The sequence below is a fragment of the Saccostrea cucullata genome, unplaced genomic scaffold (genome assembly GCF_032062105.1).
Source record: "Saccostrea cucullata isolate Sc308-1 unplaced genomic scaffold, CSIRO_AGI_Scuc_v1 ctg1860, whole genome shotgun sequence".
NCBI classification, from domain to species: Eukaryota; Metazoa; Mollusca; class Bivalvia; order Ostreida; family Ostreidae; genus Saccostrea; species Saccostrea cuccullata.
In genome coordinates this window covers 315,195-381,100 of record NW_026929161.1, presented here as the reverse complement: position 1 = coordinate 381,100, position 65,906 = coordinate 315,195, and the positions used below count along the sequence as shown (strand labels likewise).

Genomic DNA, 65,906 nt, shown 5'->3' with positions numbered 1-65,906 from the left:
CAGTACCTCTAGTTATTATTATTTTTCTTCCTGGGAAAATTTTGTCCGCGAGTGATCTTGTAAACTACACATCCGACTTAGGTGAAACCTTTTTAGGGTAAGTAGGCATGTTATGTAGATTTGCGGAATCAAGGTCATTTTGCGCGCACGTGCTTGCAAGAGCGCGCACGTGCAAAACTTAAAATGACCAATATAAAATGGATATAACCATAACTTTTCTATTTTGTGACGAAATGTTTTGAAACTTATAATGTAAGGATATATTAGTAGTAAGCACAAGATGACATGGTCAAAATAGCAAGATCGCACGCGCATGCACGTGCGCTTCGCTCTGATTGGCTGAAACTAAAGTCTCAATATCTTTTTTGTTTTTTGATAAAATCATTTGAAATTTTGAACATAGTCTTATATTAGGGAGATCTACAGCCTGTATTATAAGATTTATCATGAAAGCATGTGCATGCACATGTGATTGCAAGAGCTCGCACGTGCAACACAAGAAATGTCCAATATAATTGATACAGACGTAACTACTTAAATTATTGATGAAATGCTTTGAAACTCATATTATAAGTATATATTAGAAGAATAGACAAAATGACATGGTCAAAAAATTAAGATCTCACGCGCATGCACGTGCGCTTCGCTCTGATTGGCTGAAACTAAAGTCTCAATATCTTTCTTGTTTCTTGTCATAATCCTTTGAAATTTTGAACATAGACCTACATTTTGAAGATCTACAGCATGATGTATAAGAATTTTCATGAAAGCATGCGCATGCCCGTGTGCTGCAATCTGATTGGCTGAAACTTCAAATGGCTATATCACCTTTGTTTTTTGACGAAATGCTTTGAAATTTAAAACATTGTCATGCATTAGGATATCCTACAATATGATATAGAAAAAAAATCATGAAATCACGCGTATGCACGTGCGCTGCAATCTGATTGGCTTAAACTTGAAATGGCTATAACTCCCTTGTTTTGCAACCAAATAAGATGGGATTTAGAACATAGAAAAACACAATGGACTACTACAAGATGGTATGGTCATCATACACATGCATGCACGTGCGTGGACATGCGCTTTGCTCTGATTGGCTTATACAAAAATCACAATATCTTTTTCGATTTTTGACGAAATGCTATGAAATTTTAAACATAGGCATGCATTAAGATATCCTACAATATGATACATAACAATTTTCATTAATACATGCGCATGCACGTGCGCTGCAATTTGATTGGCTTAAACTTTAAATGGCTGTAACTCCCTTGTTTTTCAACCAAACAGGATGGGATTTGGACCATAAGCAGACATAATAAACTCCTATAAGAAGGTATAGTCATCATGCACATGTATGCACGTGCGTGCACGTGAAATTAGTAAAATTAAAAATACACATGAATGAGCGTATTTTTTAAATGCTTTTGGATTAAATGCTTCAATATTTAGTGAATCAAGATTTCTAAATAGTGTAGACAAGATGATATCGTCATTACGCTTACGGATTCACATGCGCACGCGTGCTATGCTAAAATTTGAATATACTTGGTATACTTCTGGAAAAACGTTGTCAAAGTCTTAAATGCATATACTTTGCCTTATTTAATGAAGCTTACAGGGAATATGGCACCAAAAAGGAGTTGGGGAGCGTTTGGGGAACATCTGTAACGGTTCCCGTTACAATTAGCACTAGTTTATATTAATAATCTTGTTGATTTTTATCGAGTTTGATTAAATGGAACATTTTAAACGCTCGTGATCCGAAAACAGTTAAAGTTCCGAGTCTTGTTCAGCATTAAGAAAGCTGAAAAAATATTTTTTTTTCTTTTTTTGCGAGAGGTGAAAGGAAACACTACTTATTAACAACAAGAATCATCAAAAAATTCATTAACGTCGAGCAAATATCTTTTAGATTTCAGCAACAATTCTTTTAAGACATGACAAACTATACCCTTCCTTACCAAGGTTCTACTGAAAGATTTTCATTTTAATTCTAACATATTTAAATCTATAAGTTAAACCAAGTGATATACTAGTATTTTTTAATTACACAGGCTCTACTAATTCATGATTTAAAAAAAAATAAGATATGAATTGAGAGATTTGATTTTGGCACAAATTTCAACACTAGCTGGCACAATATAACAAGATTAATTAATTAACAAATTTTATCTTTTTTTGATTAAAACATGTTTGGAGTTAAAAATCTACAAGTATTTCTTTTGATACAACAGGCTACTCTCCAAGGCAGGAATTTCTTACTTTCTTGAAGGATTTGAAGTTTCAATGATAATTAAAAAAGAAAAAAAAATCTGCCAGAAACATGACAGAAAAACTCCTTTATGATCATGAAGAATAATATCTTTGAATTCAATAGGGTATCGTGGTTCAAAAGCTTTACAGAAGTGTTTTCCGGGAAATGTAGGGTCTTGCCAGTTGTTAATATCCTTATCAGTCACCACAAGGTTAAATGTACAATCAATCTTACAATACCTTAACACGCAACGGGGAATGTAATAAAAACACCCCGGTCTTGTTTTCCATACTTCAAAGTTACTGGTAATTAAATGTGTTAAATATTGAGAAAATATAAGTAATTTTAAAATGCATGGTTTAATTGAATAAATTGATCAATATCTTCGGAGTTTAAACGTAAGAAATTATTAAGATTCAGACCTTAATTGTTTTCATACGGCTCCAAAAACCAGATCAAAGAATTTCTTTAAGCGTTGACTCAATAATGGGCCCTTTTTGGATGAGTTAGTTGAAAAATGAATACTGATATACATCGACATGCAACAAATCTTTATGATAAACGTGATGGCTTCAACTTTTTAATCGTCAGCTTACCTTACTTATGTACAAAAAACCCCTTTTCACCTACTTATAGGGCTTTACATCTATAAGTGATATTCAAAAAGATGTTCATCTTCTTATCGTAGATTTTCTCATTATCGTCATAATTTTTTTTTATCAGCCGAAGAAAACAGGTACACCTGTTCAAGGCGTTTTCTCTTCGTTATTTCGAACTTGAATATTATTTGTGTGAGCGCGCGCATGTGATGAATGTAAAACTTTGGAGTCGTATGAAAATGTTCATTTAGGACATTCAGTCAATCAATATCGATTCCCTTTTAAAACATTTTAAAATGTTCATGAACCGAAATTGTAAACATTTTATACAATTCAATAATTTCTTAAGAAATTACTAAGATTAAGACCTTAATTGTTTTCATACGGCTCCAAAAACCAGATCAAAAAATTTCTTTAAGCGTTGACTCAATAATGGCCCTTTTTGGATGAGTTAGTTGAAAAATGAATACTGATACACATCGACATGTAACAAATCTTTATGATAAACGTGATGGCTTCAACTTTTCAATCGTCAACTTACCTTACTTATGTACAAAAAACCCCTTTTCACCTACTTATAGGGCTTTACATCTATAAGTGATATTCAAAAAGATGTTCATCTTCTTATCGTAGATTTTCTCATTATCGTCATAATTTTTTTTTATCAGCCGAAGAAAACAGGTACACCTGTTCAAGGCGTTTTCTCTTCGTTATTTCGAACTTGAATATTATTTGTGTGAGCGCGCGCATGTGATGAATGTAAAACTTTGGAGTCGTATGAAAATGTTCATTTAGGACATTCAGTCAATCAATATCGATTCCCTTTTAAAACATTTTAAAATGTTCATGAACCGAAATTGTAAACATTTTATACAATTCAATAATTTCTTAAGAAATTACTAAGATTAAGACCTTAATTGTTTTCATACGGCTCCAAAAACCAGATCAAAAAATTTCTTTAAGCGTTGACTCAATAATGGCCCTTTTTGGATGAGTTAGTTGAAAAATGAATACTGATACACATCGACATGTAACAAATCTTTATGATAAACGTGATGGCTTCAACTTTTCAATCGTCAACTTACCTTACTTATGTACAAAAAACCCATTTTCACCTGCATATAGGGCTTTACATCTATAAGTGATATTCAAAAAGATGTTCATCTTCTCATCATAGTTTTTTCTCATTATCGTCATAATTTATTTATCAGCCGAAGAAAAAAGGCACACCTGTTCAGGGCATTTTCTCTTCGTTATTTCGAACGTGAATATTATTTGTGTGCGCGCGCGCATGTGATGAATGTGAAACTTTGGAGTCGTACGAAAATGTTCATTTAGGACATTCAGTCAATCAATATCGATTCCCTTTTAAAACATTTTAAAATGTTCATGAACCGAAATTGTAAACATCTTATTCAATTCAATTCTAAGAACACGGCGGTCGAAACCGCTCGGGAGGGGATGTTCACTCCTTCATGGCACTTGATCCCACCTCTGATGGTTTAGAGGTACGTGTTTGCTCTGTTCCTGATCTGTACATGTATAATTTAATGGACTTTTGAACTCGTTATCTCCATATAAATGTATTTCAACAACGATTTTTTAAAGATAGAACCCCCCCCCCCCAAAAAAGAAGCTTTTTTCACCATGATGCGGTTAACTATTTTTATTTAACTTCAAGCCTTTTTATCTAATCCCTAATTAAAATCAGTCAATATGTGGCTCTTTTACTCAGGTTCTACCAATTCTTTCTTTTATGACATTAAATTCAAAAATATTAATATCATTATAAGACCGATTCTAATATTACTTTAACAACCACACTGAAAATGGATTCGCAATTGTTCTGTCATTTTGACCCCTCAATAGGAGCACAGCGACCTGGCAGTCCTTTGATATATACATAATAGTATGACCTTTGATATATACATTATATGACATATTAATGGTTTCCCGAATGCTATTTTTACGTATTTATCAGGTAAATAAGATACAATGTGTAGCCAGCATGTACTCCATCGACATACATAGACGGTGTACTAGTAGATGAAAAGATAAACATATGGGTTTACTTCTGATCAATGTACATATTTCTGGTCAATATCACATGTTGCTTTCATAACGTCGTATGAAATTTATGAACAGGTATTTATTCAATATTTCACGAAAGTGTTGTTAGCAGAAAAAAATGAGCTCAGGAATTTGTTGTGACGGTCGTCAGCTTGCGTAAACTTAATTCATCATAGTTATATATTTACTTTATTAAAAGTCGATATAATTATTGCAGGTTTTTTTGGTCATTAAGAATTAAGAGAACAACCTAGCTAGTACATGCACTAAGGGGATAGCTGTTCTTGCATTTACTTTAGTAATAGATACATGTACTATTGTCATGATTTAATGACCCCAAATTACGAGACGGAAACCTATATACCACTAGTACCTGTTAACGTTCTCTCTCGTTTCTTTCTACAAAAAAAATCTTTATATTTATTACAGTCAAAAGAGAAGGTGCATTTAAATATCAATAGTGTCAGGTGTTTTCCTTCTTACACCTTTCTCAAGTCAACGTCTACTCAGTACCCATGAATAAAAAAAAACCCCATTTATGAACATTTCTCTTTTCTTTCCAAAAAAAAACAACTTTTTTTGGAACTAATATGCCATCGTTGTTTAGACCTACTTTTAAAACATATTTCATGTGTATACACTTATATGTGAATGAGCTACCCTCTTCACCTATTACAGGTATATTAATATTATATAGTAACAGAACAGCAGCACTAACTTTGCAATAACTCAGAGTATACGTCTGGCCATAACAACCTGCAGTAATTACCAATACATTTGATTTCCCATGGTAGACCACAACTACTTGTAAAATCCGACCAGATTACGACTTAGAACACCGACGGAATACCCCAACCACCAGATTAAATTAGCATGTCAACAACTCTACTCGATTCTGATGTGTCGAAAAGGGGCGATGATCTGATTAGATCGCAAATTAGATTCAGAGTTTAATTGGCTTCGCGTTCGTTACCAGATGATACTTATACCCTAAAGACTTAATCCATGTGCAATGTACTTTATCCGTGAAAGCATGTACCAGTATATGTGTATTTATTGTATTTATTTCAAGTAAATTATGGTAAAAATCAAAATTATCAGGCATGATTACTATTCTAATGAAATAATTCTGATGTAACATTTTTAATTTTTGAAAATTAAAAAGCAATGAATTCGTCGAATTTAGCTTCTTTGTCTAAATTTCAAACTTTTTTGCAAATCGATAAATTGCATAATATTTTGATATGTTCGGATTAAAATGAAATGCACTTAGAAGGGAAAAAATCTAAATCAATACATCGAAGAAAAAAATCTGGTTTTAAACTTTTAAATTATCTTCATTTTTCTGAAAAAATTACCTTGTGGAAATTAAGTGTCTCCACCGATGTATCATTGGTATTGTTTTGCATTATATCCATTGTATCATTGGTGTCAGTCATTGTGCAACTTGATTAAATCCCACTCTTTCTTCTTCTATCTTAAATAGACAACACAGAACCAAAAAGGTGCACGATCATAGACTAGATCGGAGGATTATATACTAGCAGAGCACAATCGATCCCGCGGCATTTTTTTCTTCCTTCCTGTTCGCTGATCTCTTTATACAGAGGTTTTGGTAATGCTGAAAAATAATCACCACAGAAAACTTAGTCTTGTGCTTACAAGTACATTCCTCTAAAACGTTCTTAAGATTTTAGTCTGTTCATTTCTTGACTTCTGTGTTAATTTCACAATCCTGCTGTTATGAAGTGGAAATGAACGCTTCCTTGAGAATAAATTTCCATGGGCTCATCAAATTTCTTCTTGTCTTTATGTATTTGACCTGACCTGCACGCATTTCGTCAATGAGCATCTTGACATGGAAACAGATACACTTAAATTTTGTAGAAAATCATAGTAAGATAACTGAAAGGTAGTGAAGAACATTTTATGTCTTACATAATTTAGGCTTAAGATACGATAGTAAGGTGTGTTTTTTCTGAAATAATGATATTAACAACAATGAAAAAAACTTGTACATTTAAATTGAGAAAAATCATGATATATTTTTTTTAAAAATTGAAATGATTTTAACAGTGTGTTTGTTTGTTTGTTTGGGTTTTTTTGTTTCTTTTTTTTTTTTAGGGGGGGGGGGGTCAAAAATAGATTCAATTACTAGTAAGTATTGGTAGATAATTTTTAAGACGATTTAAATATACATTTTTTATCTTATAACAAATACTGTTTTCCAGTACTTATATATTTTCATTCAAAATATAAAAGGGCAAACCGAAAGTCTTCTTTTTATGTATAAAAATGAAGATAATTAACAAACTTGTCAACGTTTGTATATTAATTCTTGCTAATGAATAAAGATGAGACTATCCACTTAGCTAGAGATTTTAATTTTCACACCAAACGTTGCATTTGCAATTTTACATGTATACGGTACAGGTTTTCCAAATAATTGCAAAAGGACATTCTATATATGCATTTGATCTCACTTGATCAAAAGTTTTACCAGCTATATCGACACAAGTGGCTTGCATTAAATTCGCATCAAATGCAAATGAATTTCATGTGAGTTCTTCGCATGAAAACGAGGCGAAAAACAACGAATAAAATGCTAAAACTCCATGCAATTTTTTATATACATTTCGTATGAATTTATGTTATCAGCTTAAGGACAGTAGTAAATTGACATCCTTGAGAGAATTATTATATCATAACGTAAAAACGCCCGGTTTTATTCTTCATGATAAGCTAATACTTTGTTTCTAAAACGATCTGATCTTTTAAAATTTGAATTGAAAAAATATAAATATAGAGTGAAACATATAGAGATAATAAACAGTTTTCAAGATCAAAAGTCCATAAAACAAGCAGAGCACACACGGAACTCCAAAAAATCAGAGATGGGATCAGGTGCAATGGAGCAAATGGGCAAATTAATATATTTACTGAGAATGCTTCCATATTACTTTGAATGACAACTGTTTGAAAATGAGTCTAAAAGATCTTTTCTAAACACTTTTCCTCATTATAACAATGACCCCTCCCTCTTCATGGTTTAACAAACTCGAAGCAAATTGAAAGGGGAGGGGGGTTTATAGGAAGAAATCATAGTAAGATAACTGAAAGGTAGTGAAGAACATTTTATGTCTTACATAATGTAGGCTTAAGTTACGATAGTAAGGTGTGTTTTGTGAAACAATGAAAAAAAACTTATACATTTAAACTGAGAAAAATCATGATATTTTTTTTTTAATATTGAAATGATTTTTAAAAGTTTGTTTGTTTGTTTTTTTGTTTTTTGTTTGTTTGTTTGTTTTTCTTTTAGGGGGAGGGGGGGTCAAAAATAGATTCAATTAAGTATTGGTAGATAATTTTTAAGACGATTTTAAAAATATACATTTTTTATCTTATAACAAATACTGTTTTCCAGTACTTATATATTTTCATTCAGAATATAAAAGGGCAAACCGAAAGTCTTCTTTTTATGTATAAAAATGAAGATAATTAACAAACTTGCCAACGTTTATATATCAGTTCTTGCTAATGAATAAAGATGAGACTATCCACTTAGCTAGAGATTTTAATTTTCACATCAAACGTTGCATGTATACGGTACAGGTTTTCCAAATTATTGCAAAAGGACATTCTATATATGCATTTGACCTCACATGATCAAAAGTTTTACCAACTATATCGACACAAGTGGCTTGCATTAAATTCACATAAAATGCAAATGAATTTCATGGGAGTTCTTCGCATGAAAACGAGGCGAAAAACAACACATGGAATTGATGCGAAAACTCCATGCGATTTATTTTTTTTATACATTTCGTATGAATTTATGTTATCAGCATAAGGACAGTAGTAAATTGACATCCTTGAGAGAATTATTATACCATAACGTAAAAACGCCCGGTTTTATTCTTCATGATAAGCTAATTCTTTGTTTCTAAAACGATCTGATTTTAAATTCAAATTGAAAAAAAATAAAAATATAGAGTGAAAGATATAGAGATAACAAACAGTTTTCAAGATCAAAAGTCCATAAAACAAGTAGAGCAAACACGGAACTCCAAGAAATCAGAGATGGGATCAGGTGCAATGGGGGAATAAGCATCCCCTGCCGACCGGTCACACCTGCCGTGTGCTCTTTGTCCTGATCGGGAAATAACGGAAAAAAATCCGTTGTCAATTCCATGTGTGAATAATGAACTAACAAATAGTATGAAAAACGTCAGTCAGCATTGGACGTAATGATAAATTGTATTTGCTGACAAGGTCAATGTATCGACCATAGAACTTATATGAAATGATGACTTTGAACGAGACTGCTAAAATTCTTCATTCATCAACTTGTTTGTCAATAATTTAACTCGTTTTAGACATGGTTCATACGTAGGGCATGCTCTTGCGTATCGAATCAAGATAAAGAAACAGTATTCAACTTCAAAAATCCACCATTATAACGGAAAACGGGAGCAGAGCAAACACAGACCTTTAAAAAAAACAATAGAGGTAGGATCAGGTGCGATGAAGGAGTTACCATCCCCTGTCAACCGGTTATATTAGCCGTGTGCTCTTTGACATGATCGGTAAAGCGGAAAAAATCCGTAGACAATTCAATATACGTCAATTATGACCATACAATTAGTATGAAAAGTCAGTCTGTATTCGACCAGTCTGACTTAAGGCAGTCCTTTAGTTCGAAGTGAAATAGTAGGGGCTGCCTTAATCAGAAGGGTATTCTACATAATGATAGATTATTTTTGCTGCTATAAAGTCATTGCAACAACCAAAGAAATGGAAAATAATGACTTTAAACGAGATTGTTGATATTGTTATATCAACTTGGTGTTAATAGCTTGTCCCTTTCTAGAAAATGTTCATACACATGTATGTAGAAGAAAGTCTTGTGTATTGAAATCAACTGGGATACATAAACCCAATGTATACAAGTAAAAAGGGCATTTTTCTAAGTGCATAAGAAATTGATTGATTGAAAGTATATATAATTAAAGTTCCATTCGAAAAGTTTTCATTCACATATAAATGTCACCATATATATACCGGTGGAGGGCTTAAAATTTAGACCTTTAAGACGCTGAAATCCGTTGAGCAATGACTAGTCTCTATTGAACCACGCCGTGACACAGGGGTCAGGTCTCATCCGTAAGACTTGCAACTTTCATTTCAAGGTACCGGTGCTTGGTGAAGGAACAGTGGCTATCTTTTTATATCGACTTAGGTCAGTCGCGTCGGGGGTTTAAACCCACGACCTTCTGAATTAGGAAGGGATGTCGACGAAAGAAAAGTTGAAGTCATCACATTTATCATACAATGAAGCGCGTTGAAGTGGTAAAATTTTCCGTTTGGATGAAACGATCTGAGTCATGTTTTGAACGTCAATTATAACAGAATGGCACGCCCATTTCTTTAGAAACGAACAAGAAATATTCGTCGCAACGTTTTAGGACACCCCACTCTTTGCGACAAGCAACATGAGTTACGCCGGAATGGAGATTTTCAAAGTTACAAGAGAGATTTAGAGAGTTCCAGCTTCCGTAAAACACGTATTGCAACGAATTTGTACACAATTATGAATTTATCATGTTTATTGGAGTTTCCATAACACATGTATTGGTCGAACACGTGCTTATTCTGTGTTTATGTAGACCGTCAATTTGATTGGCTATTATATTTATGGAATACCTGTTCTACAGGTATTCGAATGAAAAATTTGACCGATTTTTCCTTTCTAAAGAAATGGGCGTGTCTTTGTATGACAATCAACGTTCTAAAGATAGCTCAAAACGTTCCATTCAAACGGGAAATTTTACCACCTCAATGCGCTTCGTTGTAAATTGTTGTTATCAGGTTACCATTAAAGTCTTTTTCTAGCAATATATCTAAATATTAAAAAAATGTGTCAGACTTTGTGGTATCTTTTATTTTAAGTTCTCTTGGATAAACCTGTAACGAGTCGACTTTTGAATGAAAGTAACTATAATTGTTAATTTAGTGAATAATTACATGTAGTCTTCAATATACTAGTATGTAAATGTTGAGTTGAATATCACAAAACGTTGAGCATACTGCAACCCTATGCTCCAAACTATTCAAATTACATTTACATGTACACATTATCCGAGTCAAAAATTCAATACTAAGTGAGAGCTTTTATGCGCCCGCATCGATAGATCCGAGGCGTATATGTTTTTGTCCTGTCTGTTTGTCTGTTTGTCTGTCTGTTGTCAACTTTAACCTTCGCCATAACTTTTGAACCTTGAGAGATAGAGACTTGATATTTGGTATGCATACTCCACTAACAATGTATTAACTAAGACGCGAATTGATTCATATAATGACTCTTAGTTGTATTATGTGACCATTCTAAGCGATCAAAGTTTTATATCTAGGAATGCATGTAATATTAAAATCAATATTCGTAATAACAGCGCATTTCTCATTACATGCATGACCATTATTCATTCCAAAGTATTCTTATATAATGTCGAATCAAGTTTGTTCAAATAACGCCACATTTAAACATTTGACTAAATATGAAAACAACTTTCTTTTTTCTCAAGAACAACATACCCATAATATGGCATACATGTTTTTTTTTTTATATCGAAGCAATCTCAGGTAGTGCGGATTCATTATTTAAATCCTAACTCCGTAAGTAATGAAAAGATAAAAAATATGTGAAAGCTTCCTGACACGACTGATTCAAATTCATTCATAACATGACCCGCACAGTTGGGATGAGGCAATCAAAGTTTTATAAAGAAATGTTTAGGAGAAATATAAAATCATCACAAAAACAGTACAGGCATGATAAGTTACGTTGATCTCAATACGAAGGGCATCCTCATGTTGTGTAGAATGAATTAAGGACTAGGTGGTTCAAATCATGACACTTGGGGTTGGGTGGTGCAAAAATATGTTATCTTACCAAATACTGGTTAATGTGTACATTTATATTGTATGCGTAGGATAGAAGATTATGCTATTGCTTGTGTGGGAACGTAGAAAGAACATGTAATGTGTATCGTACGTGCGGAATAACTAGTAGATAATGTTTTTGTATTGTGGAACAGCTAGTTGAAAATGTGTATTGTATGTAATTTTGTATTCAAATGAAGTAGACTTTGTTTAAAAAGAGCTAGAGCCACAAACTACCAAAATATGCCCTGTCACCAAAATCAATCAAATTTTCTCAGATAATACTCCAAGATTTGTAGTTTATAATACCTTTTGTTTCTTTTATAATATCTTTTCTAGTTTTCATTTTACAGCCGTTTAAGTTTGGTATTGTTTTTTCGATAGAAATCTAAAACGTCACGACGTTGAACGTTAAAGTCATGAATTTATATAAACAGTTGACGTTATATATGCTGTCACATCATGGCGATTAAAACAATTTAATGGAAGGTAATATCAACTATATATTTCATGAAAATAGGCCCTACTTTAAGAATTTGGAAAGATGTTATTGAGGGTTTTCTACAACCTTCTAAAACATCGGTCTAGCAGATCCTGATTAACGGTATAGAGTTGTATCATAAAAAATAAAAAGAAAAGGGTTTAGTGAGCAAGTGTAAAAATAGGCCACACTGAAATGATAGATATAACCTTTTATCTCATTATCTGACTTTGTCTTCTTGTGATAATTAAATTATAATGATAATTACAAATAAACTTTTTTCTGCTTTGAATATTTTCCAACTCCTGCACTGACATTAGCAGCATTGAAAGATGAGATTTGATTCAGTAACTATAGCCAGCGAAATGTGACCCCAATACATTTTGTTGAAGCTAGGCATAAATAGGGATCATAATAATTATACTATTCTGTGCATTTCTATGCATTTGTACAATAAAGTTTAATAAAAGAACTTTATTCGGTAATAACCAATATTTGCCCCCCAAATCAAACTTTGATGGAGATATATTTAATTAAGTTCTTAAACAGGGGAGTATATGCTGACTTCAAAGCACTGAATATTTTCATAAGTAATGACGCCATATGTACGTAATGACGTCACAAACATGACGTAAATTTCATTTTTTTATGAATTTTACAGAAAAATGTACATATTTCGTCGATATTTTGAGTAAAAGTCACCGAGCGCATGTGTGTTCAGGATCAATATTTTGATATAATGTGTAGAATGATAATATCAATGAAATATGTCAATATTGTTCCTGAACAAACTTGCGCTCTATAAATTTTAAAGCTAAAATTGATGAAATTTGTCCATTTTGTCCTCTTTCTGAAAAAGGATATAAAATCGGACTAGTTTGTGACGTCATAAAAACCAAAATTGTGAATACACTGCTTTGACATTATAATATTTTCTGTTAATTTATATTTCTCATACAATTTATTGAATTCAGCACATTTCAGGAAATTTTCAAAATTTGACTTTTGTGGGGGCAAATATATACCGCATATATATACTTCTTTAATGATCTAGAAAAAATGGGGGAAAATCATTCTAAATAAAATTCTACGTATGAACAGTTTCTTAAACGAGGTAAGTTATTTACAAACAAGTTGATGAAGCAAGAATATCAGCAATCTCGTTTAAGGTCATCATTTTGTAAGTTCCATGGTCGATACAATGACCTTGTCAGCAAATAAAATTTTTCATTATGTCCAATACTGACTGACTTTTTTCTTACTGATTGTTAGGCCATTATTTACACACAGAGTTGTCCACGGATTTTCTTCCCCATTTTTTTCCAGATCATGACAATGAGCACACAGCGAGTGTGACCGGTCGGCAGGAGATGCTCATACCTCCATGACATCTGGCCTAGGGGCCATAAAACTTAGATGAGCTCACTTTTGATCTTAGTCTCAGTTTTTGCTAAGGAATATATAGTGGAAAAGTGAGACTGAGATCAAAAGTGAGCTCGTCTAAGTTTTATGGCCCCCAGGCCTGATTCCACCTCTGAAGTTTTGGAGGTCCTTGTTTGCTCCGCTCCTGTTTTGTAACATTTTAAATGGACTTTTGGGCTCGAATACTGTTCGTTATCTCCATATATTCCATGGATAAGCATTGTTTGTTTTTTGTGGATTTTTTTAATTTACACTTTTGCAAATATATGTGAAATATTATATAAACTGCCGTATATAGTTCTTTTATTTTTTCGAACAAATTCCAAATACACGTGGAAGTTTGGTGGGGGTATCCTTATTAGTGCTTAGAACAAATTGAAAAATAATTGATATCTGACAAAGATTTCAAAGGAATCATGGATTTTTTTTTCCAAGTTTAGTTTAATTATTTCTACAGGGACTAGAATCAAACGGTTATTTTTGTTGAATGAAAAAAAAAAAAACAAAACGATTGAGGCTGAAAGATAAATGTACCGGTTCAAATTTTATTTCAATGAGCTGGAAAGATTACCTATATTTGCACTGTGTAATTATACGTACAAGTAGTCACAAGTTTAATTAAAACCAAAACTTTCTACAAGCACGATAACATTTCTGTATTTTTAGAAATTTATCAGTATCATTCAGTAGGAAATAGGTCAAACATTAGCCATTAAAGATAATCCAATTCAATATTATCTTTATTTTTACAACAACATGTAAATTCTAAATTCAAAAGGTAAGACTACAAGTTACTCAATAAGATGTAATTTTCCCCAAGAATTTAGCACTGAAATAGTGCTACTTTTAGAAGTTTCCTCGCAAAGAAACTGAAGTAGAAATGTACTCTACATTTATACAAGGCATTTGTGCAAGAGTCCAGAGAATGGCTTTTAATATAACCTACTGGAAATCACCAGAATTACTATGATTATCACATTTTTGGGTTAACATTTTTATCAGACATTTTTAAATCAGCTGAAATATTAAAAAAAAAGGATTTATAATAAAAACTGGAAATAAAATCCTATCTAGAGGGAACGGAACAAACTTTTTCTAAAGTTGAAGAAAAAAAAACATGGCATCTCACCTAACATTGAAAATATCGATATATAGAGAATTGTTCGTATATGTTTTAGCACTAGCAGATTCTTTATGAGGGACAGTACATGTTTTCTGTATTGGTTTATCGACTAGATTAATAGCAAAAGTTAATGGGAAAAACCTGTACTTAAATCTTTATGGGAAAAAAATTACAAACCCCAGACCTTTGTTTAAACTAAAAGTGCGCGAAATTATCATGTAATATGCGCCCAAAATGAATAATAATATGAATCAACATATTTTTCCAAAATCTTTTCAATAACGGGTTTATAAATAAGCTTGTTGGATTCAGAAAATACTAGAAGGGTGCATGCATGTTTTTTCTAATTATTAATTTTTAATTTTTTTTTCTTCATTTTTTTTATGTCTCCGAGATACAGAAAATTGTAGCTGCACCTTCATGTTTAAAAATCTTTATGTATGTCATTAACATCCTTCAGAATATGAGCTTTAAGGTTCATTGATACTCTGATAAGAGAGATAACTCTTAATGACATAAATGTCTATTATTCCTTTATAGATTTTCCAAGTTGAAGTGTCGTTTTTGTCCAATTTTGCCCCGCAACCTATGCTATAATTGTTTGTATTTTACTTATAAAATACATTTCTTTTAAAAAATCATTAAGATTCAAGCTACATTTTATAAGAATGAGCAGACTGAGAGGGTTTCTGAACCTTAATATAATAATCAATAGATACATGCCCAAATTATATTAGTTTATTTCAATTTTACGATTTAATTTGGGAGTAGGATAATATTAATTTCAGATTCATGTTAAATTTTTCAGATACAAGTAATTCCGACCATGTTGCAGAAATGACATGAATCATTTATTACGTTTGCAGAAAAATTTCTGATCTGCAATATGTTAAAAGATCTATGATTTTTAGTGACGTACTAGTATAACCACTGATGTAATGTTAATGATGATGGAAATTCAGTTAACGATCCATAAATAACTCATACACCAAAGTTCGGATTATATGTTAATCTGATAAGTAATCCCGTTCGTCTGTATGTTGCAGAATTCTTTTTATATCGAAGATTAATCGTTGCAAAAACATAAAAGCTATCATCGTTGCTGTCGGACTTGATTACTTTTGTTGCAAACCCGATGTCACAAACGAATTTGATTATGTATTGTTTACGTACATCGTTTGTAATCAAATGAGTTTTCTCTACAAGATTAAATCACAAATACTTTATCAGACGGGGCGTTGACTGATTTGAGATATAGATGAAATGAAATGTGCAGCTGTCACGCCAAGTGCAAGAGATGTTGATATCCAAATACACGTTAGATTAATTACATGCACATGCTTCTTACAGGAAAATTATCCTTTATAAATTAGCTCTGTCCATCTTTTGAGAAATTTTAAGGTAGATTATTTTCACAATGCTTACTGTGATGTAACAGTTGTAAATTTTGAATTTACTAGGGGAGATAAATGTAAAATTTACAACATGGTTTTACTAAGAAAGTAAGCATCCATTTCTCTCGGATTGTAGAAGATATAAGATACATGTTAAGCTTCTTTTTTTTTCGACTTATTTAGCACCGTCGGCCCCCCATTCTTAGGGAAATAATGATTATCTTTGATTAGAAGTAATATTAATATTATTTTCAAATTCAACATCAGCTGTTTTCGAAGAACATTCTAATGCTCTGACTGAAGGTTACCGGGGTAATAAACACGGTCATATAACAAACGACTATCAATATACATGTAAAATAATTACATGTACTATTTTGATATCTTTTATGAATACAAAAGTTTCTTCAGTTATTAAGATTTTTTTAATCTATAAAATTAACCTATATACTTAATTAAAACAATGTAAGACACATGATTTTATCATGTTGAAAATTTGATTTTATTTCCACCCAATAAATTCAAAATTTACAATCATGATACTTATTTCCTGCCACTTGAAAAGTCAAGCTTTGGTCAATTACAAGTTTACGGCCCATTCATATACATCATAAATTTCACAGGTGCGATAAAAAAAATATTTATCATTTACAAGTATATGTATTAAATTGATTTGTGACAATTAAAAAATATAAGTGGCCTAAAAATTTTAATTCATCTTCCAGATATTTATACTAAATCTGAAATCGAATTGATAAAGGTGGGGGATATGTTTTTTTTCCCTGTAATTTAGTATGCAAAAGTCTATTGAAAGGCCGTTTGCACTCCTTCTCACTTTTTTTAGGATTTTTACAAAATTATCTGCTGAGAGTCTAATTAATTAAATAATTTAATCTGTTAATTCAAGATATATATTAATATACAGAGAAATTATTTCTTTGCTTGAGACCTCAATACACTGTTATGAACAAATATTTACTATATGTTAGAAAGCATCTGTTTTATAACAGAATTACAGTTCATGATCAAGTCAATCATCAACTAATCAAGGAATTTGAATATTATTATAATATGACATTATAATATTATTATAAATAAATTTCTCAATTACTTAATGTAAAAATAAAATGAAAATACTGCAAACTTTTTTCCCTTCTTTTTATTTACGGAATTTATGTTCGGGTTCAACATTACATTTAAAAGCATCGGGATAGTGTTTCGCATAATGCTTACACATCATAACAAGAGAAATCTGGTAATGTTTCCTTCGTCGTTTAAATGTATTCAATTTGCAGCAAAAAGATGACAGTGATTTGTTTGAAAAAAAAAAAAAGTTCACGGGCACTTGTTGCGTTTACAGGGTGCCCCTGCATGTTATCTCAGCGGGATGTCGTAGGAACTAAACATTTTGCAGGTCCAGGAAAATCACTATATTTAGCTATATAGCTTAATTTACCTATATAGCTTTATTTACCTATATAATATAGCTTTATTTAGCTATTTTGGAATAAGTTTTTGTTTTATGAAAAGCAGACAAAAAGTCGCATGTAAATTATGGCTGGTATATTTTTTAAAAGGTTTGATAAAAACAACCCAGGGAATAAATAGTAAAAACATTGCCTCTTTCAAACACTTTTTAACCAAAAAATGTATCTCTATTGTTTGGATAGCTGGAAGTGTGGTGAGGCATGACTAAGTGTGATTGCCTTGCATTGTGCTCAATTATTACCAATCAATTATCTTGTTGATCAAAACTGCTTTTCTTTGTTAAAGTAACTGCTTACTCACAGATTTACTGTTATACATAGCCCCAAAGCTCTTATATCTTTGATTGCAATTGCACAAAAGGAGAAACATTTTTATAAGTGGGTTTTTTGGTGAATTGTTTTCAGTCCATTTCAAAGTTTAAAACTAATATTGCCTCATTTTGCGACTTTTTGTCTGCTTTTCATAAAACAGAAATTTACTCTGAAATAGCTAAATAAAGCTATATTATATAGGTAAATAAAGCTATATAGGTAGATTTAGCTATATAGCTAAATATAGTGATTTTCCTGGACCTGTTTTGGTCTGGTGTCCTCTCGACACTAGACAGGTCTCATACAATCACTAGATTTAGCTACGTAGCTTGATTTACCTGCTTAGCTTTATTTACCTACTTGAGGTAGCTTTATTTAGCTACCAAATCAATTTATTTCTATAAAAAGCATTTTTCTCAATTCTCGGGGTATGCAGAAAATATCACTTTGATGAAGTGATCATTTTCAACTTTGAAGTCTTCTGAAAACAATTCATTAAAAGAAATCACTCTTGAAGAAATGTCTTTTTCTGCGCAATTGCAATCAAAGTTTTGAAAGTTTTGGGGCTATGTATGACAGTTAGAACAGTTACTCCTTGAATGAAATGACAAAGAAGTCCAGTTCCAGTTAACACAATAATAGGTCGCCATCGGTAATAATTCAGCACAATGTGAAGTAATCATACTCAGTCATGCCTCACTGCACGCATGAGAGAGGTCAGTTAACCAAACAATGGAATTACATGTTTTGCTCTAAATTGTCCAAACGCAGCATTGTGCTTTGGATTGTTTTTTTAAACCTCCCTAGTATAAATATTAATGTTCATTTAATTGCGATTTTCTGTCTCTTTTTAATAAAAAGAGAAATTTTGAAAAGTTACATTGAAATTTAATAGCTAAATGAAGCTACTCGAGGTAGGTAAATAAAGCTACATAGGTAATTCTACCTACGTAGCTAAATCTAGTGATTGTATTGGACTAGCTCGACAAAATTTTTTTAGTCCCTATGACATCCAGCTAAGATTACCCTGCGTGAACTTAATATTTTATTTCTTTGGGCCTAGGTTTTTAGGCTAGCATTAACAAGTCCAGTCCAAAGACTATTTTTATTTGTAAACATGTTTGTTGCTATTAATAGCTACGTACATGTACACTAGGTATTTGAACCTACCTAAACTTTGTTTAAGTAGTCATTTTTACCTACTTTTTGCTTTACTAACATTTTGTGGCCAAACGCAGGAACGGCGCAATATGGCGAGCACAAAATTTCTTGATACACTCACAGTGATGATAAACATATGACAAAATTTTGGCCAAAAAATGGTTAATTGTATATTAAAAAGTTTACATATACATTTACATTATTTTTTTGATTGGAAAGAAAACATTCAAGAATATATCGTATGAAGGACAACACCTTTTCTTGGCTTTGTTCATTTTAGATATCTATTGGAAATAAAAATATAACATATACCACTCCCATGTAAAGAGACTACTTAATGATTAGTAACATGTTTGTTTGAAATCACACATTTATAAAATTCTTTCTGTTTCACTCTCTTCTTAAGGAAATCACTGGTGATAAGTGTACTGTAAACATGTTTGATTGATATCACACCTTTTCATAAATCTGTTAATTTTACTCATTTTCATGTAAAACTCGTTAATGAAAAATGCAGGTGTATCATATTTGTTTGAAAACACACCTATTTAATTAACTCCTTTGTATAGAGACTTCCTAGTAGAGAGAAATGGTGAGAAAAGCTTTCTATTTGCAATTTTATGCTCATTTAGTCCTTAGAATATCTATTTCTTTTCTACTTACAGACCTTCCACTCATGAGAATACAATAACAATTCATCTTCAAGTCAGCTGAATTTAATTAAAGTACATAATGTATTAATTCTGAGAATGTAATATTATCCAAAGACATAAGGATGATGAGGAAAAAATAGATCACAAGGTCTCTAAGTTTAGATAAACTTTGAAAAGTTCTCTTAGAATCAAGATTACTGACATGAATATTCAGGGGCCACTACGAAAATGCATCATGTGTCATGTGTGCAATTGCAAGAAGGCTAGGACTAGATTTGTTCCACTTCAATACATGAGTGCCAAAAAGTACCACCCTAGTAAAAACTCCTTTTATAAGAAAAATAGCACAACTGGTGGCATACTGAGTGATCCAGAAAATAAAGGGGAAAGACAACAGGGGGTGAATTTTGATACCCTCGGTAGCTGGAACAATCGCATCAATATGCCAATAGCAGTGGAAAAGAGCATCAAGATGGGAAAATTAATTCCCGAAATCCCTCTGGAGGAAGTCGGGGTAGCCTCTCACATGGGGAGAAAAACAGTGAATGAGGATAGGTATATTGTGGAGAAAATTTCACCGGAGATTCTTTGCTTTGGGATTTTTGATGGACACGGTGGAGATTTGGCATCTGAGTATGTGTCTCAGAATTTACCATATTTTATCAAGCATTGGTTAAGACAAACAGACGATCTAAATGAGGTGCTGACACAGTCTTTTCTGGACATCAACAATATGCTGACTCGTCACTTAAATTTTTACTATATAGGTAAGGACAGCTACAATAATTGTATATTATTAAAATCATCTTTCAAATATTAGCAATTCTTGTCACATATTTGGCTTTATGTGCGTGTAATGAAAAAAGGATGAATGAATATCATCTATGTATTTCCATTTTCATTAAGGCTCCCCACTGTACAACTGTGGTACCACAGCAACAGTTTGCCTGTTGCATCATGGGATAAAGCTCCATGTTGCTCACGTTGGAGACACAAGGGCTGTGTTATGTAGAGAGAGTCATGCTGTCAGGTTAACAGAAGATCACAACCCTGATGACCCAAGGGAAATTGAACGTATCACTAAGAGTGGGGGGTTCATTGTCAGCAATAGTTTAGGTGTTCATCAGGTATGTTCTTCAAGATGGTTAGGTGTAGAATCAACAATATAATCATCCATTTTTTGGGGGGTCCACCTAGTGTAGAACTTATAAGTCATTCTTAATCATAATAAACTAGAAGCATACGCAAGCAGCATAAATGTAACTCTCTTCAAGTCATTACCCCTGAGGCCAAGGTTGGGCCAAAGTTACAAAAAGTTAGAAAGATATATAAAACATGTTTAAAAATCTTCCATTCTATTTAATTTTTTTTTTTTAGATTTAAAATTCATTTATAGCTTATTTATGAAATAAAATCTATTTATATATTTAAATTTTATTTAATAAAAAAATCTTATTTATATTATTTAAATTTAACTTTATATATACATGTATGTGAACATATATATTCAATATTCTATTCATGATTTTTTTCATCTTTCATGTATTGTCAGGTTGATGGGAGATTGTCCATGACAAGAAGTATAGGAGATATTGAGTTAAAGAGTAGAGGAGTGATCGCAAAGCCATCACTTAAAACAGAGACCGTAAGTGTCTTCAATAATTTCCATGTCTCACTCATGTTTATCAAATGATGATTAATGATTTTGAAGATAAGATTCAATGATGTTGAGTCCTGGTTGAGACTTGATTTTTCACTAACTGTGACATTTGCCACTTTATGTACAAAATCCACTATGGAATATGCTTCACAAATTTCTTTACTCGTCAAATTCAAGGACAAATCTCTACAAAGAGGTGGAATATATCACTTGGTTCACAGGTGCAATTTCCACCAAATATCGTACACGCCAAATATAATACATTTACAGTATATCACTTGGTTCACAGGTGCATGAAAGTCAATATATTGGGTCTCAGGGGTTAGAGTGCTGGCATGGTACCCAATAGCCCTGGGTTCAAGTTCTCATTGAGACTTCATTTTTCACCACATGCAACATTTGCCATTTCAGAACTGAATTGGTACTTATGTTGGACCATAAAAGTACATTGGTCTACAGTTAGTAAACTTACAGAAGGTGATAATTGCCACATGAAAGATTTCATAGAAATCCCAAAGCACTTTCAAAGTTTTAACATATCCCTGACAGTTATATCACAATTAAGTTTTACCTAAACTTATCCTTAATTGCTGGCTATGTGAGATTTTGTAGTAATTAGATTTTTAGGTCACCTGAGTTAACTTAGGTGACCTATTGCTATCTGTTTTTGTCTGTCATTGTACGTCGTTCATCTGTCATTTTTAGCTTCTTCTCTGGAACCACAGAACCAATTTCAACCAAATTTGGTATATTGCATGTATGGTTAAAGGGAAACAAAATTTGTGAATTTCATGGTCCCTGCCCCCTGGGGCCTGAGGAGTGGGGCTAAAAATACCAAACTTAATGCAGTCTTTAAAAATCTTCTTCTTCACTTCTGGACATCAAGCAATTCAACTGTTGGCATGATTGTAATAAGCAGTAAACCCTTTATTTGTAAAATTAGTGGCCCCTTGGTCAGGCCAAGTTTAAGAAATTCTTTGTTTGCTGTTGCTGAGCTATAATTTTTAGACTGGGTAGGTAGGTAGGTATTTTTTTTAAATTTTTCGATTTTTTCTTACTAGAAAACAAATAATAGAGCTTTTTATATGCCTACTTACGGAAGCGTATTAGTGCCACTTGGACACTTCACTTTTTATACCCCCCGCAAACGAAGTTTAGGGGGGGTATATTGGAATCACCATGTCCGTCTGTCCGTCCGTCCGTCTGTCTGTCTGTCTGTCTGTAGACGAGATTTTGTCCGGACGATTTCTCAAAAACTGTTGGAAGGATTTGTCTGAAAATTTATACACATATTATTCACCATATGAAGGTGTGCACCTGCTATTTTCATATTGATTGGATCATTATTTTGAATTTTACAGGTGTTTTTTCATTTTTATTTTGTGGTCTTGTGCAGACCGTTTCTCACAAACTATTGCAAGGATTTATCTGAAAATTTGCACACTTATTATTCACCATATGAAGGTATGCACCTGGAATTTTCAACTTTATTTGTTAATTTTTCTGCATTTTACAGTTTTTACTTTTTATTTAAATTGACTTGTTCATTTTTGGCTCATTTATAAGGTTTGAGAGATAGAATCTAGAATATCTGTACAAAAATGTGAACTAGTACAGCTTAAAACAACTCATTAAAACTAAAAAAAAGAAACATCATCAAGTGTTTAAAACAGTTTTTACATTACATAGAAGATAATGTAAATTCATTTGTCTCTTGGGAATAATGACTGGACATGCATCCAGTTAAAGATAGATTAATGAGTTTGGTGTTGGAGGTTGTTAAGGCATATCTCTTATCAAGCGTGTGTGTGTTATCAAATCTCCAGGGAATAAGGCACAAGAATTAAAGATCTCTCTTCTCTTATTCTCTTAATTGTAATTTATTGTCTGTCAAAGCACTTCATTACTGGATGACCAGCTTTTTATTTTCAAAATGAATGATATATCAAGATTAATTTGATTTTGTATAATGATTTTTTTTTTCAACAATTTATAGTTTGCAGTGTCATGACACATAATTGCAATATATTTCTTTAATGCAGAAATAAAAAAAATGTTACGATTGAATTACAATGTATTAGTATTGATGTTGCACTTTTGTTTCACTCATGAAGAAACATAATGAGCACTTATATTTTACTGTAAATTTTTATAAGTAAATAGTGAACACCTCTAGATCCATAAAGTATTTTTGAATTGGCACCTTCTCTGAAAAACCCAGCGGGGGGTATTTGTCCCTATTGGACAGTTCTAGTTTTAAATTTCTACACTTTAATCTGTAAATTTTACATTTTAATCTGTAAAATTTACACTTTAATCTGTAAATTTTACACTTTAAAGTGTAAATTTTACACTTTAAAGTGTAAATTTTACACCTTAATCTGTAAAATTTACACTTTAATCTGTAAAATTTACACTTTAATCTGTAAATTTTACACTTTAATCTGTAAAATTTACACTTTAATCTGTAAAATTTACACTTTAATCTGTAAAATTTACACTTTAAAGTGTAAAATTTACACTTTAATCTGTAAATTTTACACTTTAATCTGTAAAATTTACACTTTAATCTGTAAAATTTACACTTTAAAGTGTAATATTTACACTTTAATCTGTAAATTTTACACTTTAATCTGTAAATTTTACATTTTAATCTGTAAATTTTACATTTTAATCTGTAAATTTTACACTTTAATATGTAAAATTTACACTTTAATCTGTAAATTTTACACTTTATTTGTTAATTCACATAGTCAAGTTAGCAACTTCACACATCCTCAGTAACGCATTTTAAAGCCATAGACCGTTAATCATGCAAGATAGTATTTAATTCTGATTTTTTATTTTACAATAAATGCAAATGATAAGCAAATTAGTATTACTGATACAAGTAAAACTTTTCTTAGAATATAAAAGAAGAGCATATCAAACTTACATGTACGTATTGTAAGCTCCCTGGGAATGGCCAAGCTTAAGTCAGGGATGCTACAAAATAAATACTGGTAGTACTCATGTACTAAAATCCTTGTTCCTCTGGTTATAGGGAAACCATAAGATTCGTCTTGGTCTCAACAATATATATTATTCATAAATCAGCACTCATTTCAAAAAGGTACAATAATAAATTTTGGTGGCGTCTACCGTACAGGCTACTATTATGAAAAGAGGGGGGGGGGGGTGTACAATGACTAAACTAGGATAATCCCCACAGTTAATTTCAATTAAATAGGTGTCCAGTGTGTTGGGAGATAATTGTCGATCATTTTCTCACCTGAAATCACAATTGTAATACTGCATAAGGCTATGATGAAAATATGGGCGGATCTTGGATTTGTCTCTTTGAAATGTACGCGCCTGACAACTCGGCAAATTATCTGTTTACATAATGAAATCGGCCCCTATATATAACCTTCGGAAAAGGGTCACATGACTAGATTCAACCAATAAAAATGCTGTATGGTGACGTTCCACCAATCACGACAATGTACGACATCGTACAAAATGAAAATCGTGTCGTACTGTCGGACAAAATTGTCGTACAACTTGGATTATAAACAAACCCTGGAACTAACATGTGAAAAGACAACATAATCAATAAATATGGATAACAAGAGATGTGTCTAGAATACGTAAGTAAACAGTTTATATCAGAAACCTGTAAATTTCACATAAATAACTTTGCTGAGTATGCAGACGATATCGCGGATGGATAAGAATATAGTGCAAGTAGTAGACACATGTAATCAGGAATAATAATGGCTAAAATGAATAGTAGAACCCACAATAATAATTAACATAATAAATAACAAGTAATTATGCCTGTGATATAGCATCAATAACAAGTTTGGTAAAATACGAAACTGTGTACATAGCATGCGCCGATATAAAGATGGCGGGCAGAATGTAAACAAGTGGCATGGCAGCGGATAATTCAAACTATTACAGCTAATCCAGACATGTAGAACTGCTAAGATAATGACAGTTAACTCAAGAAATACGTGCAGATTTAAGATGAGAGGTAATTAATTCATGGCATGTAAAAATAAATACAAAATCTAACATTCTCGGCCAATGTTGTCACAACGTTTTGACACACGTGGAATATCATCACAAGTAAAGTCCACCCACCCAATAACTATTACACATTACAACAAGTTAAGTTATAGACACCTGACAGGTCCTTACAGTATTCTCAATGAATGTGATATTGATATCATCATAGGCAAATTCGTTTAATGAAGTTCAATTATTGAATCTGTAATTTACGGCAACAGTTAAATTAATTGAATTTTTTTAAATAACCAAAAGTAAATACATGTACGTATATAAATAACTAAAGGATGTTTATATTAATTTTGGAACGGCAACGTTATTTATCGACCGTTTGATTATAACCGATAACAGTTCAGGTTGTTCAAAATAAAGTGTAAAATTTACAGATTAAAGTGTAAAATTTACAGATTAAAGTGTAAAATTTACACCTTAAAGTGTAAAATTTATACTTTTAAGTGTAAAATTTACAGATTAAAGTGTAAATTTTACAGACTAAAGTGTAAATTTTACAGACTAAAGTGTAAATTTTACAGACTAAAGTGTAGATTTTACACATTAAAGTGTAAAATTTACACTTTGAAATGTAAGATTTACAGATTAAAGTGTAAAATTTACACTTTGAAATGTAAGATTTACAGATTAAAGTGTAAATTTTACAGATTAAAGTGTAAAATTTACACTTTAAAGTGTAAAATTTACAGATTAAAGTGTAAAATTTACACTTTTTAAAAAGTGTAAAATTTACAGATTAAAGTGTCGAAATTAAAAAAAAGTAAAGTGTGCAAGTGGCACTAATACGCTTCCATACCTACTAAACATGATACATGAATAAGTTCCACTCTTTTTATAAACCACTGATTGACAAAAACAAAAGTCAAAAATCAAAACTGAAACAGTTTCAATATCCTGAAAAATTGAAGAAAAAAATTACAAAACAGTTAAGTAAAAGTTTGGGTAGGGTGCATTTTCAGTGGGTCGGTAGGCAACTGCAAACAAACAAATTTTTATTTTAGGCCTCAGGGGTTCTGGTGTTAGGGTGGGGCTACATAGATCATATATTGAAATTGCATTATTTCTTTGAAAATCTTCTCTGTTCCTGGTTATTAAACAAACTAACTAAGTACATAGTTATGATTTCCAAGAGTGCTTCTTCCAAAATTTTGAATTTCATGGCCCCTGGGTCAGGGGTTCTGGTGTTAGGGCGGGGCTCTAATGATATAGTGAAAATGCATGCATTCTTTGAAAATCTTTTTCTTTGCTCCTGGGTATTATGCCAATGATCTAAGCATAAATATTTATGATGAAGAAAGGTGCATCTAGCAAAATGGTTAATTTCAGGGCCCCTGGGTCAGGTGTACAAGGGGGGGGGGTTACATAGTCTGAAAATAAATTCTTTGATTTGGTATTAATCAACCATTTATGATGAAATAGATTTATGATAAAATTTCCAAAATTTTGAAATATGTAGCCCCAGGGTCAGTAGTTCCTGTGGGGTGTGGTGCACAACTGGTTATGAAGTGGAAATGCATTTTCTCATTGTTACTCTGATCTAACCTCTGGGTATTGAAGTAACCAGAGTAAGCATGCAAAGTGTATCATTATGATTAGCAATGCTGCCTCTTTCAAAATTGTGAATTTCATGGCCTCTGGTTTAAAACACGAACCAAATTCAATTGCTGGAAAGTTGTTACATGATACTCAGGTGACCTATAAGGCCCTTGGGCCTCTTGTTATGAAGTATACTAGTATAACACCCCAGCATAGATTAAAGGTGGCTCATAACTAAAGTATACATTCTGCTAGGTAGTGAAAAAGAGGAATAGCTTAAATAACTTATTTGCTGCTTTGCGACTATGAAAATTTGATAAAGAATCACTGGTTTAGTTTTTTGGTAAAGCTCTAGGGCATCAAAGGTAGTTGGAAATGTTGGATATTCCGATAATTAGCTTAACAGGCGAATTTATGTCCCTTGTTTCCAACTATCTTTGATGCTCTGGGATAACCAATTGGCACTTTTTGATTTGATATCTTTAAACTTCATAAGGGAAATTAATGTCTTTTTCTTTTATCATTATCATTGAAGCTGAAACACGGAAAAGATGGATTTCTGATCCTGAGTTCTGATGGACTGAACTTTGTTTTAAATGACAATGAGGTAGTGGACATAGTTGGTATTTGTCAAAACCCCAAGGATGCTGCCACTTTCATCACAGATCAAGCTCTGCAGTTTGGAACAGAAGACAACACAACTGTTGTAGTAGTTCCACTGGGAGCCTGGGGCAAATACAGAAACACAACCAGAACCATTCCGTATAGTTTTGGGAGGAATCTGGTGGGAGGAAGATTTGGGTAGCTAGTTTTACATGCCTTGCAATGGGAGATTATTGTATTTATTTGGATGGAAAGCTGTGAATTAAAATTAGGGTTTTCTTTAACTTGCATGAATTTAAATACAACATGTTATTTCAAGCAGTGTGCCATTGATGAAAAGTGGTATAGAATTTTGTAAAACGTATTAAATTGATCAAATTTAATATCAAAAGTGTAGAAATTGCATATGGAATTCTTCAGTGAACTTTTATGTGATGCAAATATGTCTTTCAATGTTTGAAAAACACCACGTACCTTAAATATCTCAGTTTCATCACAGGAAGTAAAATATCATAAACAAGGAGAACTGCACGAAGTGTCTTGATGCCCTGGTTAGATGAATGTAACTAACTAGGCTTAAAGGTTTTTTAGGAGTGCAGTTAGGCTATTTTTTAGGTGTGAAGTTCACTTTATCTTTCCCTTTTTAATTTTTTAAGAAAAATAGGCAGTGATCGTTTAATTAAGGGAACGTTACATGTAATAATTCTCTTGAACTGAAGTGTCTGATCAAATGTCTGGAGTCTGTCTGTCAGTGATGAGTTGTTTTTATCTGCAAATGTTCTACAAAGCATTCTTGAGCAAGGGAATTAAAGTTTGTTCACTGGAAATGTCACGCTGTCTTTTAGCTACAGAACTATAGCGTTATGGTTTTATATACACTCGACAAAATTGCTAACGCACCACTTGTTAATTCTTATTTGTGAATTGAACATTTGCTGGATTGGTATTAGTTTATATAATATGCCATTGTTTCCAAAACAGTGGGATTGACAAATGTCTTGGTATCCTGAAAAGACCCTCAAATGACCTTCTTGTCCGAAAACCAATTTCCATTTGTGCACTGCGCACCATTTTTGCCCAGATATGAAATTCTTGATCACTAAAGGTGGTCTGTGAGGTTGTCATAGGAGTAGTCCCCCAGTTATAAATCGAATAACAAACAGTAAATGACTCTCATATCGCCTAGTAATCATTAGGTACCCTGGTGTTCATACCAAATCCACTCAACTGCCGGTTGACCTTGTTTTATGTAACAATTTTCAACTTATTGTATGCTGCTAACTTAATGCCGTGGCTATCTATCGTAAACATTTTTATGTTTGGTAATCTATTTGCAACAATATTTCATGAGTGCAATTCATAAGCTTTTTATTGTTTTCATTTTTTACAGATTTCTCTAAAGTAACCTAGTGTAACTTAAAGTAACTTAGTCTAGTGTAACTTTTTCTAAAATTGATTTATTTTTTCGAAAATGAAATAGACACTATTTTATTTTTTCTATGAACTGGTCACACTTCAGTAAAGATTGTACTTAAACATTGTACTTATTTATAAGGTTTGACATTAATATGCCTTATTTTTTGTTAAACATGTTAAAGTACCATATTTATAATTCAAATACATCATTAACAGGCTTTTAAAAGTAAAATATTAATTCTCTTAGGTGGTGCGTCAGCAATTTTGTCTAGTGTATGTCTTTGACAGATCCCGTAATGCAAAAAAATTTGCAATTTACGGTGCAAGATTTTTTGCGCACTGCTTGGGAGAATTTCTCCACTTTCCAAAATTGGTAAATCATCTACTTTTTATCCCCTAATTTCAGACACATTCTTAAACCAATTTGTATATTTATCTTCCTCTCAACCCTTTATAGTCGCCTCTACAGGCGATAAATTGGCTTGATTTGAATTGTGTGAGGAATTGGAGAAAATTCTAATTCAAGCGATTTTATCGCTTGTAGAGACGACAATAAAGGGCTGGAGGTGTATAAAATATACAGATTTATTTTTAAAAATGTGACTAGAATCATGGTTGGAAAGGTAGATGATTGACCAATTTTGGAAAGTGGAGAAATTCTCCAAAACAGTGCGAAAAAATTTTGCTCCGTCATTGCACATTTTTTTTGCATCACGTGGGATCTGTAGCGTTATGGTCAAAGACTAATATATAAAACAATAACGCTGCAGTTCTGTAGCTAACTGTCTTTCAAGAGGGAGAAATGTAAAAAGAAAGAGGGCGTATAAGGCGTGGACAATCCCCCGCTCTGAGACAAAATGTTTCTCAATTTTCAAAATTCACAGAAAAGTTATATTTTTCTAAAATCATGTTCTCAATAATGTCATCTAAATATTTTATCATTTCATTTTACTGAACGACTTATTATTTGATAATCTTTATTTCAAAGTTGACAGTTATGCATATTCAGGTGTAAAATGGATTTACCAGAGCTATAAAAAATGAATTTTGAACATGAATGGGCCAAGTCTCCATTTTTCGTGAACGCTTACATTTTGGAAACGTAAAAATGTAAAATCTATTTCATTTGTTCAAAAAATGGAAATCGAAAATTTCTGAAAAAATGTACGCTTCAACAAACCCGTTCATTTAAATTACACTGACAGACATTGATAATGCATATTCTTCGTAGCGTAGTGGTTAAAGCGGTCGTCTTAAAAAAAAAAAAAAAAAGCGGTCGTCTTGGACCAAACCCTCCACTATGGAGAGAGTTCGAATCATACATGTACGTGAAACTTTTTCTTTTTTGTTTTCACATATCTTAAAAATATGAGTTAAAAATAAATTATTAATAAGATATTAAAACAATAAAATACAGAATTAAATGTGTAAAAGATTATATGTAAACAATATAATTTTGAAAAAATATTACTTTTAGGATTGAGAAATGTCTTTTCTCAGAGCGGGGGATTGTCCTCGCCTTGTACGCCTCCATTCTTAATGAAAGTTTGAAAGTGCCTTTGATTTTTTTTCTTCTCTAAAACCACTTGACCAGAAAAATATTAAATATCTGAATTTTTTCACATTGTAGATTTAAGTTTGTTAACGTCATGAATCACGGGGGTAGTGTGAGGCCACAATCGGGGATCAATTTTTATGCCCCACTTAATTGAATTTTAGAGGAGGTATATTGGAATCACATCTACTAGTATATGTGAAATATTTCATCGACATGAAAATAAATCCATGAGGAATAAGAGGTCCATTGAATAAATCACTCATCTGTCCGGTTTCACCTACGAGGGACGTTCAATAAATAATGTCATTAGCTCGATGACATACAACATTGTAGTCATATGACATAAAGCTTGACTTTCTCTCATTATTGAATCTTTAATGAATTCATAACAGTTTGTGTGACCACTTTTCATCGCATTATTTCATCGTGGGAAGCTGGAAAACAAGGGCTATTCGAGACACTGCATTAAAAATGAATGGTCAAGAATCAGTAAACTAGAGTAAAATTAAACGCTTCATTAAAGCAGCTGTAAAACTTGTTAATATCCCAAAAATATATTAGCTGAAATATGTGAAATTTACAGCAAACAATGCCTGTTTTATAGAAAGGTGAACAAGTAGATTTCAATAAACAAAAATTATATCATGGGCATCAAAAATGGGTACCGTCCTTGGCAACAATGACTTACAACAATCGATGTAAATTTGCGAAATTTTAATAAATTCTCACTGATTATGTTTTATTGACTTTAAAACACATAGCAGAATTGATAAAAATCATTTTGGGGATAGTTCATACTGTTTTAAAGAAACATTTTATAGTACAAAAGTTTAATACTCAAAGGTCACCCTATATTTTGAAAAATTAGTGAAAACGACATCGTGTAGGAATATCCAAACAATTATTTTTAAAAAATCAAAAATTTTACTTATCCACGTTTGTATGAAATTCTGACAGATAATGAAACTTGAATCCATTTTGCTGCAAGCCCTCAAAACAAATTTACAATAAGATGCACTTGACAGAACTGCAAAGGCCTAAGAAGAGCAAAGAATTGCAAGAGCATAAAACAGTTTTATATGCTATTTTCTTAAATATTAGCGGTCTTGTTGTTCAAATTCATATTCGGGGAGGAAGTTCAATTTCTGGAGGAGTCTAGAAAACAATTTTTTTTCAAAAAATTGAAAGGTTTATGAGATGAAGGAAACAGAATGAGGAATTCACTACATTAAATGTCTTCATGACGGCGTCCAAACCCACAGGCCAAGGAGAGTAAAGGAGTTTTGGGGATAAACAGAAAGTTAATGTTTTGTCACACCAACAAATTTTGCCAGATCTTTCAACCTTTGACTTGTTTCATTTCTTAAACTTAGAAAAACATCTATCAGAAAGAATAAAAACAAGTACAGAAAATCATAGGATTTGCCATATTCCAGTATACGAAGGATCATACTCAAAAATGTGTTCGAAAAACAATTAGAAGTTGAATGAAAATGTTACGAATATGCGTTTTAATTGAAAGATAATATTTTAGTTAAATCATTAAGATTAAGTCATAGAAAAGCGTCTTTTGTTTCTTTCCGAGCCCCAATGACATTATTCATTGAACGCCCCTCGTATTTCTCATGTAAAACTTTTATTGTACAAGCCCCAACCCTACTCGGAGTTGCATGTATGATTTGAACAAACTTGAGCTTACACAACCTGAGATTGTTTCCTTATAAATATGTTTAATCGTGGCCTTGATGTTCTTGACAAGAGGAATTTCACATCCTTTTCAAATATATTTTATAGGTCAACCTTTTATTTTTAAAGGTTTAATGACATCTAATTTTTTAAAATTAAACTTGAACTTACACTACCTGACGATGTTTCCATATAAATTTTACTTTGCTTTTCGCACCGTCCTCGGTTAGAACATCAAAAGAGATGTTTCCTGTAATATGTATTCCTATATTAAACTTTAATCGCCTCCATCCTTTCCGCAAGACAATAATTTGAAACAAATATAATATACACGTCTCCCTTGGGATGCTTTCACATAAAGATGACCATTTATTGATTTGTTGATCTTGACCTTTAAATAATATCCCTATATAAAATTTTATCTGTTGTGGCCTACAAACAATAATTTTGCAAATGAACAATAAAAGTGACAAATGAACACAGAGCAGTTAGGTGACTCTTTGTGTATCATTTAATTTTTGTACTGTTTCATATAAATTGGATTTAATTGATCATTGATATGAAAATATTGAAAAAAAGACATTTACAACAAGGTAAGTATCGCTCTTTTTTTGTAACCATGCATGAAATAATGCTAAAATTATTCCAGTGGGAGGAAAGCTATGAATTCAAGACAGGATGTCTGATGTAAAGCACAAATTCATGAAACTTTCATGTAAATAAAGCATGCTCTGCAGGTATCCTTCTGTGATAAGACGTTGTCTATTAAAAAGTCTGTTTGATTGACTATCCAAATTTATTGTCTGGACAAAGGTTTTCTCTCTCGACCTAGTTTCGTTCATATAATCTCAATCTCATCCATAGGCTGTCGATGTGTACATAGTGTGCAGTGAATTTAATCAATTATCTAGATAAAAGGACTTATGATTTCCCCTTCTGGCGCTTAGACCGCTCACAAGATTTCTTTAGGTGTCGGCTGTCTGTTTTTCCACCTTTCTCTTTCTCAAAGAGCGCTTTTTAGAAAGGTGTTTGCATTGATCTTTAGCTAACTTTCAAAGTCAAGAGTAAAGGTAAAAAAGTAGAACTTAAGGTAAGAATTCAAGATCTATGAAACATTCTAGTTTGGAGTAATTTTTTTCTGCCCAGGGGGCAGTTTGGCTAAAACTTTCGTAAGATAGTGGCATTGGGTAAAAAGTATTGAATGTTTGGCTAGGTAAAAGGCAAATACTTTAATCAAAAAGAGGGAAAAGACAGAAAGGAAAATAACATTTTTATATTTTTAATAGGACAAAAATCCTCGCTTCACATACTAGTATCTTTTATCCTGATGTTCTTATAAGGATAAAACAATCAAATTAATAAGAGTACACTTTCAATTATCAAGAGTATTCCACTCACATGTCGACTCGATATATCCCGGTGAGGTTGAATAAAAGATACTACGGATTCTGTCACAACTGTTTCACATTTGGACATTTTACTAGCAAAGACGTTTATGGTAACCCAATATAGCTTTATAATAAACTTGATTACCGTAACTTTAACTTTTTAATCGTGAACTTCCCCTACCAATATGTATGTGCCATTATACATTTATCACCTGCATATGGAGTTTATATCTCCGTTGATTCGTAACATGTGCACAAGTGCATGCTCTACTTATGAACAATTCTAATTTGGGGCAAGCTATTGACAAACAAGTTTCATGAAACAAAGATACCAACTGACTCGTTCGAAATCATCATTTTGCAAGTTTTTGGGTCGATACATTGACCTTGTCAATAAATACATCCAATCATTGTTTACCTTCAAGTCCAAATGTTGTTCATGGCACCAATTATAATGTTACATAACACAATGAAATTGTTTCAATCTGTGGCACCTATTCAAATGTTATTGACAGAATTGAACTACATTTTTTTTATCATCAATGAAGAAAATCCAAATATTTTATTTTGATTCGGTGTCGCAAAACAGGGCAGATATAAGTTTTTTTTTTTTAGAAATATCATTGAAATTGAAACATGAAAAAGATGGATTTTTCATTCTGACCTCTGATGGTCTGAACTTGTTTTTAAATGACTTCAAGATCGAGGATAAAGTTGGTACATGTATTTGTCAAAACACCGATAAGCTCTGCAATTTGGGATAGAAAATAAAACAATAATTGTTTTTACTGCTTTTCTATAAGAGATTATTTATTTTGATTAAGGTGTGTAAATCCATGTTTGGATTTTTAATCACTTGAATGAAGTTTGAAATGTTTCTCAAACTGATTATCTTTGTAAAAAGGAATTAATCATTTTATAAAACAGATATATCAAACTCAAAACAGATTTTTTGGGATTGTCCCCCTTATTTTCTCGTGGGGGAATGCTCAAAATGTATATTGTTTTGCAATTGGTCCTCCATACACTGCACATTTAAGAATTCTGATTTCATAGAACTTTATGTAATAAGAGTAATATATCCTAATCTAAGATGAAATAAATATACGTTACTAAATGTATACGGTGTAATTAATATTAACAGTCTGTGATCAAGTAAAATATCATAATATACGTCATTAGCATGTGGTTAACATATTAAGAAAGAAAACATTCATTTTTGTTCATCACTACTCTTTGAACACGTTTTTCTTATGGCAATAGCTGAGTCCTATGTTGAATAACCAACTATCGTCCTGTATTCAATGATTCAGAAGTGAAAAAAAGAATAAGATAGATTATACGATTAGTATGTACATGTACTGGTCCCTGCTGACAAAGCATGTAACAGCATTGTCTTTGTTTGTAAGGCTCATTATTTAAATTGTATTTTAGAGGAACTGGGATTTAATTCTGCTAGTGGTAATCCAACTTACACCCATAGTTAACCTTTCTATGGAGGAAGTTCTTCAAAATCATATGTCTGTTTTAAATATATAGAATACTCCAATAATTAACACGAATTCGAATTACCATATATTTATCGGATTCCAAAATTATGCATGAAAATCCTTACAAACAAAGATACAAAGCAGGTTCCAGTAAATGTTTTACCAAGCCTCTTTCCTTACCTTTCACTAAAATATTAACAGTAAAAGAGAAACTTCTGGATTGCTGTGCAACAATATATTCCTGAAGTGGTGTAAATCAGATGTGGTTACTAAAAAATTCCAAGTAACTTATTTAAAATTTGAAAATATGACTTTTTAACTTTATATACAACTATACCCGAATGAATTAAAGTCCAGGCTTTTTGATATCATTGACAGCTGTTTTTTTTTCAATAAAAATGGAACTCGTAAATTCACTTACCTTGTCAATTTTGGTCATTAGCAAAATTATTTTGTTAAAAAACATTCTGATTGTACACACAATTAAGTACTTTGAAGTTGATATCAAAAAGTTGCTTGACTTTCTGATTGAGAATATTTATGTGTTTTTAGGAGACCTGGCTGGAATTCCCATGGGTACTAATTGCGCCCGTTATTAGCAGACCTATTTTTGTATTCATATGAAGCAGGATGTGTCCAAAAATATTATCTTTTATCTTCAACACTCCCTATTTATGAGGTTATAACTTGCATATGGTGTTTACATCTCGTACCTCCTAACTCAGTGCTCTTGAAGATGGAATTTTTTTTGACAAAGCAAGCTACTGACAAATAAATTGAAGTAAAAGGAATACAGACGCGATTAATTTCAACAAATTTGTAAATTGTCCTAATTATGACCTTGTTAGAAAATATAACCTATCAGTGGGTTACATTTTGTTTCTTACCAATGTTAGACCTTTATATAGGGCTCACGGCGGGAAAAAAACCCGATTACTGCCCGTTATCTTCATCTTTCTCATTATACGTACAATATAATTTTATCAAAGTCCACGATCAAATAATGTTCAGATTATGATGTATTTAAATTAATAACAGTATTATTGTCTCGGCTTTAATTATCAAGGGAATTATACAATATAATTTTATCAAAGTCCAAATTAAATAATTTTCAGATTTTGAGGTATTTAAATTAAAACATTATTATTGTCTCAGCATTAATTATCACAGGAAGCATAATGACAACAAAACAGGCCAAGAGAACTGCACGAAGTGTCTAGAAACTCTAAAAAATGTTTTGTTTATGAAAGACAACTAATTAGGCTTTAAGATTGCTTTAGGAGTTCGGTTCTGTAAAGAAAATTTTCCTTATCCCTATTTACACTAAAAATTGAAAGATAAAGAGGGTACATTTAATTCACTTGTGTACTGTGACTGTATTAATTTCTTGTTAAATTTGTGACAATGGTGTTTTTGGCAGAACGACTTCATGAGATCAAGTTTCAATTTCCAGAAATACTCTTAATATTTTTTCCATCCAGTTTAAATCAGATGCTATTCTTATTGTAACAGGTATACACTTGACGTCAGTATTGATGTTATTCTCGGCACATTTTCCCTATACAAATGCAAAATAATAAAAATGTTACTGACCTTATTAATGCACGTTCGACACATATAAGGGTGTTAAGAAAGTTCGTCATAAAACATTAAACATATTGCATTTGATCCCTCTTTATTTTCTCCATATTTTTCCTATTAAATTAAATGCGAATTTCCCCAAAATAGGCAAAGTAGAAAACATTTAAGGTATGTCACTCGTGAAATTTGTTAAATCAAATTTTTTGATATATTTTGGAAAATACTCATATAGAGTGAAAAAATCGCAGAGAATTTTTCATCTTACTGATCTACCGTACAATGAAGTTGGCTTTTTTGCACTTAAATTTTAACTCTTTGGTATTTGCTTGAACTTTATCATATTTTTTCAGATGTAACCATGGCAATAAATATGATTTTATTTTACGTAAAATATTTTAAGTAATATTGATCATTGAACAAAACTTGCAAATTAATGCGCGGAAATTATTGTGTGACTGACCTTTTTGCACTAAAAAGTAACATATTTGGGGTATTGAAAAACTAAATAGGCATTAAAACATTTTCTTAAATCAAGCTTTTTACGACTTAATTGCTGATCAGTCAAAAGTATCAAGTATTTTAAAATAATGAAAGAAAAAGTTGGGGTCAGTGATGTTATTTTCTAAATATTGGTCAAAATCAATTTTCAGTTTATAAATTTTATCTTGACTTTGTTGACATATCTTCATTTCTTGGCAAAGTTTGTTGAAGGAAAGTGTAATTCTTGTTCTAAAATATAAGTTAAGAACTATATTAAATACTCCTAGCAATGTCATAATGGAAAATGTTCACAAAAGTACAAACAAATATTAAATTTAATAAATGTGCACAAATTATCTGCTATTCCTTCCACCGCAAGAAATAGTACAAAATCTTGCATCTTTGTAGCTTTTTGACATTTTTTTCGTCGAATAAAGCATTAATATTGTCAAATAAAAAAATTGAATTTTAATAAAGTTTTAAGTTTCTGCATTAACTATATGAAAAGACATAAAAGAAATGCATGTAGTTAAGAGAATTTTTTTTAATTAAACTTCTTGTAGACAAAGAATTTCGTATTGAACCTCTTTTTAATGTATAATTGAAGAGGATATTTTTAACAACAAATCTAATGAAATCGTACAGACGTGATGATTTTAAATTTCATTTTGAAACTTTACTTGTTTGTTTAGCAATATACTATTAACACCTCCAGATAGTGTTACTGTTTATCACTTCATCAATTTATCAGTTTATTAGATTTATTACTGCTATTATCAATTATTTACTATTTCTTAAACGACACAGACAAACAAATTCACAAATACTATTTCCGTACAAAGGCCTTGCGTGCAACTACAAACTATTACTAAATTGTAAATGTATTATTTATTAGAATATGAAACTTAAAACTGTTAATAACAATATATTTACTGTAAAATTCTACTGCACCTTGCGTTAACTCGATGCAAAATGTAATTATGCTCAATATTACTATAAAAAAATGTATTTAAACATATCGTGTTAATGCATTGATATAAAGCAAAATGTAATATAATACGAAATGTAAAAACATACTTAGTAGGAGTATTATATATATTTCGCGCTGAGATCAACGCAAAAGTACTACTAGTACATGAAGGTAACGCAAAATGACATAGCATAACATAAAATAACGATATTACTTTCTGTATTGTTACATTTTGAGTAGATAAAGTTGCGTCACATATCATTCCCTTTATATTTTCTATCCAAATGCAAACAGTTTTCACCAGATTTGAAGCCTAACACAGGAGAATCAAAGACTGTTTAACGGCGATTTTTTTTATGTTTTAGTTATCTTTTCCGAAAAGTTGATTTTGTTATACAGCATAAACTTTTATCAATATTTTTTTTTATATCAGACTCTACCAATATTAGCATACAGAGTTTACTTAAAAAATGCACATGTTTCATCTGGGGGTACTTTTTTGTTTATCTCTTAATGTTGCGCTCTTTATTTCTTTATTTTTTTTTTCAAGGCTGTGTCTAAAGTGGCACATAGGCCTGATGAACCGGGTGTTATTGTTATTTTATACAGTTTGAAAACAACATATAATTATGTGCATATTTTATAAAAAATAACTTACTTACTTATAATTGCTTACTTACTTAAATTTAGGTAGTTTTCTTGAAAAGTACTCCATCTTCAAATGCTTAATTAATTGATTGACGACATTGTCTAGACTAGCAACGGGATAATGTTGTGAATTAAAGGTCAACCGTAATGACCTTTGAAAGAGATTTGTTTTTCCAACATTCCCGGATATAGTATTCCTACAAAAACCAAACTAAAACTGGATCAATTTGGATGTAAAAACCAAACGGAGGTCGCAAATCCATTAAAATAGAATCAAAGTAGAAGTGATAAACATAGCAACTTTTTGATAATTTGGTATTGTTCTTGATTTGTTTTAATGCCTTTTTGAGCAAAGTAGTGGCTCGTTTTCTTGATAATTCATTGATTTAGTTGTCTATATCAAATGGAAGAATTTTAAAACATTTAGTATATTTAAAGTAGAAATAACATTCCCTCTAGTCGAATGCATTATAGCCCTGCAACTGATAATCAATATGAATAAAATGGTGCTACCCAACAACAACAAAAATGAGTAAGAAAACAACAATTCAGATACTTATAGTCAACATATATGAAGTCAAAATGATTTGAATTAAGATTTGTTCAAGAAATGGAATTTTGCGTATAGGCAAGAAAAAAGTCAACAAAATGAGCATTAATATTTAGATTTGCATTTTTACACGATTTTTCCCCAGAAGAACATCTTTTTAAAAAGTAAGGAGTTGGTTATTCCAATTAACCAAATCTCGAAGCGCCCTACCACCATTGTATGGGAGCGAAAGATTTTAGCATTTTCAAATTACATCAAGCCATGGTATGATTTTTTTTTAAATAGAAAAGTTTTTTTATTTCATTCTTAACCAACAGCAAAAACCATTCCTTATATCATTTTTTACATGAATCTACTAAAGTCTTAACCCCACCTAAGTTGATATAAGAACCCATTTTACAAGACCACAATTATAGCTAGTTCTTAGAGACGGCATAATTAATATTACGAGACATGTTTAAATTATTTTTCTTATTTTTGCAAAAAGAATTATTATGCTTTCACAGAAATTTAAAGATGGGTTTGATTTAACTTTTGGGGGAGATGTGGTCTTTCCCATTGGACCTTGGGATTTGAATCACTAAATTAATATTGAGGTAATTGTTCTACGAGTCATCCAATCATTTGCTTAACTTTAACAACGTTATTAACACTTTCTCTCAGACAAATTGTATAAATATAATTCGATTTTGTCTGAAACTCATTGTGTTTTTTCTGCAAGTATCATCAGAACCAAAAATTTGGTTATTCAACAGAAGAGGTAAGGTCTTTCAAAATTTCATGTTTTAAATTACTTAGTTTATTTGAAAAAAAAAATCGCCTAAAATATTTCATGTTTTTTTTTTTTTATTTTGATTTAACTTTGAAGTATAGAAATGCATTGATAATTGCGATGTAAATCAAATAATCTATACCGGTAGTACATAAAGATAAGCATAATGGATATAATTTCTTTATCCTTTCAGAACCCTGACAAACAATGAAGCTTTTGGTCATTCTACTTGTGTGTGCAATGCTGCTTACAGGGATTATTCAAGCTGAAGCAAAGAGAAGCTCCATAAAAATAAGACATGTTTCTGCCAAAGCAAAAAGATTTTACAAAATGTATGTGAGGAATATCATTCATCGTCTTAAAAACAACAAAATTAATAGAAAAATCCAGAAATCTTTAATTTTGACGCAGCATGTCTTGTTAAGGTGATTGGATGTTTCGAGGACTTTTCTAAAGATATGTTATATTTTACCATAACTAAAACCAGAAATGTTTATATACCTCGATGTAAATAAAACGTTTTATAAATGATTTCTTTGTTCTTTATACCCTGGTATTTAGTCATTGTGATGGATATAACAATTACACTTTTTCAGATGCTTAGACTGGATTGATTAAGTTTGTAATTAAGATAATACATCTGGTTATATTTTGAATACCAATGCCTTTTCATTGTGTAGAACCATCTACCACATTCCTAAAATGCATTTTTCCCTTTACTTTGTTTAGGGTTTTATTCGTTTTCAGACGAATTTTAATATCTTTAATTTTCAATTGAATGTCTTAAAATTCTTTTTTTTCTTTCATAAAAACACATTCCCGAGTATTGTTACAGTTAAACATAACAAATTTTGTACATCGTAATGGTATTTTTTACAGTTTCTGCAGAACATTTGTTTTCTTTTTTAGTTTTTGAAAACTGGTGATTTAATTTGCACCAAAATCAGATTTTCATTTACAAAAACGGATGAGGGATAAAACTGAGGGACCACATTTAACTGTCAATTTTTTTTCAATATGAGGGGAATCATCGTTGCTTGCTTTAAGTTTTATATAACAAGACTAAACCACAAATTCAAGTAACGGTAAGCATTAAGGCGTTTTATCAAAGGCACATATGCACTCCTGTTTGCCTAATCTGAACCTTGTATTTATAAAGATAGTTTTTTTCTTTCTTTTTCTTTCTTTTTTGATCCCTTGTAAATAAAAAAAGAAATACTGAAGGGTTTTTCAAATTTTAGAAATATACCTTGTGCATGACACGGAGTGGTGTGATGGTGTGATACGAAGCAAAAAAAGATTGCATGATTTTTTGGGTTCTTCACTTCTTTCATATCAAATACACTTCACAAGGTATGAATGGAAAAATGAATTTTTTAGGCATTATCCATTGGGAAAAAGAACATACGCCAATAAAACTAAAGATACTGTGAGCAATAAGGTCATGAAACTATGCCCCCGCCTCCCATATGAATACAATGGCAGTGTCCATATTTTGCTATGGAAAACCCAAAATTTGTGTCATATCAAAAAGTAAAATAACAGGTGCATAATGACAATATGTAATTAAAATTCTGTGAAAGTCTCATCAAATTTCATTCAGTGGTTTATGAGGAGTTGGGTATCCCAAAGCGTAGCACACGGTCGGACGGACAGCCTGATTACTATATAACCTACCGCTTTACAAGCGGGGGTATAATAAAATATCATATATGTTTTAATCAATTAATACTCCTTTATCAAAAGGAAAAGTGTAAATAACATAAATTGAAGACTGTAAAACATTGTATCTTGTAAAATAAAACCAGGTGCACTGAATATCCAATTGATTTTTATGCCCAACGAAATTTAATATAACAATTTTTAAATTCAATTTCTAAAGTCAATTTATTTATCAGATAAACACAAGAAATAAAATCATAAGTTGTTCTCAGTGTTTTTATTTAAAAATATAATCTGCTTCGTAATTGTAATGTAACTCTTTGTCGCGTTTGACGACCAGGTATCAGTCGCCTGAGCTACGTACAGTATCAACTTGAACTTGATCAAGTTCTCCTAACAGAGCAGATTTACGATTTTCGTACACTTGTTCGATCCGAGATTTATATAGTATTACGGGACGGTATTTTGTAGTTTGATGCAACGATGGACATCAGTTTTTTTTAAGCCTTTGCCTTCAACCAGTTGTATTGGCATGTAATCAAACACAACCATATCAGCAATCGCACGTGTAATATCATCCGCTAGGAATTTACGGCTTCTCGTCAAAATTATCTAATTTATTTAAACATTATGGATCTTAAGTGATGTTCAGTGAAAACAAATAATTAAAGCCAAACAAAAAATAAGGGTAGAAGACAGTCGAAGGTAAGAAAAGCCAGGTACCCTAGGTGCTTGTTCACAATAATTACTGTATAAACACTGCCACAGGCGATAACGGTCATTTAGAGTCATAGCAAACCCTAATTACTGTATGTACAAGTGCAATGAGCATTTTACGTTTTAAAACAGATTGTTTAATGCATTAATAAATAAGATTAGAAATATTCAAAAATATACATCCGAGTAACCGAGTACCGATTTTAGTATTCTACTCGGACGTTCTGGTACCCGGTTAACCGGGTACTCGTTGACATCCCTAGTTTTAATCAATTAATACTCCTTTATCAAAAGGAAAATTTAACATTGAACGAAATGATTACGTAATAATACAAAATGGAATATCCAGTTGATTTTGAAACTCAAGACAACCTAAGTAGTATTAACGATCTAGCTAGGGCAGAATTTTGAATGGCTAAGAGGATCACGTGGTCAATATGGGGGGATAGGTGGGTCAAGATCTAGGACACTTGGGGCTAGGTGCTCAACTCAGAGTCTAGTTGGGTGATAGAAAACACCTGCTGGCAGGTAGGGGTTCAGGTGAGTCAAGGGAGTGCACCTACCTGAGGGGGTTTTCAAGGGAATAAAAGCCGGCCTAAAACTTGGCAGCGATTTCAATGTCCTGTTTCATCGCTGGGTGTTTAACCCTTTCAAGAAATCGGATGGACCGCTGGAATTAAAAAAACAAGATTAAAGTTTTAACAAGTTTATTAAACCTTTAAAATATACAAAGTCAATTCTTCTTCTGGAGTTTCAGGGTCTTCTTGGTTTCTCCCGTCTTTTTTTTTTTTTACATTGATTTCCTTCAGGCAATAAAAGGATGCGACAATGTAAATACACTTTATAAATGTCTGTAAAAAGTCCTTGAAACCTTCTTTCAGCCAATTCATCAAAATAGGAGGGAATTATAGTTTTCCAGGAACTTTTCTCCCCCTTATAAGGTTCAGTCAGGATCACCAATTGGTATTTTTGATAACCGTAATAGTTTTTTCTCTCCTTCAGAGAGTATTTTTCCTCTCTGGTGTCATAATCCTCAGGATCGAATTCCACTCTTTTTTCCAACCACACTTTTTTGTACTTAAAATCTAAATTTTTTTCAATTGTGTTTATGGTAATCATCGATCGCTTCTTCTTTAATTTTCATTCAAGTCCAAAGCTTGATCCATTGACTGAACAACGATACTCCATTTTTGAAATCAAACACGTCTGACTTGGCCACTGAACTTTTTTCAGAATGAGAGGGTTTTGAGTCTCTTTATAAACCCCAATCTACTTTTAGCTCGGCACGCGCTTCCCACCCAAAGGACATCTGCTCCGCAGGAGAGAAAAAACTTCTCTATTACGGTTATCAAAAATACCAATCGGTGATCCTGACTGAACCTTATAAGGGGGAGAAAAGTTCCTGGAAAACTAAAATTCCCTCCTGTTTTCATGAATTGGCTGAAAGGAGGTTTCAAGGACTTTTTACAGACATTTATAAAGTGTATTTACATTGTTGCATCCCTTTATTGCCTGAAGGAAATCAATCTCAAAAAAAAAAAAGAGAAGGGAGAAACCAAGAAGACCCTGAAACTCCAGAAGAAGAATTGACTTTGTATATTTTAAAAGTTTGATAAACTTGTTAAAACTTTAATCTTGTTTTTTTTTTATTCCAGATGTCCATCCGATTTCTTGAAAGGGTGAAACACTCAGCGATGAAACAGGACATTGGAATCGCTGCCAAGTTTTAGACCGGCTTTTATTCCTTTGAAAACCCCCTCAAGTGGGTGCACTCCTTTGATTCACCTAGCCCCCAAGCCAGCCCCCCTACCAGCCAGCCCCCCATAGTCCCTACCTGCCAGCAGGTGTTTTCTACCACCCAACTAGACTCTGAGTTGACCCACATAGCCCCCAATGTCTAGATCTTGACCCACCTATCCCCCCATATTGATCACGTGATTCTCTTAGCCAATCAGAATCCTGCCCTAGCTAGACCGTTAATACTACAAACCTAAAACATTTACCAAAATTTTTTGAGTAACATATGAAAAGAATTTGAATAACATTTTATCTTTCTTGAGGTTTTTTTTGCAAGTTTTGTGCTTTTTTTTTTGTTTTTTTTTTTTTTTGTTTTTTTTGTTTTGAGTTTTTTTTTAAATGTTTGGTCTCCTTCTAGATAATGCAAGACATTTGATAAAAAACATTTTGTCTTTCATAGTGTTTGGAGGAAATTGAAAGAAACTGTATGAAACCACCTTACAGAGCAATCTTTCATTACGTTTTATATTTGTTGTTTTTATTTAAAGAATTGATAAATTGCATAACATGGGTATCAGCTGTGTGTTCATTGCTTGCAAACGTGCTTTACAAACTTAACCACATGGAGTGACGTGTAAAGCTTAAAATAGTACAGACATGAAAAGTAATAAAAAATCAAGAGGTCCGCAAGTGCGACAACGCTCACCCGATTATGACCCTGCTGGTCTTCAGTATTTTAGAACGTTGTTCGAAACGCTATTCATTCACTGACAAAATTGAGTATCAGCTATCATTTGGCAAAGAAAAAATTCATACATTTTAGTTTTAAAATTTGACCATTTTTGTATATCTTTATTTGGAGCTCTTCTTTTAAAGGAGATCAATATAGTCTAAAAATTGCCACAACCACCCAGCCCTCTTAAAGATAACGATAACGACAACGACAGACAATGGACTCAAGTGAGCTAAAAATGTATATAATTTATATAAGCTTTTGAATTCTATGTGTAGTAAATTCATGACTGAAACTGAAAGACATGTCTCCCAAGGCGTGAAATAGTGCCACTAAATGTTTAGATAAGCAACTAAGTAAATAATATCATATGACTATTGATTGAAGAAAACGCTTTTAACATACACCTTTATGCACCAAGATGTTTAAACAACTACTAGCATCTTTCATGGTTTAAGAAGACTTATCCAAACATGCTAAATACTCAGGGTGAGAGATAACCCTATTGTAATAAAATAAATCATATAGGGTACTTTTTCACAGGCAAACGTACATCTTTCCAGCATCTTCCAGGTCACGGTCCCTAAATGTTTTATGCCTCACCCATGTGATTTTCACCAGCTAATGCTTGATGGTTTGCCACTTTATTTGGCGGTTCCGCGGATGGGGAGACAAAGTAGTCAAAAGTTCTCTGGTTAGGCAACCTGTGTCATTCAGGCCCCTTATTGCTAAACGCTTCGTCCCTCATCGTGCTATTTTTGAACATTTTCTTCTTTACTCCTTAATATCAAGTGGTTAATCTGCTGTCATGGTTATAATAAATAATGAGTTCTCTACCAAAATTGTGAAATTCATTACCTCAAGGTCAGGGGTACTAGAGTTAGAACAGAGCTCTCGAATCATATTGGGAAAAATACATTAAACTTTAAAAACCATCTCCTCTTATTTAGTAAATAAATTACATTATGCATAATTCTATTAAACAAAGGTGTCACTTCCAAAACTATGATCCCGTGTCCCTTGGGTCAGGGTTCTGCTAATGGTACTTTTTTTTTTACCTGGTATACAATGAAAATGCATTTATTCTTATTAAATTTTCTTTTTTGCTCCTGAGTATTAAGAAAATAAATTACATGCAATGTTATGATGACCACGGGTACTTCTCCCAGAGTTGTGAATTTCATGGCTTCTGGATCAAAGGTTCTGGTATTTGGGTTTGACTCTTTTTATTTTGTTGTCAAAATCCAAATATTCTTTGAAAATTTTCTTTCCTCCTAGTTACTCAGCAAACAAACGTAGTGCATAGTCATAATAATATCCTGTACTTAAAGTGTGGATTTCATTGCCTCGGGGTCAGGGGTTCTGATCATAGAATAGCCTCTACTATTAATGTTATGAAAATGCATCAATTTATTCCCCAATTTTCTTAGGTATTAAGCAGATGAAGTAAGTGCATACTTAGTTTGATTAGCAATGATGTATTTTCCAAACTTTTTAAAATTTGTGGCCCGAGGGTCAGTGGTTCAGTCGACCACTTGGTCAAATGGTCTAGTGCTGGACAAAGCTCTGCGAATTTGTATTCAAATGAATTCACCAGAAACAGTACCTTACCGTAAAATTTGCAAATGGAGCAGAAAACAGGCAATTAAAGAATTTCTTAAAGAGGACTAGGCTAATTATGCTGTTGATCCTTTCATTATATGTCTTGCTTTTGGGCAACAAAATACATTTTTCGGATTATTTTATTTTATACCTCTATGGAACCTTTACGGTTTTGTAATTATACTCACTTGACCATTAAAGTCTTTGAGCTTTTAGTTTGTTTTTTTTCTAGCCAAGAAACATCATTTGATGAAATATGAAAAAAAACCGATTTGCAAACAAGCCAAAAAGTCCATTTAAGGATATCCGATCCTCAGCCAGGAAGGATAACTCCAAAAATTAATATTTTATTTAAAAAGCATTGATATGAGGCTTGAAATTGAAAACTTTTCTTGCAACAATTTTCATCTTATTCATCTTTACATGATTCGAAGTTTATGAATGCCTCAGAAAAGGTCTTATAAAAAGTTGACATTTGTACCCCGTAAAAGGAAAAAATAAGTACAGTATTAGAGAAGTAATATTTTCTTGAATCGAGCCTTAAATATCAATGGTTATTAGTATGATATGAAACTAAAAGTAATTCGTGATGTATTACAATGGTAGTAAAAGCCGTTTACAATATGTATCATATAAAACATGAAGGAAATAGAATACCATAAAGTATAAAAATCATGACAATTTCTCTGAATGCCTGGATACCTATTGTTTTTTAATCTAAAATATATTTGTTGATCAATTTGCAATTAGAAAATGCATATCTGATATTCCTATTCGCTTTTTCTGAATATATATTGGAGAATTCACAATTTTCCCTATATGATATGATTAACTTTAATGTTTAAATTTAAAGAAATACTGTGGGTAAATTTACATTACTTTGTGGATTCAGGGATATTTTTGTGAGTATTTTTGATTACTTAACTGCTAATTTTATGAACCTGAGGATCGGACTACCTTAAACAAAACAAATTAGGAGCAGAGCAAACACGGACCCTTTAAACATCATTGGTGGGATCAGGCACCATAAAGGACTGAGCAACCCGTATCTGCCAAACCCTCTGTGCGCTCCATCTCATGATCGGGATTTGATTTTAGAAATTTTAAGAAGCGAATGGAATAAAGGTTACCCACTTTAGAGGTTTCAATTCAGTTGGTGATTCGGAAGAATCAGAAAAGGTATTAAAATTCTTTCGTAAAAGGCGTTTTTTAATTAGTACCCTATGAACACATATATAAGAAGCATTACCATCGAACAATCGCTAAAATATTTTCTTTCTAAATTTATGAATCTATAAAGGTACCAATGTCAATGATGAAAACCAGATTCTATGCTGAGGCCCTGTATGGTACCATTTTCTCTCTGATTAATTTCAAAACCTTCATTAATAATAGTCTGCTGAGTACCTAAATGTTAGGAAAATTTTTTGTAACTCTAAATATTAGCTACATCGAGTTAACTTGTTCCTGAGCAACTGGACAATGCCATGAACAACACCTTACCATTTAGACCATTTTGTAGAAAAACACTTTCTGCCATATTAAAATTTAAAATTTCAAGAGTCAGTTTAAGAAAGGCTCACATGGCATCCAGTTTGGTGCAATATTTAAGAATCCTTTTAAACAAAGATGTAAAGCGGTTTCTAGTAAACGATCTACTAGGTCTGTATTTTATCCGCATAAAAAAATGGAGAGCATTATATGGTTTACCTTATAAGTAAAACACGAACAGTTGCATATTAAGAAAGTAGTGTTAATTAGATGTGGATACTTAATACTGTAAGAGCTTTCAGAAATCTTAAAATCAATTTTTTTGGCCAAAATCAATAGCATTAAAACGTTCAAATTTTTAACACTTGAAACTACATTGTACATGTACCATTCCCAACGTAAGATTGAAGAATAGACTTTTTGATATTGATCATAGAAACTGCTTCTCTATTAAAATTGGAACAAGCTTGTCCTTAATCGTGTTCAAACTTTTTTTGGTAAGAAAAAAAAATGATTCCATACACAAGTACCCCACGGCTGCATTTAAAAAGATTAAAAGATAAACTTTCTGATCGTTAACATCCATGTAGTTTTTGAAAAACAAATTTTTCCGACAATGTCTTGGAAATCACTTTGGAAATAAAAATGTCCCGTTATAAGCATCATACATGTACCTGTTTATCTCTGAAGCAGAATTCATTCAAAAAAAATCTACATGAAAAAAAGCCTCTGACTGGACGTTTAAATTTAAATTTAGATATGTGGTCAAGATTATTCAGTTGAGAATATCTAGTTATATTTCCATTTTGTCTGTGATAACTCTTTGAATTTTGTTCAGTTGATTTCTTGATCATTCTACCGGCATGTAAATTTCGCAAAGCTATGGAGGCCTAACGTGCATGTAAATCTCGTGCTGCTGTCTTTGTGTTTGAAGTCAGTGGGTGGTGACAATTGATATTGACATGGGAGGCCTCGTGTAATTTAAATCTATTTTCTACATTTTAAAAATATAAATTATTAATTTTATTTCACTTTGAAATGGAACTATAAGAATCATCATCAAATTAGTAAAGTATGCCAGTTATGTAAATTATCCCACGTTTCCAACTATCGTTGATGCCCTAGCATTTACTTCTTACTACACATTGATTTCTTAATTATTTCTATTTTGGTTTTATATAACTGTTCAACTCGACAGAGAAAAACAGCACAAAATCTAAAACATGTTTCACATTTAGACAATTAACTAGAGAAAGACACATACTAAACGGATACTTGTAACATTTTAATAAAAATCATAATATAAAAAATATTTCTTTATTTAATTTATAACGAATTCAACAAAGTTCTAACAGATTAAATTTGTTATAACGGATGGAAAGAAACTATTATAATGATTTATATTCCTTATAACAAATTCAAAAATTCATTATATCGAATTCAAAAATATGTTGTTAGGTATAGTGTAAAGGTAGTGTATAGTTTAAAGGAGAGAATTTTAAAATAAATGTAATCATCTTTTTAATAAAGGAAGAGTGTCTTTTTTTTTTTATCTAGGAAACATTCTCGAAAACCATAAATTATTAACAAAGAAAAATTGCTTTATCTTATTCAAATAGTAAAAAAAAAAATAACCTGGGAATAAAGGTTTATACTACTATATCTTGGTCTATCATAATGTTTTTAAATCTATGGATTAATTTATTTATTAAGTTATGTCATGTGGTTCATAGGCATCGGAACCCGGGGGGGGGGGGGGGGGGGGGGTTACCCCCCTTTTTTTGCAAAGATATACATAATATAGGCATTGAAAATTGAGGTTTACCTTTTTTAGTTGGTTTAGCCCCCCCCCCCCCCACACACACACTATCAATTTGCTTCCGTCGCCTATGCGGTGCAGATTTCAATTTATTCAATTTTATGTTAATGGTGGGTCAGTCTAAGTACCCGTAAATACCCTGAAAGAACTATATGCGGTATATTGCATATATTTACCCCCCACTAAAGTCAAATTTTGAAAACTTCCTTTAGCTTTAAAATTTATAGAGCGCAAGTTTGTTCAGGAACGATATTTACATATTTCATTGATATTATCATTCTACACATTATATCAAAATATTGAGCCTGAACTCATGCGCTCGGTGACTTTTACTCAAAATATCGACGAAATATGTACATTTTTCTGTAGAATTCATAAAAAACTGAAATTTACGTCATGTTTGTGACGTCATTTCGTACATATGACGTCATGACTTATGAAAATATTCAGTGCGTTGAAGTCAGCATATACCCCCCTATTTAAGAACATAAATAAATATTTCTCCATCAAAGTTTGGTTTGGTGGGCAGATGTCGGTTATTACCGAATAAAGTTCTTTGTGCATACATGTAGTGTAAAGAGTGTCCTTCGTTTATACACTATATATGGCGTATCTGATCTAAAAAGTAATAATAAGACACTGAGTGTTGATATACAAGATCATTTATATAAACTAGTACATCTTCATCATTGCTTATTAAGCTAATGTATTCTGGAGTTGCTCAATCAGGCGGATTTTTGAAAAGCTATTACTTGTACTTATAAATAATAAAATAACGACTAACATCGTACATATCATAACAAGTTTAAAGACCTCTACGTTTCCATACAAACACGGAAAACAACTTCACTATAATTAATTGACATCTTTGAAAATATAATAACCATTATATAAAATAGATTTTTTTTTCATACTATTCTAAGACAAAACAGAAAAATTATGAATGATAGCATTATCAAAATTTAGAATGACGTGATGTAATGACGGCGGAAGTCTTGGAGAGAGTTTAATGACTCGTGGTATCTGACATTTTATGTAAAAACTCGTTTAAGATTATTGAAAGTTTAACGCCCTCATTGTTAAAAATGCAATATTATAGATTCATAATTACATATGATATGGTGCTAATAACACACAGGAAGCTGCTATGTCATTCTTTAAAAAAAAAAAATTGTGGCCCCCCGCTTTCGATGTCTTAGTGGGCGAGATGCCATCATTTATGGCATATCGTGTCAAATATGAACACCCTATCATATGTCATTCAAGAGTTATCACTAAAGTTATTTTTATAACATGACGTTCAAGATTAAGGGGCCAAAAATCATGACATGTTCGGAAACATATTGACACAGGTAATACACACGTCAAGTTTGAAAGTCCGATCACTTCTCAATCAAAAGTTATAAGGAAAAAAACTTTGAAATAGGCCAAACTTCATGATCAAATCATAAGGTAAAAAATCATAATATATGTAGAAAGATCAGTTTCACCTGTAATATACTCGTGTAATTTAAAAGTCCCATCTTTTTCTCTCTTATATGTTATGACCAATTTAAAAGAAGGTTAAACTTTATGGTCAATGTCACGAGGTCAAAAACCATTGATAGCATCTTGAAATAAAGATGTCACAAAGCTTTGGCTTTGATCGATTAGCAGGCGTGTTAAAAAACAAACAACATTTTGTTCAAAAGAAAAAGATGACCCAAAGACTATAAAAATGAAATACCAATGTGAAAGCATTGCTTTTTCGTTTTACTCGCTAGTACGTGTTGCTTGTCCAGCGTACTATGATTTTTTTTTTTGGTTCGATCCTCAAATGGAGTTTTTTTTATCTATTTTTTTTTTTTATTTTTATTTATTTATTTATTTATTTTTTTATTTATTTATTTATTTATTTATTTATTTATTTATTGCCACACATATTTGCTTTTTTAATACAGATTATCATATGTTGTTCATCTGTTAGATTTCATCTACTAATTATTTATGAATTTTTTTTTTAAAAAAGAAGAGATAAATTTTGGTTTAGTTGCACGGGGAGAAAAAGCAATTTTTCAAACCTATTGAAACTTCATTTCATATGTCAATTATCCTGGTAGGTGTTTTTAGCTATATTGTGAAGCGTCACAGTGTTATGGTAACTACTAAGAAAAGTGAACTAAAATGTTTCAAATTTGCAAGATAAATCTGTCATTCAAAGTGGAAATTTAGGTCTATGCTTCAAGTAAATCTGAACAATTTCCCTTGTGTTTTACTTTGTAAAATCTGTTCACTTGTGACAATCAACCAAAACGTGGATATTTAAATGGACATGGACACAGTTTCAGCTGAAATTTTTCAAATTTATTTTTCCATTTTTTTTTGTTTACAAATATTTATCTATAGTATCTCTAACGATTAGTAAAAATTTGAATACAAGACATATTTAGAGATCCAACCCTTTGTTAGCCGGGCTTATTGCTCAAAGAGCAATTGCCTATTGAAACTTCATTTCATATGTCAATTATCCTGTTCATAATGTGAAGCTTCACTGTGTTATGGTAACTATAGTCGCCATTTTAAAGTTACGTGTAAAAATATAGTTCTTCAAGTAAATCTGAACAATTTCCGCTGTGTTACTGAAAATAATACAAACGCTTTAAATAAAGCAACATAAATAAAACGAAGTTTTATCTAAATAAATAAACATTAGTAGTAATGACTTTGAAAAATTCAGTCTTAAGTCAAAGAACATAGTTTATTAGCGTAAGGACTTCTGATAATCAGTGTTATCGTAGTTCTCTACACTAACGAGGAAAAACAAAAGGAAAGGTCAAGGTCATAAATAAGCAAATTCTGGCCTGTTCGTTTACATTCAGCTATTTGAGTTTTGCAGATTTTATATAACAACTTTGATTTTGAGCAAAATCAAAGTTCAAGGTCGTAAATTTATACATTCTGTGTGTATTTTATTTCCGGATATTTCAAGAAGATTTTGAACTTATGCACTGTCAGTGCTCTTTGTTTTATAATTTATATTGCTATTTTTAAAATGATTTTTTCATCAGAATTTTTAATCTGATATTGTGTAAAATTTATCTGTTAATACAATATAAACGTATGATTCATTTATAGAAATTCATTTTACTCTCGTAAATGTGAGCCCGGCTCTCTGTACTTTTTTTTTTTACTGAATGATACTTTGATTTTTATAAAATCATCATTACAGTTTGATAAAAATTACATATAAAAAATCTTCTATACACATAATGAAGAATGAACAATCAAATGTTTTTGTTTACATACATGTATTTTATTTGTTAAATATACATTTAATATATGTTACAAATTCAAAGCTGGAGCCGACTTTTTTCAATAAAGAAGTTAATTCAAAATACTATTATACAGTTTCAAGTGATTTACTGAATCTCGTTTTGTTATGAATTTATCTATTTTATATTTTCTATATGTAAACAAAAACAAGGCACGAGTCTTGTTTACATTATGAAGAATTTTAAATTCTGTATCTCCTTTGTAAATCAACAAAAAGTGACCTTCAAATTTTTGCAGATCATTAAAATTGCCCTAGTTAGAAATTGTAAACTTTAAAATTGGTTTTAAAAAATTCAGTTGAAACCGTGTCCATGTCCCTTTAAACCATAAATGTTTTTACAAATAAATCCTGCAAATCGTACTTAAAACACGTCAGTCTTCTTTCAAATACAAGTAACTGCTGCAAACGAAATGTGTATTTTCATGCTGTAAGATTGAAGAAAGTGGCTGAAACTATATATCTAAGGTCAAGATACTCAAACAGGTGAAAATGCTTACTATAATTATGAAGTACATGTAAATATACGAACTTAAATGTGCATAGACACAGATTTGATGTTAATATTTTTCTCAAATTTTCTGTGTGATTCCATATCCTATATTTTTCCATAGCATTTCATACGAAAATATAATAAGAATCTTATTTTTTTTTCCAGAGTAGAAACGTGCGAAAATAAAACAAACGCATCAGTTTTGTCAATTCGTGCTCAGTGGTATGCGCAGAGTTTAACAATTAATCACACCCGGTGAAACGTAAACATTAACAACAACAGAGCAAGTGCCCTGTTTACAAAAACTGTGTACGTTTCAGGGATGTTTTCTATTTGTACACAATATTGAGCACGGGTTGATATAACTAGGGAATGGGTTTGCTTTTGCACATTTCTACTCTGAATTTTCTGGGTTATAGTTTTAATATTTTTCATTAATACACAACAAAATTGCCACTTTTCTTAAGGATTAAGGATAAAGTTAAAAACTGTGAAAGTGTTAGGATGTGTCAATCAAACGCGTCTAGAAATTTTAAGTTTTTTTTAATTTATTATTAAATTTTCGTATGAAATGCTATGGAAACATTCAAGTTATGGAATTATACAGAAAATTTTACAAAATATTAACATCAAATCTGTGTATAAGCACCTTTAAACGGGTCTTGGTTTGCAAAAGTGATGATAAGAGTGGGCTGATCGTGTAAAACAAGGCTTAAAATATAGCATCCACAGTGTACATGTACCAAGCCGTTACTCCTACGCCTTGTTAACGTGGTTCTCATAATCACACAGTGCGCTGTGGACATATTTCCTAAAAGTTACTGTTAGTTTGTTTGAACAAATTTAATGGCAAGACTTTTCCCTGAATTCCTCAATTTGACTTTCAGACATAAAATTAAAAAAAAACCAATGATTTACATCACTGTATTTTTAATAATTATCATAACCACTAAGGGATATTAAGCAGGTCTTTATTTGCATTGCCCGCCCCTTTTTTTTAGAATGTGACATTTTTAACTACATGTAAATGGCGTTAAAACATTGCTTTCATCGATAATTTTGTGATGTATATTCAATATCTTGTGATGTTCTTACAAAGCTTGTGATGTAAATTTGATAATCTTGTGATGCACCGGTCTTGTAGAGTAGGCTTTCCCCCTAAAATCTTTCCCCCCGGAAAACTGGCTCTAGAGTAGAATTTCCTCCCGGAAAACTGGCTTTAGAGCAGGTTTTCCCACCAAGAAAACTGGCTCTTGGTTAGTATTTCCCCTATGGAAATCCCACACCAGAGTAAATTTTCCGGGGGGAAATCCTACTCTGTGTAGTAGTTATAGATTGCGATTACCCTCAGAGCCAAATTTCCCCCCAATTGATTTAAGGACAGATGATACAAACAAACTTTTAAGTCCTATTTAAATAAGTAATATTAACAATTTTAACCATACAATTTTTAATTTTTCATTAAATGTTTCCCAAAAATGGGATTTAAGGAGATTCAATATAACAAAAAATGTATAGATTAATAAGGATGGTTACAGAAAGGTGGAAATTTGAACATCAAAGTAAGTTAGCAATTTCTTAATATTTTAGAAAGTTTTATATAACCATTTACAACCAAAATAGGTCCAAAATATATACTAATCCAGACATCCATTTTTGGTTTGTTTCATCATACATGTACATGTATTTTGAGAATATTTACATTTCTTTTGAAAGCTATATTATATTTTGGTTGAGATTCCATGATTTGAAATATATGCTTAGAAAATTCTTACGACAGGGGTCGAAAAAAACACTCACTAACCTTTTGAAAATCAGTTTGTCGTTTATATAATTTTTTTCACAAAATTATTGCAGCTATGGTTGATATTGACTCTATAACAAGGGGGGGAATCCTACTCTGAGAAGAAAAAAGGGGGGAATTTGGCTCTAGTGTGAGATTTCCCCTCGGGGGAAATCGTACTCTAGAGTACAATTTCCCCCGAGGGGAAAGCTGGCTATGGAGGAATCCTACTCTACAACACAGGTATATTCAATAATCTTATGATGTATGTGCAGTAATTTCTTTCTGAAGAATATGACACAATAGAGTTCTACTAAAATAAGAACAATTGGTTGGGAATAACGAGAGTAGCCGGTGATGCAATTTTAAACGTGGATCAATATTCAAACTCTCATATCTTTAATTTTGATACAAAGAAAAGACTTTCCTTGTCGTACAAAATCTCTGGGAAATGTTCACTGGCAACAAGATATTCAGATTCTTGAAAAGTTTGGGATACCTGCTGTATAAGAGTAAAATAAAGTTACCAGGTAGTAGCAGTACATTGACTCTAATTTATCATGTCCACATTTACAGCGTGGTTCCTACTTTTACTTTGGAGTCCAATGAAAACCCTTGCATAGGTTATCGAAAAATTATTGGGGGGGGCATTGAATCGTCACAGTAGCCTATATAGTTTTCTGGTGTGTAACTTTGTCATCTGACTGGAAAAATTATGTGCATTTTGTATAATGATTGCCCCAATATGGGGCTACCCATATATCGAAAGAAAAAAAAATGGATTTATTATAGCACGCCCAAAAGTTTCGTAGCATAAAGAAGACAATTGTCATTTCTTTCCCTTTTTGACCTTTTGGTTGACTCCGCAAAGGGACATAACTATTGGAAAGTGTAGATTGGACTATAAATTTAAAATATTACAATGTACACATATGGTACACTTAACAAGAAATTGCACGTCTGAACCCACCTCAGATGTTTTGGAGGTCCTTGTTTGCTCTGGTCCTATTTTGTATTGTTTTATGGACTTTTGTATATATTTCATACATACAACACACGATTTGAATTATATTCAACAACATTCTGCACATACATCACAAGATAATATATAGTACATACATAACAAGATTTTGAATTTGCATAACAAGATGTTGCACATGCAGCACAAGATTATAGAACGTACATCACAACATTATGAATATATATCAAAAGAGTTAAAATATATATTACAAGATTTTGAATATACATTAATAGATATTGCACATATATCGGACATATAATATTATCGGATATACATCACAATATTTTGAATATGCATCTAAAGATTTTGAACATACATCACAAAAGTTTGAATATACATTACTTGATTTTGAAACTCAGTACCTGAGGATGCTACCATACAAATAATATGATCATTCATGCCATTGCTACTCTTAAAAAGGAGATTTTTAAGGATTTTCCTATAAATTTCTTTGTAAAATTTTGATCGGTCATTGTGGCCCCGCCCTATCCCTAGGGATCATGATTTGAACAAACTTGAATCTACACTACCTGAGGATGCTTCCCTATAAGTTTCATCTTTCCTGGCACAGTGGTTCTTGAGAAAAAAAGATTTTTAAAGAATTACCTATATATTTCTATGTAAAACTTTGATCAGCCATTATGGCCCCGCCCTTACCCCGGGGGTCATGATTTGAACAAACTTGAATCTAAACTACCCGAGGATGCTTTCCTATAAGTTTCATTTTTCCTGGCACAGAGAAGAAGATTTTTAAAACATACCACCAAATTTTCATTATTTCTGAATTATCCCCCCTTGAATAAGGACATGGCTCTTCATTTTAACAAGCTTTAATCCCCTCTACCTAATGATACTTTGTGCCAAGTTTGGTTGAATTTGGCCGGTTGGTTCTTGAGAAGAAGTCGAAAATGTGAAAAGTTAATGACGACAACGACGACGACGACAACAACAGACAACAGACCAATTTTGATCAGAAAAGATCACTTGAGCCTTCGGCTCAGGTGAGCTAACAACTGTGAAAGTGTTAGGATGTGTCAATCAAAAGAGTCTAGAAATTTGAAATTTCAATTACTTCGACAAAAAAATAAGATTGTTTATTATATTTCGTATGAAATGCTATGGAAACATTCAAGTGATGGAACTGTAAAGAAAATTTTACAAAATATTAACATCAAATCTGTGTATAAGCACCTTTAAACGGGTCTTGGTTTGCAAAAGTGATGATAAGAGTGGGCTGATCGTGTAAAACAAGGCTTGAAATATAGCATCCTCAGTGTACTAAGCCGTTACTCCGAGGCCTTCTTAACGTGATTCTCATAAATACACAGTACGCTGTGGACATATTTCCTTATAGTTACTGTTAGTTTGTTTGAACAAATTTAATGGCAAGACTTTTCCCTTACTTTCAGTCATGAAATAAACAAAACAATGATTTACATAACTGTATTTCTTAATACCATAACCACTAAGGGATATTAAGCAGATGTTTAATTGCATTGCCCACCCCTTTTTTCAGAATTTGACACTTTTTAACTACATGTAAATGGCGTGTAAAACATTGCTTTCTTCGATAATTTTGTGATGCATATTCAATATCTTGTGATGTATTTTCAAAGTTTGTGATGTAAATTTGATAATCTTGTGATGTACCGGTATATTCAATAATCTTATGATGTAGGTGTAGAAATTTTTCTTTCTAAAGAATATGACACAATAGAGTTCTACTAAAATAAGAACAATTTACACTGGTTGGAAATAACGAATGTACCCGGTGAAACGTGGATCAATGTTCCAACTCTCATAAGTCGCCTGCGTGGCGCGGTGGTTAGAGCGGCTGTGTAACGTTGATGTTTGACCCGGGTTGAAACCTGCTCCAGAGTCGCCAAGTAAGGAGTTGATCCTTACGTCGCGGGTTCGAATCCCACTATGGGACGTCGAGACCGGTCCTTCGGATGAGACCATATAAACCGAGGTCCCGTGTTGCAGTAGGTGCTGGCACGAAAAAGATCTCTTCCTGCTCAATGGCCCTTAGTGCCGAGTATAGGACAAAATTTGCAGCTTTCAACCGGCAAGTTGTTGGGTGTCCATATGAGTGAAAAATTCTCGAGAGGGACGTTAAACAAAATACAATCAATATATATCAATCAAACTCTCATATCTTTCTTTTTTGATACAAAGAAAATACTTTCCTTGTCGTACAAAAGCTCCGGGAAATGTTCACAGATAACAAGATATTCAGATTATTGAAAAGTTTGGGATATCGGCTGTATTTGGCTGACCCTGCAAAGGGACATAACTATTGGAAAGTGTGGATTGGACTATTAAATCAAAATATTACAATGTATACATAACAAGAAATTGCACATCTGAACCCACCTCTGATGTTTTGGAGATTGAAATGACACCAAGGTCAATTACCTTGTGACCTTGACTACGACCTATATGCTAAAAATCGCTTTTTCGAACTTTGTTGCCGCCCGGCACATAGTATTTCACAAACGCATCTTGTTATTTTTTCCTTTCCTGCTACATGGTTGGGTTAAGGGATACATGTATGTATCATTACATCATTAAACCATACAACATACAGCGTGTTTCTTTAGCGGGAGTTTTGCTTGTTCAATGGTATGCCAATAATTTAAGCGGACCTTGAGCGCTTCAATGTTGCAAAAGAAAGGATATTCATTTTCTAGGTGGATTTTTAGTACGTATCATAAACATTTCAATACCGATTTAAAGGGAATTCAAATAAAATCAAATACCAGATTAAAAACATTTTGTTTAACTACAGGCAGATTTAAGTGTTTCTTTCGTCCATTCAGTACTTAGATGCAAGGGCTCAAATTTGAAGATGAAAGTTTTAGCGGGCTAAGTAACTTAAAACCACTAAAATAGGCAACGTTCGAACTTGGCTAAGAATTAACGCTACGCGTAAATTCAACAAGTATTGCTATTTAAGGTAAACGCATTATTTCGGGCATGGTGAATATTTTACTCCTCGGCTGACTAAATCATTGTATGGGACTGAAACAGCATCATTTGTATTATATAAAGTATACAAATTGTTTGAGTCGAACGAATTCAAAAAGTATTGATTTTTCATTAAACATATGTGTCAATTTACGCCACAACATTCACTTCTTACAGAAAAATCACTGTTTTTCATGATGATTAATTTGTTATTTTCAAGGTATAAAAAGACCCACAAATTCGTATCCCCAACGAAATATTAAAAGTTTGCATCCAAAATCAGATTTTCTTTTATTCTGTTATATATCCAAAGTAAAAACAGACAAAGTTATAAAAAAAAATGCAATTTATTTTGAAATAATTACGTGCATTTACAGATTAGGTGAGTAAGTGTGAGAAGGGTAACACTCTTTTATAAGATAATCATCTTTATGATGAAACTGCTCTACTGAAATACAAAAATTTACATTGATGAAACACAATTTTTTTTTTTAATTTTATCTCAGAATGAGATGACGTAAGGAATTCAGGAAACTTAAGAACTGCATCTCTTCAGCTGCCATTTTCTTCCCTGCAATTTTTTTCATGACAGCGTTTTGAAAAAGTTTCTTCAGTTGGTTTTTCGTCTGAGGATTTTTATATATTTGCATTTGTAGAGCTTCAGATTGCCCCCTTGCTGTAGTGGCTTCATTGTCTTCATAAAAGTTGAACAAGATGCCAACTGCCAATGTTAAAGCCAGTATCTTCATTCTGATTCGCCAACGTGTTAAGTATTCTGTAATGAAACATGTTTAGGCAATTATCAATCTAATTGTAATGTACGTGGTTCGTTTTTAAACATTTCAAAATTCACCAATCTACTATAAGAATTTAAGTATGACAAAATTTTATGTAGGCGTTCATGACGCTTTTTTTATAAAAAGCAATAAATGATTTTTCTGCACCCACAGGGAAATAAATTCCGCCAGTAGCCACCTTTGTTCCGATGATCGGAAATAAGGACCATTGATCAGTAGCGAATAGAGATGGAAACGTTGGTCACAAAACACTGCTTACACTGACCAGTGTGTAAAGACTTTATTACTGGTGCCTACTGCTTCTCTCGGAACCTAAGGGCCCCGCGCAAAGTAAAAGCATTGCTACTTACAGATTACAAATAGAAATTTGCAAATCTATTGTAAAAATATAATTATTAGGTTTAATAATGTTCTAATTATCCTTTATTTATTTCTGGTGCAGTTTTGAATGCCTGATTTTCCAAAGAGTACTGTGATGCAATCGGGTACTAGTATGCCAAATAGTTAACAGACAGCTCATCGATACATTAGTAATACATTTTGTTAAATGGCTTGAAAATAATGCATAAAATGAATACACAAAAGAATCAAAGGTACATGTAACGTACACAAAAAACGAAATATAACTTATAACTTATACATAAGAATAGAAATGTTCGACTTTGCACACCAAAAGAGATTCGGTGTACTAATACTACGAAATATTACTACATTAATGTACAAACGTGGGCCGAAAGTGAAGATAATTTTTTTTCTATGTACGAAGGCTGTTCAAAAATTACGCGGACTGTGCTATTATTTGCTCTTACAGACGTCAGATAGTTATGAAATTTCACAGAAATATGTATCTTAAAGATTCCAATAAATTTTGGGCAATATTTCTGTATTTAAAAAAAAAATCTACTAAAATTATCGGTTTGTTGATATCGCTGATGCACACAGAACGCCTCTGTTTTTATCAAAAAATTTGAAGCAAAAACATGTGTTCAAAATTTAACTCATTAATATTCCATAATTCGTGATTATTTGTTAACAATACAATAATAACAATTCATAAATCCTTTGAATTTTAATTGTTCTATTATTCATATACTTTATATAGTCTGAGCGTGATATTTGAAGTAAAAACATGGGAATATAATTTTTCTCTGATGCGATTCCCGTGAAAACGACTGTGAAAATGACGTCTCCTGAATTGACGGTGCAACACACTTTTGTTACATTATGTGTAATACTCGAGATATCGCCAACATAGATCCAAAATATGCATAATAAAGCATGTAGTAAACTAGGGTATTCGTGACATTCGTCCACATATAGAAAATTGAAATTTCAGACAGTTAGACCTCTGTAAAAAGGCTATACGGGAGGACGGGAAGAAGATTATCGATGAAAACTTGATCCGAACTGTAAAGAACGTGATTGAGAGTCACCAATATCACACTATATCTCATAAATACCTGCAGTTTTTGGTTTTAAAACAAAAAAAGAATATTCTTTACTTGTTTAATAAATTTTAAGCATGACAAGAAATGGTGTTTGGATGTTGAGTAGATAAGGTAACTGCACAGGTACTCCAGGGAAATGTTGAGAAAATGAAAGCTCAATCACATATTTTTTTTATAATGCTTGTGACGTCGAAGATTTTGCTGCTCCGTACGACGGCGTATTAGTGCCATTTTAACAATGTAGATTTTTTTTATGTCCTTTAATAAATCGAAAAATCACTTTAAAATTGATACCAATTTACAACATTTTGATAACAAACAAATGAAATTTTGAAGATTTACCAAACGATTTATTAAATCGTAAAGATTCTTTTATATTATGTGTGACATTTTAAATTGTACAAACGATTAATAAATTGTACAAACGTTTAACAAAAATATTTTTTCTGATGCAACAATTAAATCGTACAAACGATTTACCGCGTAATTTTTGAATTAAATCGGCCATCGTATTTCATTGTTAAAATGGACAACTTTTTGTAAAATCACTGATACCAATTTACAACATTTTGATATGAAATTTTGACATTTCTTATTATGTGTGACATTTTGCCCGATTATGTTGTCAACACAAATTTTTGAGATTTTCATCATTTTGTAGAATTTGTTTTATTTGATAAAAATAATTTTTTTTCTGATCAGCATCGATATTTAAAATAAATATTATCATTTAAGTGTGACATGACGATTTAAGTCACATACGCACGATAATATAGTGAACATTGACCTTGAATTTTACAACTGATGAACTATCTTTTTTTCTAAAAACTAAATATGTTATGAATTTTTAGAAAAAAAAGATAACAACCCTTTTTCTGAAGTACTGAAATAAATAATGAAATTGGATAAAATTGATCATTTTCCAGCGATTTCACTATACACTGTATGTATTTTTCAATTAAATAAATAGAGAAAAAATAAAATTATCTTCACTTTTGGCACACAATTGTAGTTAATGAACATATAATTCATTTTTTCTTTTAAATGACCGAATTTTTAATGTTTGTTATTAATTTCTTTTATTGCAGAAAACAATTATTCGAATTTTTCTTTAATTCAAAATTTAAATTATCCACAAATTTATACATTTTACAGTAATTAAAATTAATCAACTAATTAAGCAACATTAATCCAAACTTACTTTAAGAGACAAACTTGAACAACTGTCACTGCAAGTTGAGAATAAGATAAAAATGTATGAAATATTCGGATTATATATATTCCACATGTATATATATAAAAAAAAATCAATAGAGAACCAACGCAAAAGTTCCTCTGTATAATAAGCTTTTTAAGTCGATACCCTTGAAAAGTATTTTCCTGATGTCAGTAACCTTTGCATTCTTTCAGATGATAGGGATAAGCAGCGTAGAATTTTCCGCATCGTTAAGAAGTAGAGTAAGACAAAAAGAATCCAAGCCCATGATTCTGGACTTTGCATGAAAGTTGATTCAATTTTTGCACTCTGCTATTAATTAAGTAAAAGTCAAAATATAAGAAAATTTTATACTCGCAATATTTTTATTTATATATATATATATATATATATATATTCGTAAAAACCTAGTTTTGAGAACTCCTCTTTAACAAAAATTTTACGTGGTATCAAAATAATTACCCGGTAATTGAAAGATCATATATAGTGATCTGAAAATGCGCAATAAAGTTTTGGAATTTTGATTTTTGTCCGTGGGTAGATAAGGAAAGATAAACCAAGTTCTTCTTCAAAAACCATGTTCTCATACATTTGGGCATCTGTTGCAAGATATTTAGAACGTTATACAGATTTGCAATTTCGAATTGGAGGAGGGGTTATCAAAGTGTAAGTCTCTCTCTCTCTCTCTCTTTTTTTTTTTTTTTTTTTTTTTTTTTACAAAACGGGACCCCCTAAATATCTATTATATTTAGATGGTGGCAAAATAATGTTTGGGAGGATGATATATGTATACATATGCGATAAGAATAAAGAAAATAGATATTTTATTGAGCCAAATCGGGGATGGAAAACGACGTTATCCCTTTTTAAAATGTTTTTCAGAACTTAATTACCCAGTTTGCATCAGCAATTTCAATTACTTTGATGGACTTTTGATCTGGAATACGGTTCGTTATCTCCATATGTTTCATTTAATTCGTGGATGTCAATGTTCGTGGGCAACCAAAATTTTACCTGTTCGCGGGGACGTAATTTCGTGGATTTCCCGTTCAAACAATAGATTTAATGAATCAATATGTTTAAAGAATAAACGTTTGTGAGAATGTAAATTCGTGGGTAAGGGTGACCCACGAATTCCACGAACATTGGTCCACCACGAACAATGATGATTCCAGTATATAAATTTGCAATAAGGCTTTTGAATTTAAAATTTCTTTTTCATTTTGAGGTCCCAGTTTCTTTTAATTTTCGGAGATCCTCCTCCCCAAAACTTTTAAAAAATAAAATACACTTGCTATTTTTTTCTTTGCAAAATATTTGGAGGTTTCCTAAAGGTGTGAAATTTGATTTCTCAATTTTTAATTAATTAATCAATTATTTTTTTTCTTTCTTTTTGTTTTGCATGAAGTCAATTGATGATCGAAAAGTGATATTTTCAAAAATACATTTTTTGACAGTCTTTCTTTTCAAAATTAAAATTAATTTTATCACCACCTACAATTTGAGACTAGTTATAAACTCTTTTGGAATGTTTACGAAAGAACTAATAGTTATATGCTCTTTAGAATTTAATTTTGGAGTAACTTTAATGGACATACAAGTATTCTCGAAGACATATATATATAACACTTTTATTGAGACAAAAATGTTTTATTCTTACCAAACATGTTAACGAATCGGTCTCCGAAAATTTGAAATTAATGTAGACTGGGATTTCGTGTTTGCAATTTTTATCCTATTCTATTACTATTTTTTTTTTTTTAGAAAATGTGATTACAAAAGATAATTATATTTTAGCTAGAAAATGTGAACTTATAATATTCTATCTAATCTACAGTCTTTACTCAGCATGCAATCAGAATTCACGAATATGACATAATTTCAGTGTTGCCTATCAATAATAATCAGTAGGAATAAAATAATAATAAAACTCTAGAAATTTCTATGAGGGGCTCTTCAAAATGGTTCCAAATAGTAAATGCAATTAGAATTTTACATAATGAAGAGTATTTAAGTGTTAAACTTTTTTGTTTGAATGGAAAGTTTGAGAGGGTCTTATCGAACATCAATTGTTATTAATATGAGGATTTTCAAAAAGTTAGAAAAGTGGGTTAGAGACTCCCCGCTTCTGTAAAACACGTTTTGCGAGAAATATGTATTTATTTATGAATTTATCAGGTGTATTAGAGTTACCACAACACATGTATCGGTCGAACACATGATTAATCGGTATTTATGTATACCCTCAATTTGATTGGCTAGTATTTTTATCGAATACCTGTTTCACAGGTATTCGAATAAACAACTTGATCGTTTTGTCTTCTTCTTTAAAAATGGGAATGTCATCATAGGACAATCAACGTTGACTTTTTAAGCTAGCTCAAAACCGTCCATCCGAACGGAAAGATATAATTACCACTTCAAGGTGCTTCATTTATTAACTTTTTTATTCTTGTTTATTTGAGAACAAAATTCTAACAAAAAATCCAATTCAACACTTATACAACAATTTTGCATATTGAATCAAACTCATATTAACCCAAACTCTTTGACATCAATTACAACTGCTTTTTGCAATAAATATAAAACTTTTTTAAAAAATCATATACTAGTCATTGATCATATGCAGACTAATGTATACCTATGTCCAAAAATCCTCACTCTGCACACACTCTTAGCTTGACTTTCCTATATCAATGTTTTTTGAATACCAGATCTTTCAGCATTCACACAGAATTGTCATTAGTTTTTATTGTTCCTAATTATCAGAAGACCTGTTTTTAGATTTATATGAAGCAGAGTC

General features: G+C 31.8%; 1 protein-coding gene across 1 annotated transcript; it reads left to right on the top strand.

The window, feature by feature from the left end:
- Nucleotides 1–19,864: 19,864 nt before the first annotated feature.
- LOC134279953 (protein phosphatase 1K, mitochondrial-like) lies at nucleotides 19,865–28,120 on the top strand. The gene is made up of 4 exons (XM_062762366.1): nucleotides 19,865–20,668; nucleotides 20,808–21,028; nucleotides 21,454–21,546; nucleotides 27,698–28,120. Exons 1-4 carry the CDS (start codon nucleotides 20,104–20,106, stop codon nucleotides 27,965–27,967), a joined length of 1,149 nt encoding a protein of 382 aa, XP_062618350.1. The 5' UTR covers nucleotides 19,865–20,103; the 3' UTR covers nucleotides 27,968–28,120.
- Nucleotides 28,121–65,906: the final 37,786 nt, after the last annotated feature.

Coding starts and splice junctions, on each gene's coding strand:
- LOC134279953 (XM_062762366.1), top strand. CDS start 20,104: ATGAATATTCAGGGGCCACTACGAAAATGCATCATGTGTCATGTGTGC. Junction 20,669..20,807: donor CTTAAATTTTTACTATATAG/GTAAGGACAGCT, acceptor ATTTTCATTAAG/GCTCCCCACTGTACAACTGT. Junction 21,547..27,697: donor CATCACTTAAAACAGAGACC/GTAAGTGTCTTC, acceptor TTATCATTGAAG/CTGAAACACGGAAAAGATGG.